The sequence below is a fragment of the Bemisia tabaci genome, chromosome 1 (assembly GCF_918797505.1).
Source record: "Bemisia tabaci chromosome 1, PGI_BMITA_v3".
In the NCBI taxonomy this organism is placed as follows: Eukaryota; Metazoa; Arthropoda; class Insecta; order Hemiptera; family Aleyrodidae; genus Bemisia; species Bemisia tabaci.
Genome location: NC_092793.1, coordinates 28713782 through 28774729, shown reverse-complemented (window position 1 = coordinate 28774729; position 60948 = coordinate 28713782). Strand labels below are relative to the sequence as shown.

The 60948-nt window shown below is 40.7% G+C and overlaps 1 protein-coding gene and 1 long non-coding RNA gene across 2 annotated transcripts; both read left to right on the top strand.

Moving 5' to 3' along the window:
- Window positions 1-1165: 1165 nt before the first annotated feature.
- LOC140224449 (uncharacterized) lies at window positions 1166-51059 on the top strand. Its single transcript, XR_011899727.1, has 3 exons — window positions 1166-1282; window positions 49892-50039; window positions 50863-51059. It is a non-coding gene; the product is annotated as an uncharacterized lncRNA (long non-coding RNA).
- Window positions 30596-37776, top strand: LOC109041139 (uncharacterized). The gene is made up of 3 exons (XM_072299507.1): window positions 30596-30730; window positions 34970-35321; window positions 35665-37776. The coding sequence occupies exons 2-3, from the start codon at window positions 35192-35194 to the stop codon at window positions 35886-35888; spliced, it is 354 nt and encodes a 117-aa protein (XP_072155608.1). The 5' UTR covers window positions 30596-30730; window positions 34970-35191; the 3' UTR covers window positions 35889-37776.
- Window positions 51060-60948: the final 9889 nt, after the last annotated feature.

The window sequence follows — 60948 nt, the reverse complement described above, 5'->3', positions numbered from 1 at the left end:
CAGCCAACCACGGATACACGTAACTCCCTTAATCTGAAAATTGATTCGGTTTTGAAGTCGACTGCAGCCCAAACGACGGCACGGATTTCAACGATCTTGGTATCTACTGACGCACCTAAATTGGGCCCACAAAGTGGGAGAGTTTCAGCAGATCCATTGAGTTTCCAAAAAGTTATAAGCACTTCAAGGCCCAAAACGACGAACATTTTTTGTAACATGGGCCGTTTAGTAGCGGGAAAGTTTGAACTTTCGAAACATACCCGACATGATCACCTTTCAAAACAGATATCTTGCTCACACGGCCGCAGATTCTAATGGAGCCTATAAGAAGAGCTATATGCTTGAAGATATGAGGATTTCATTTTCGATGATAACACGAAGAAGGAGGCAAGCGGAAAAAGGAGAAAATAATGTAGATCCCTACTACGTCACAGCAAAAGATATCGAAAGCTATACGGGAATTGTGTTAAAGTTGGGTCACGTCGGCGTGAAGCAATGGAAGCGCGCTTCTAACTGTAAGCTCACTCTCATTCGTTGATACGTCGATATACACTTCTACGTCACGAAACAAATTTTTTTGGGAATGGCGGCTCCGCCACCACCTGTAGTGCATACATGTCGAAGGGCCGCATTCCAATCATTCCTAATTTTGTCGGCATCGTCGTAAAGAAGACCGCATTGTAAGTAAGTGATTTGGGTGTTTTGAGTTGCACTGAGAAAAAACTATGGTTTATAAACCTATTAGAGGTAAATATGGAACACCTATAATAGTCGTAAATAAACTAATGATTCTCGGTCTGTGAACCATACTAAGGTCTCTGTACCTAATTGAGGTACAGGTACCATAACTAAGGTATATGTGCTATTATTATATGTAGAGGTACTACTATTAGTGGTGTTCCATATTTACCTCTAATAGGTTTATAAGCCATAGTTTTTTCTCAGTGTGTGATAGTGATTTTGAAAAGAATAAATGAAGCCGGAAGAGTTCAAAGCGAAACTTAAAGAATCGGAAAGTTTTCTCTCATCTTCTTTTATTATTACTATCGTTTACAGGTAATGAAAGCGACATGACTAATCAGTGCCATCAGGCCAACACTGAGAAAAAACTATGGTTTATAAACCTATTAGAGGTAAATATGGAAACACCTATAATAGTCGTAAATAAACTAATGATTCTCGGTCTGTGAACCATACTAAGGTCTCTGTACCTAATTGAGGTACAGGTACCATAACTAAGGTATATGTGCTATTATTATATGTAGAGGTACTACTATTAGTGGTGTTCCATATTTACCTCTAATAGGTTTATAAGCCATAGTTTTTTCTCAGTGAAGAGCCAAGTATAATATTCAGCTTCAACACAGCAGAAGAAGCTACACTTTTTGGATGTTTTAGTTAAGGGCATGATTATGGAAAGTTTCCTTTAAAAATGAGACGTACAGGAAGTTTATACAAGAGCTGTCAGTGTAATTCTTGGCAAACTGTTTCATCAATCACTATTAGTTTGCAACGAGTGTTGCTGCGTGTAGGAAAATATTAGGCCCCTGAGTAAAACTTTTGTCTCAGTCATTGACATTCTCAGGATAGCCAGTGAAGGGCCTCTAAAACATGTACTTTTTCTTGGAGACCTTCGGTTCATAAGTAATCATTGGTTATTTTTCTATTTCAGGGAATCTAGTTTTTATGATTTTTTTTGGAACTCTTAGTTGGGCACCGGCACCATTTAGCAGTAGTGATCTCTCTACATTAACTTATTATTTTCAGGACAGCTCTTTTAAAACGAAGTCAATTACTTTGGCGTGTAACAATATTGATTGCTCTGCCACAATAATGCAGGTATGCGGAAGGCAATCAGTGCTAACCTGAAACCCGAATTTGAAACTATTTCCCAATTTTAAAAGCGATGCAGAAGGTGAAAACAAACGGCAAAGACATACGGAAACACTACAAATTTAAAGTAACACTTTCTCCGCAAGCATAAAGCGGTCTATCTCCGACTTTTTGCAGTTGCTCAGCAGGCTGAAAAGCTAATACTCCGGAAACGTAAGTTTGTGTTTGTTTTTTCAGGCGGAAAACCAGCCCTGTCCCTAGGACGGAGGCGTAGTGGGAGAAGTTAAACCTCATAACTCTTACTGACGAAGAAACGGACACAGATTCCACAGTGATTCTACCGGAACCACTACAGCGTAAGGACAAGGATTCAAGAACGGATTGGCGGTCGGCCATCCTTCCGCCGACATTCAGCTCACAAGACGTTGATAGGTTGGACGCCATACATAAGCAACTGTCTGAAGAATCCGGGAAGGTGTCCGGCTTTCTGGGATGTTTTTCTCTGAAGTATGGAATTGAGTACCTGAAGGAATCTTAAATAATCGGTATCAGCAGATCTCTTTCCTATTTCTATCTATGCCTTAAATTCAAATCAAAAATTGACGTTGTGTAACACAAGTACCATGTATCTTAAAAACTTTACTGTATCACATGATATACATCTTCGTGAATAATTTCAACTGTAGGAGTTTTCCTCATTGATAACTGAGTATTACTTGGACGTTGTTGTATGAAAAGGAGCTCTATCGTTCTGGTGTGAGCCCTGAGATCAATAAGTGTACATGCAAGCCAAGGCTCATGTCCTTATCGATATAGTTCTTTTTGATTCAATGAGTCCACCTCTGATGTCACTTCATCTCAGATGTTTGATGCCGTAATGTATTTCTCTGTGGCTGCTTATGATCAATGATAAAAAAAATAGTCCAAAATTCTTAATAATTTAACTTGTTAATAATGTCTTAATAATTTATAAATTGGAGAATTCTTCTGGAATGATTTCTTCCATTAGATTATTCTTATAACATGTCAACTTGGTGGCTAAGGTGTGCGCCATCTTTCTAAGTCATAAGTTTAATTTCTTATTTCACTACTTCCTGCTTCCTCTCTTTATGGTATTTTTTCTGTTGTTCTAGATATCAATGGCTACCCAAATTCGCCATATGGGTGGGAGCGTCAGCCAGATGCTCGAATGTGCGACGCATATTGTAGCGGACATCCCACCCAAATGCACTGCCAAGAAACCAGTCGTAGAAATTGATTTTATCAAAGAATGTTGGGGTAACAGAGCGAGTGTAACATTCAAAGCTGTTGATCTTATGGTAATGATAAAAAAAATAGTCCAAAATTCTTAATAATTTAACTTTACAATCCTGCTCTAAAGTCTTGAGAACAGAAAGCAAATGCTAAGGTCCCGTTTTTTTTTTGTTTGTTTGTTTTTCTTTTAAGAGTAACTTTGAAAAGTACCACCTTACATATGTTTACTGCAATAGATTATTTTTAAATTATAATTTTTCTTTTCAATGGAAGGAAGTCTAGGTTGATAAGGAGTATCGTCTAGTGTAGAACATTTTTCACTATAGTGCATTTTATGGTTTTTTTTACAATTAAACAACCACAATTAAAATTAGAAGAACTACGATCCAGGGAGCCGATATTAACGGCGCGAACCTAGCAGCCATGCATAAGAAGCTGGGGAGTTGTCTTTTGTATTAGAGTTATGCCAAGATTGCCTTGAAAACTTTTTTGCTGTGTTTCGAACATTGTTCGGATTTGCCCTTAACCCAACACCGATCCAGTTTGAGAGAGTCTTTCAAATAATCTTCATCTCAGACTTGTATGTCAAGTCAATTAAGTCTAATTTATTGTGATGACGACTTTGACAAAACACTCGCCATCCTAAACGAATACGAGGTTAGGAAGCTGAAAGCTGCCCAAAAAGACCTCGAGGCTGAATCAACTAATTTCTGAAGAATCTGATGAGGAAGAGGATGCTGATGCTCCAAATGAAGTAACTGCATATGACAACAAAAAGACTCTAAGGAAAAATTGATTTGATGCCTGATAGCACCAGCTTCAGAATGGGTAACAGCGAATACATTAATAGGAAATTACCATTCCAAAATGGTCTATCCTATGTCTCTGGATATCTGCTGCATAAATGCCTTGACAAACATTCTTGCGATGTATGCGTAAGCTATGCAAAGGAATGTGAAACTGTCCGCAATAACAATTACTTTGCCCACTTAAAGGCTTACTGTACTGATCGGAATGCCTTTTGCAATTTGAAAATGCCCGGTGCAGAGTTTTGAGACTTTGTGTGCTTCATGGAGCAAACTGTTTTGGAAAAATTCAGCTTGTACGTATCGCGGAAACCAGCTTTTCAACTTGTTCGTAAAATTCGAAAGTACAACTACACCCATCCATGCAAGAATTTTCCAAACACCTATTTGGTTCATTCGCTTGTTCGCTTCCGAATATTCAGATCACTAGAGACGACAACCGTGAATTCAAAGCAAAAGCAAAAGCAAAAGCAATGGCACTCTGCAGCTTATTCCAAAACGAAAGAAACCCGTACAAAAAAATATTAATGTTAGGCACCTCTAATACTGATTCTACTCAGGTACCTACCCCTTCCATTTCATTTTCATCCTTACAATAACCCTCTTACTTCTGTGTAGAACATGTGATCCCTTTAAGTTTTACGAAGAATATTGAATGAAAAAATGATTTAGAAGAGAATGATGTTTAGATAACTTCGATTACCATGATTCTTTTTTGTATGAATTACAAAAAAAGTTGCTCTCAGATTTCGTCTGAAATGAAAATATGACGCTTTAAAAGCATGATTAGGCGGGAAAACTTCTGTCTTGATTGGAAGCTTAATTATTATTTGTTTTTTCTTTTTTTCTGTTCCTTGCAGCCTCGGTTAAACTTGGTACTAGCTACTGATAATGGACCTCAAAGCACTACCAATACTTTGCTTCACTGAAACATTAAGGATGAAGCTGCACACCTGTGTGTTTCATTCTTCTTTCACCTTGTAGCATTTCTCAGTGTGTAAGTATCAAAATGCTCTTAAGACCTAAGTCAAATAATTCATCCCCAGCTAACCGAACTTGGTCCCCAGTGCAGAAAGGGCTTTGCAGAAGGGCCAAAATGCAGAGGGGCCAAAATGCAAAAGGGCTACGAAGAAAATTCCGTCAACACAAAAAGCGCTGAAAGGTTCCGTAGATATAATACCAAAAGGTGTGCAGACATTTTTTTCCTCTTTTTTTTTTCTCTTTTTTTTTCTTCTTTTTTTTTACAGCAGAAACCTCCGTGAGAGTTGATCAGGAAATTTTGTTGACTAATGACGAGAATAAATGAAAATTAATAATGCTGCTGATTATTGAACTAAGAAAGAGCTCAATTTCTGCTCTGCAACCAGACGCAGACACACTGATCGTTCAAGAGACTATGAAAATAGCCGCAAAATGCAACACGGGGTCTGCCGTGATTGGTGAGGATATTGACTTATTAGTGTTGTTGATTGCTCTTACTCCTGTGGAAGTGAACATGTTTTTCATAAAATCAAGTAAAGGCAAAAAACTAAAAACCATTTACGACATGCATTCAATCTGGCAGTAATGTACAAATATTAAAAGGCAAAACCGATTCGGCTCAAATTAATAATGTTGATCAGAAGGGTCAGTAAAATTGGAAAAAACGGCGGGGAGCGGGGTTTCGAAAACACGAGGTGTGTTTCAGAACACCCTATTATATATGTACTTAGAGAAAAAACCCTGACAGTAACACTCTTGCATAACTTCCGATAGCTTGTTTTTTCTCTAATTTTTTTTAACAATCTGTTTCTTATTTTGTTACCAGACCTAAACATGACGCCCAAGAAGAAGGCGCCACACGTCCTCCTGGACTCTCCTTCGAGGGATCGACGATAAAGGAATGTGATAATTTCTGGAATGTTTAATTTCTGGAATGTTTCTTTTTTCTGGAATGATACGTCGGAAAATCGCGTAAAAATCTTTAACTGTCTGTAATCTTTTAACTGTTTTTGAAACAAATATTTTTCCGTTCCATAATTCTATGGGCATAATAATTACATGCCGAGACACTTTTAGAAACATACATAAAACATGTTCCATTCATTCACGCTGCAAGTGGTTGGAACGTGGAAAATGAGAATATCATCGGTGAAATCATGTAATGATCACAAACTCACCTTTCATTTCCATTCCTCACTGTATGCGTATAATACTTGATAAATATTTGAATTGGATCATGTTTCGTAAGTTCCTTTATGAACGGGGGGGGGGGGGGGGGGGAGGAGGACCAAGACTAAAGGAATTCATTTGTTACATGTGAAAGCGAGCGTGGCTCCACGAACCGAGGCGCGGCGTAAAGATTTTGAACCCCCTCTTCCTCCAACTTAAGTAACTTTAAGTAAAAAAGGTCAAGAGTGAAAATCTTAAGAGTAAAAATGTCTCTTCTTTCATTTTAGTTCTGTGCATTTTTTCTCTAAACTTAGTAATTTTTGAGTTACTGACAGATTACGCTTGGAAAATGATATTTTTAAGAAAACTCCAGATAAATGAGCTTATAGAGCACTGTTAAACTTTATTGAAAAAGACCATTCACGTATTTCGCAGTTAGCTTATCTGATGGCAAATTTTACGTTCTTTCATTTGGCCCACTTTACTTTTTACGTGGGATCAACGGTTTTCGAGATAATTACGCTTTTTTGCAGATCCACTCGTCAGTTCCGAGAAAATTCGTCGCCACCACCGGGATTAGAACCCGGGACCTTTTGGTCTACGCACGGATCTTAATTTGGTCACCCTGCGCCGACTATCATCGGCAAAATTTCTCGAAACGCACGCTATGAAACCAAGTTCATCTCGATCAAAGTGCTTGTCTCCCGATTCACGACACGCGCCTAAAATTTCGCATCATTGCTTTACTCTTAAAACGTAAGTGCGTATCTCGATTTTCACGTGAGCCCTATTCATCGTATGAGTTATGCTTTCCAGGGCTCATGTGGAAATAGAGACGCGACGAATCGTCTGAATGCGAGTCTGTATTCTGATCGAGAGTCGCGTGTTCACGTTTGGACCGCGTCATTTATCACTGTCGCCGGGCGTTGTAGTGTCAGCGGTCTTGTAGCTCGGCTTGTCAAAATCGCACGAGAACTCACGTCAACTTAGCACCGCAATGTGATCCATTCGTTCATTGAGAGCCATGCACAAGATTATGAATGGAACTTCCATGATCCAATACTCAACGAAATTCATAAGAGTTAGAGTCGTAATGTAGGTGGGAGAGCTGCCCCAACTTTTAAGCATTTTCCAGGTCCCGAATTCCAAAACTCCTGTGTGACGCCGGGTCACTTTTTCGATACACGGGTATCCGACCATCCGATGTAAACAAAGAAGGTAGGAATTACCATGTAATCCACATACCGCCATTTTGGATCGAACATGTATAGAAAAAGTGACCGAGGCACGGCGCACAGCGGGCTCGGAACTCGTCGAGCGGAACATGGCGCCAGCTCTCTCGTTTACATTACAACTCTACGTACTCTAGGGCGAAATTATGTGAGGTTCAAGGGCAATGGAGCTCTTACATATGCTGGAGATTGGCGATTTCAGAACATGTTCGAAAGTGAAAAAACGTGAGAAACACGGTGGTGCCACTGGCTTACTCTGAAACGCACCCCAAAGCTCAAGAAAGCTCTTCAAGTCAAGGCCGAAATGGAAGGGATCTCTTAGGCTGCGTTGAGAGTCCGTCTTGGTGACTGGTGGAACATTCCATGCACAGAGAGGGAGCAAATACGTTAGCAAGGTTGCTGTCGTTCCAACAATCCCTCCTATTGCATTTTCTCCCTATTTGAGCATGATAAAGAGATTGACTAGATATAGTGGTGGGCTCTCAGCGTCCAAGGGGGGGGGGGGGGGGGGTTAAATCCCCCTCCGCCATTGAGGCCGCAACTATGACAGCTTTGTTAAACTTTATAGTCGGTTTTAGTGAAAACCAGTGGCACTATCATATTTCTCGCGAAAATTTGCGTAGAAAAGAGTAATCCGGTGTTGAATCCCTTACACATGCAAGAGTTCCATGGAGGACAGATTCTGTGAAGCGTACAGCTTCGTCGTCGCGCCGGAGTCTAGCGGGCGCAGACGAGGCGATGGGTGCGTTCCCACGGGGAGCGCGCGACGCAAAAATGGCAACGCGGGAGTTTTGCGCGACCAAATGAAGTGATATACAAATGAGTGTAAATCAAGTTTCGTTTCTTAAGTCCATAAACCAGGAAGGAATGCTTAAAATCATCGCAGCCGCTTGTGGGAATTTGCAGCGCGACCAACTTCGCATCGCACGCTATCTGTGGAGACGTGGCTGAAAACGGCGACGCGCGGCGCGGCGGTGGTTGATTCTTGGCCCGATCTCAGAATCCGACTATTTTGAGCGGCCTCCGTTGATCGTTTAGAGCCGAGTCTCGGACACAGTGCGCAAAGTAGCCGGATCCCGAGCAAAAAAGCAGGTGATCGAACAGGCTCTGGTGAGAGGATTATAAGCAGTTACGATTACTGACAACAGTGTCTTCTCTGTCTGCAGCTCTCCTCAGGGTGCAATCCAGCGACAATCAAGACAAACAGTAAGGGTGTGGTACGCTGCACTTTCGATGCCGTCATAATTATCATCCTTACAACCTTTGCTAACATCAGGATGGCCCATATGGATACTAAAGTGATTAAGATACAGCATTTCATTGATATGAAGTAAGTCTTCTGACAGAAATATCAGAGATGAAATGAATAATTGCGATTTATAGCATTAAACAATACGTTGCAACGCAATCACCATTCCTCAAGATGCGGTCATAGATTACGTTGACATTGAACCCTTCCCCTTATAAAGCAATTGTAACGTATTAATTACGTGACGTCCCCCTTAGGATCCCAACAATTTTTGGAAACTGTTGGATGTACAGCTGAATAACATTTAAAGCATTTTTGATAATAATGCGAAAAATAACATTGGAGGAATAAGGACGACCCATTTTTTATTTTGTGTGTATTTTACCGGTAGAGAGGGTTACGTAACGCTCGTTACGACCCTCCTTCCCTTTGTAACACAGCGTAACGTAGGCTCATATCCCCTCCCGCCCCCTGAAGCGTTACATAATTTCCGAACGCTCCCTAAATAGCATTACGGCCCGGCATAGACTTAAGAATCCTAGACAACGTCTCGCTACTGTAAACTGGGCATTGGTGTGGATTTTATTGTTAGTCCTCCATCAATTTCTTCACTTGCATCACTATCGGAGAGTCCGGGCGCCTTCGATCCATTTCAGTTGTGGCCTTCCTTTTTTTGCGAGCCACTTTCGATTATTGATGAAGATGAAAAATGTAAGTCAGCGTTTGTTCCAATTATCATCCAAATTTTATAACAACGGAGAAAGAAGTCCATCTAATGGAGCAAATGGGCATAGAACGATCATTTTTCTAGGGGGGACTGCTTGGCCTTTACTAAAAGTATGATTTCCCACCTTCACTCCACACACCGGGGGGCCAGGGGAGTTTGAAATTCCCCACATCGAGGAATGTAGCGGAAATAAGGCCCTAATGAACGCGAAACCGAGACTTCAGCTCATTGCCGGTTCGCCTTCACTTTTTAACGTAGGCAACACGAGCTCCCCCGTGGCCGAATAGTGGTGTCACTCTCAAATGGCACGGATCCTCAATGAAAAACCGGGAAGACTAACCCGAAGAACATAACCTCACCAAACGAGGAACTCTTACTTCAGCTCATTGCCGCCTTGTTTTCGGTTTTGGAAACACAGCTCACATGACCGTATAGTGCTCTCTCGCGCCGGATAAATTGAGGGCTTACACGGTGAACAACAAGTTCATCATAGATGATTCTGCCTATTGCAGGGGGACGTAACAATTTCGTTTGTTAAATGCGACCAGATGTTGGTATTGCCCTCAGAGATCACGATTACTCGTCAAAAATATAATACGGAGCTATCAGCATTTTCCCAAAAATTCGGTGTTGACCGCAAACCAGAATCTAAGTAAGACAAAAACTCTGTCTTGATAGCGAAGAGAGCAGTGAGGGCATGCTGAGATGAGCCTCGAGATACATAAAAGCATGTTCTAATCATGGCTCATACAGAAATCCAATTACTGCTCTCTTCGCTGGATTTTGCAAGTACATGCCATCTGCTTGCTACTCTTGTCATTCACCACCATCTTGCCATGTTCATCACCACATTGGGCTTATGTAGCTGTTTCAGAGGTACCTATACTCCCATGGAAGTTTCGCCAACTCAGTCTAATTTGTGAAAGGTTTGAGACGCACCAGCTATAACGCAAAGGAATGGCAAACGCACGAGAGTCCGTTTCTAAAAGAGCAAGAATGGCTGTATCTTACTGTTAAGAGCAGGAGCAAAAAGGCGTATAGGTACATTTTACCGGGGAAAAGTTACTCGATTTAAGCAGATATTTTTTCAATCTGTCCTACTCATGAATTAAGGATAAAATGGCTTAAGGTAGGATTCTTTTTGATAATAGAAACTCAATTTTGACATAAGCATTTGACTCCTTCATAATCCAAGAGGAAATCTCTTTCTGTAACAAATTCAAGAACATTTCTGCTTAAATTTGGAAACCTTCTAGTGTCATCCTCCTATGGTGTAATGATCGTAGCGCTGCGCTGGTTCTATTATCGGAGTTCGATTCCTCGCCAGGCGACTCGAGTGCGATAGTCTCAAATAATGGTTGCCTGGAGCTGGTCGTTGGGCAGGGTCTAATGGGAGTAGGAGTGATGGATGGGTCAATGAATAAAAGCGCAGAATTACCCCCAAAAAACTCCTCTTGAAATGTTCATTATAGCGCGTGAATAAGAACTACTCAAAAAGCGAGCGACAAACGGTCAAACTAGGTGATCGCGAAAAAGTCGCTTGGAGCCCGGGTCCAGATTATTAATAGCATTGACAAGAAAAAATACTCTAGATTCAATCCGATTTTTGCTTGAATCGAAGAGCCGAGCCTCTTGATTTAGGCGGATTTCTTGTTGATTCCAGTAACAACTCCGATTGAATCAAAAGTATTTTTTCCTGTAGGTGTTTTTATGAGTCTTGACTCTGGATCGAAGCGACTTCATATTCCAGTGTGCCGCTGCTCCAACTACAATGATGTACACATTGGAGGTTAAGAATTGGATAAAATCCACAGAATGTTACCACCCATGAGTGTTCACTGTTCGTGGTTCAGAAATCGAGCGACCTGGTCAGCGAACAGCTTTTACGGTACAATTACCACAGGAAAAAGGAAGAAAGGGGAAAGGAAAAAACAAGAAATGAAAAGAAAAAGATAAAAAGAAAAAAGAAAATAAGGGGGGAAAATGAAGAGAAAAGAAAAAATGGATATGAGCAAGGAGCACTCATACTAATGCTGATTTCCCGCCTAGGACCCAAATGTCTTGATTCGATTCCATTTCGCAACAGCGCGACGTATTCCAACAGCATCGCGTCGTCAACCGGCATGAAGCTTCTGCCGCTGCCCCCCCCCCCCCCCGTTGGGGGTATTAATAGAAAGATGAACATCCCCCACCTCCTTTCGTCTTGTGACCAAGAATCCCGCTTCAATACTTTCGAATTGGCGCCATGCGCACGCATTTGCCTATTTTCATCGGAGAGAGAAAAGGAGCTCCCTAGAATCCAAGGTTGCCACTCGGTGTGGTCATCTGTCGATAGGAGCAGGGAGCCACTAGGAACAATAATCAGCCTCCGCGCAGAGGCGCTAAGAATTTCCTAGAATTCAATATTCGTTCGCTTAAGAATAGCGAGTATTAACTTTGAGCAACACGTACCAAGGGTAGTCAAAACCCACAAAGTTATGCTGAAGAGGTTGTGAATGCGTCATGTGCCAGAGAGGCTTATGAGCGAGGCGCCAAGATCGTGCAAGGTGGGCAAAAGAAATACTCAAATCGAGGCCCAAGATCTAGAAATCCTAGACCCAGAGATCAGCAAAGAGGAGAGAGCCACCGACTTAGTCAGAATAACGTGCTACAAGAATCGTTGAATAAGGAGTTAGCGAACAAAGTCCTGGCTGGTGTGAAAACAGGTGAAGCTGCAGCAATGCTAACTGATGGCTTTAACACAACTTTTAATGAATTCATTTTTGGAATGAGAGAATTTAATAGTCCTTCAACATCTGGAGTGAACGAATAAAAACAGTTATTGTGCCACAAGTACATCCACCGTACTTACAAGTGAGTGTACCGGAGGACGAAACCCAGTTGATATTTTTAAGTAAAAAAGGCACGATCACGTCTCTACAAAGAATGGCCAGTCAAGCGTTCCCGATGTCGTATATGGGAATCATCCAACGACTAATAACACGCTTCACACGGAAAAAAATCCTTCGGGTAGGTGAACTGAAGGGTTTCGTTGCTCAAACTTCAGGCGTGAGAACTGAACGTTTAGTTCACCGGACGAAAGGATCAGACAGACAGACTAACGCCCAAAATGGGACCTCCGTCCGCCAAGGTGAAGGATTCAGTTCCCAGGGCTGAAGTTTCTTCCTCACAGACCTCGGTAACGGAAAATGCTGACTTGCAGATCTTTTCTCTTCCTAATTATAATTCCGTCAAATCTCGTTGAAGTTTCGCAATATAATTAAATTATCGCGGGTTTTCTTTAAAAATGGGGACACAAGTTTCCGGTATTGTGACGTCAGCATTCAAATGCGTGCAAAAATGATGACGCCTCTGCCTAGTGCCAAGTCTCGCGAGTCAACAGGCGCCGCCATTGCGAACTGCGAAAAGTGAAGGAAGCCTATCAGCCGTCAGTTTTCTCCGGCCTAATTCAATCAACAACGTTAATGTGTCAATTGTTCATTTAGGGTTCCCTGTGATTTCGTTTAATAATGAACTTAAGATTTTTATGGAGCTACTGTAGTACTGATGTCATGTCCTTCGCCAGATTCCTACAAGCAGAGTGGGGGTTGACGCTCTCGTCAGGCCAACTCATTGAAGGTATGGTAATCATTTTAAGTAATCCTACTCCTTACGCCCCTTCCATTTGGGCATATTTCTGGTATTACCGCATTTTCTGGTATTCAATAACACTGAAGTACTTAATATAATAAGGTATTAAAATAGTGCTGGGTCCACACCATTTTTGCGGGGAAAGCAAGGTCAGAAAGTTAAAAAGTTGTTCAAAAGTTTCAAAGTTAAAAAGACCTCATTTCCGCACATTTCCACTTTTCGGCCTCTTGAGAGCGTTTGGGCGTATTTTAATATTCGACTTTGTTCAAAGAATATTCTAGGTGGAATCCTTCTTTTGAAACTCTTAGTAATTAAGCTCAGATATTGCTGTCACTGTCTGGCCGAAATCGCCGCACTGTGTGCGGGCAGAGACGAAACAGGCGGTGAGAGTAATTAGGAGAACGGCACAAGACTGAGGGGAGAGAGGGTTCAGCTCAGGCAGATGCAAGGAAATTTTTAGAGTTTCTTTTGTGCTTTCTCCTCGTGTATTTTTTTTCTTGTGCTGATTATATGGTACTGGATTTGTATTAGGCAAATTTTTCGTGATCATGCTCTGCGTCATACATTTTTTTAACATTTCCTCATTTGAAACCAATGTGATCTGGGTCGCAGAAAAATTGCGAATAATAACTGATAAGACGTGCTAGATAATGCTTGTAGCACAGGAAGGCCAAAGGATCCCTTCAGCATCACATTACAGGTAAGAAAAGAAGGAGGGCTAACTGCTGCTCCGACAGTAAATACTCTATGCATGTCATCGCAGATTTTCCAGCCAAAAACCCGACACCCTAAAGCGTATTTTGGTTGATGATCGGTCGAACCAAAATGGGTGGATCATGCTATTTCGCAGTTTGCTTTGAAGCGATCATACTTTTTCGGGGCTCACCAGACAGATGGACGGTGGAATTCTTGCGAACGTTGGAGCCAAAAGTGAACCCTACAAAAAGTAGGATACACAGTAACCCCGATGTGAATGATGGCATCCAACAAGCATCAATGCTGAATGCCTAACCTCTAAATGTAAGAAAGACCGCGAAATATTCCGATTCATTACTAGTGTACCTGTTATTTGATAATTTATTATTAATTGTATTAAAATAAAACTAGTCTGAGTAAATATGATAATGAGCAGCGACCATTTTAAACCGGCCATATGTCCGAACGGGAAGATCGTGGTGAGAGACGGTCTACTACAGTTCATCAATGTAGTTAGTAAGTAGGGTCATGTCATTCATATATAATTACTAGACTTAATATTCTAGCGTAATGGAGAAAGCGTAAACGGATATTTCCACTGCACAATAACAATGAGCTAACCTCTGATCTGCCATCCACGTTTCATATTTCCCGCCTTCCGAAGAGCCGGGATGACTTTTTCGTATTTTCTTATGATCCGGCGAACTCTTCGCAACTCTTCTCTGATTGGTCGGATTCTGACGACAGCTTTCAACAAATACAACGCCCAGTATGCTCGACCGATCATCAACCAAAATACGCTCCCTGTTAGCTCATTTCTAAAATTTGTGCTGGCATAAGCATTCGAATACGCGAACACCATTAGAATGTATACTAAGACAGACTGACCAAAAATTGGCACTGTTACGGTACTTTTTCAGTGCATTCCGATGACTCGACTGGAATGAAGTCTTCGAAGTCACCAAATATTCCATGAATGTCATTGTAGATTTTTCAGCCAAAAAACCGACACCCCAGTTAGCTCAGCTCTAAAATGTGTGCTGGCAGGAGCACTTGAAAATGCGAACACCATCAGAGTGTATACTAGAATAGGCCGGCCAAAAATACGTACTGTTACAGCAGTACATTCCCAAGAAATTAGAAACCTCCTCAACACAAAAATACAGTGTACCTCCTGGGTACCTCTGTTTTAAGAAATTCGAAAAATTTAGAAAATTTGAAATTCTCGCTCGAATTGCGACGGAAATAACTTAGCCAAAAAATTTCACAGGTGGCTGGCAGATTTACTGACTGCATAATAGCGATCTTGCAGGTAAATACTACTCTATAAGGGTCAACGCGTAGAGGATTGCATATTTCTAAGCATCATCAAATCCACGCGTGGAATGAAGGAAAAAATTCTGGACTTTCTGCGGGATTTTCGCACTTTTTCGGTACTTCCGGACCCCCTTAAAAAATCGGTACCATTTCGGGACTTCCGGAGATTTTGGACTGGTAGACACCCTGACCATTCAAAGAAGCTGGGAAGTTGAGAAAAACGGCGTGACGGTACATAGATGAATCGCGAGGCCTTGTCAAAACCTCGCGTGGAATGGAGGAAAAAATTCCGGACCTTCTTGCGGAATTTCCGTACTTTTTCGGCACTTCCAGGCCGCCTTAACAAGTCAGTACCATTTCGGGACTTCCGGAGATTTCGGACTGGTAGACACCCTGACCATTCAAAGAAACTAGGAAGTGGAGAAAAACAGCGTGACGATATATAATTGAATCGCAACTCGTAAGACCTTGCAAAACCGTGCAACGGTTGAGGCATCGAGGATAGGATCTGATCCGCCGGAGTTTACTTTGGACCCGAAATGACGGCTTGATGATGTGAGGCCCGAATCGGTCTATTTACGGTGGCTCGAGAAATGAGCGCCGCACTACGGACCGAGTCAATAGGAGAATTCGGACAAACTCTGGCAACTTTGGAAGCTTGAATTATCGAAAATACGTAGCAAGGAAGTTTAAGCGTGGCTCCACTGGTTTTTTCATGAAAGTTCCTCTCAGAAACACCCCTTGAAATTGAATTTGAAACGAAAAAAACATCAAAATATGTAATTTCAGCCAGAAGTTTCATGTCCGACCTCTTCTATTGGCTCGTTCCACCGTGCGCCGCTCGCGGGCGCAATAACAATAAAACGATCAAAAATAAAAGCATCCGTCACGTCTCGCGAGATCAAATGTGGGATTTGATGGGCGCCAACGGGAGACCAGGTCGTCCGACAGCGGAGAGTTCGGTTGGTAATTACAGTCCGAGAAAATTACAATCGACACCAAGTGGCCAGGCTTCGTCCGATCTAAATATCTACTCCTTCGGCACAACCCGTGCATTCACGTCTTTTTTCGACTTCAGGGAGGAAAGAAAAAAAGAAAATAGATCGGCATCCGCGATAAACGAAAAAAACGAAAAACCGATGTTTCAGACGGAGGAAAATATGAATTGCATGCACACATCGACGGTGAAACTGCAAAAATGCGTATCTCGGTTGTAGTACTTGAAAATCTCCGCCACTTTCGTATTTTTTTCAAATGAGACCAAACCATCATCTTCATAGTTTGAAAGTTTCACTGGATAATCTCTGCATAAAGAAGAAAAATCACTGAAGTTTTCAAAGCGTGACGCTCAGTAATTTGTTTAGTGAAAACTAAAGTACGGCAGGACGTCATCAACATCGCAAAGCAAGATTCATATTTCTGCTGTTTCACCGTCGATATACAGGGTGATCCAAGGTGAAACCGCCGGACTGCAGACGCGTGTCCTATGTGTCCAATGAAATATTTTATTTTGTATTCTGGTAGCGGTTGGTTGCACCAAATCTCATGGAAGTTTATATGCACGTCACTCTTATTTTGGTCTATGTCGTGTTGTTCCCTATAGCGCTCCAACAGCGGACCCACGCCAGAAGTCTATGTCTGCTCCTTTAATGCCTCCCATGCACATAAAGATTCATAGTGCACTCTTTTGACCCAAACAAAAAATACCTAAATCCCAGAAAACAAGGGAAAAAAACATTGGATCTAGGATCCAGGCTCTTGAAAACATTGACAAGAAAAAATACTCTTGATTCAATCGGATTTTGCTTGAATCAAAACGAAATCCGCTTAAATTAGGAGGTTTGGTTCTTGATTTAAGCTAGATTCTGATTGAATCAAGAGTGCTTTTTCTTGTAGTTTTTTTAGAGTCTGGACTCTAGATCCAATGTGTGTTTTTTTTTCCAATGAACTTGCCGAGGGATCCTTCCGAGCGGTTTCGGCGTGTCACACAATCGTTTAAACGGAGAGGATAGTTAGTTTCAGCCTGACGACTCCTGCCTTTTAACTCATGTTCATGAATTTTGCACAGTAAGATCAAGAGCGCTTTTACCTAATACACATTCAATTCTCACGAGAACTTCTTGGCCTAAAGGACTATTCGTACTAAGAGGATGTATATACTTCTTAATGGTATTCTCTATCCATCATCAATCTGGCAACAACGGGTAAATAAAGGTTGGCGGCCGAGAGCGGCTGGCTAAATTGTTTTCTTGAGCAGCGGTGTAAGAAAATTTGTCAAAACACCTGGATGAAGAGTGAAGCACTTACATAAATACCCGGCGACTTAGGCTAATTAGCTGTCTGCTTGGCAAAAAGTCAAGGTGGTTAGAAACCGTAAAATGGAAATAAATAATAATTATTTCACTCAGAAAATCGGCAGGTTGGCTGCATCTCGATAATTATTGGACTTGAAACAATTATGCAGTGCACTTAAAAAATCTCTCTTGTTCCTTTTCCTTTTTCTTTTGATTTGGTGTGCCGCTGACAGTATCGAAATTTTGCGGCTGTATGACATTAAAAGGAAGACGCTAAGTGGAATGGCTAAAATAACATTTTTCTACTGTAGAAAATGTTTCTTCTTTGAAAAAACGAAAAATTTCTCGGTTAAAAATGAATTTTGTTACCTAAAATAAATGTTTTTTTACTTTAAGAAATAATTATTTTGGAGTGAATTTTTAACCCAAGTGAACTTAGTTGGTTAATAATAGTTATTGGTTAATCCAGAAATGCACGTTGGAATACGTATCTTTTCCAGAGAGAAAGTCACCTGATGCTGCCTTTCAAAACTAAGCGCTATGACTAAGAGCTATAAGATGACCTCAGTCTGATTTTAAAGATCAGATCCACTATAGATAAAAGTAACTCACGGGATACCGAAATAGACTGAGTAAATACAATTTTAATTTTAGTGAAGGGTGAAATCCTGTAGCCTACGAGTTCGTGAAGAACATTCTTGTCACCGAAATTTGTTGATGTCACGTTTTCGATGCAATTCAACACATAACCAAAAATTTGTTCATATCACGTTTACCATGCAATTCAATACACAAACAAATAAAATGCTAAACAAGTTATCTTCGAAGTTTCACGATTGTCTTGTCGCAGCATGACGGCTGCTATCATCGTTAAGGTGACTTCACTAATGTGGGTGATCTCTGCGCTGATCGAGTGCAGGATTGTGATTCCAAAAGAATTCAACTATTGTAATTACCGCAGAAAACGTTGAAAACTTTCGAAGAACACGACAGACTTAGGAAGTCGATTCCTTTGCTTATATGCCGGACACGGACTCACCGAAACTTCATTCAACCCGTCGCGCTCTGGCACCACGGCCGCTCAGTGGATCGAGTCAGTCAGGTGGGAGATGAAATTTTTGACTAAAACTGAAAATTTTGGTGTTTATTTCGTCTCATTTTAAATTTCGAGGGGTGTCTAAGGAAGAAATTTTTGTGAGAAAACCAATGGAACCACTTTTAGAACCTCAAAAGTTTGTGTGAACGTAGTTTTAAGCTATTAAAGTTTCCAAATTTTGTCCGACCTCTCCTGTTAACTCGATCCATTGGAGGCTGGTCACGGCGGGGTCCTAGTCACGTGCATTCCCAAAACACCAACCAAAAAATAGACCATTAACTCCTTCAGTCGAACTTCCGGGCCTGCATTTCCCACGCTCATTCATCTTAGACAGTCTTCATTTGGTTTTTCTTGGTTTTTTTTTTTTTTTTTTTTTTTTTTTTTTTATATCAGGGACACTCCCCTTCTATCTTTATTATCGTATTTAAATATTACGTATATTACATAAGATACGTATATAACATAAGATAAGTATTGTTAAAGATATTTAGGCATATAAATAACAACTTAATTAATTGATATACGATAAAAGGACGGCAAATATCAAGGATATATCCATCGCCCAGGTTAGAGATGTATAAAAAAGAGTCTAAGTGTTAATTAAGTTTACATTACAGATATATATATCACACATAAAATAGAGGCGTTTACGGAAGTCCCGAGGAAGAGGCCCCGGGACCGTCGGAAGACACTACATCGGGGAGAGGTTTACATATTTGTACATTGTTAGTCTTATCTTTATAATATTTATTCTTATTATCTAAAATATTTTTTATATAATTATATCCTTTATGCCAAAATTCCTTATTTGCCAACATTACATCTAATAAATTATCTTTTGTGATCTTTTTATTAACTTCGTTTTCTAATTTCTTTAAGTTGTCCTTATTTACAAAACAGTCAAAAAATGCATGTGCAGGGGTGTCAATTTGGCCACAAGAACATAGGGGTGAATCAATGATTTTTCTTTTTTCCAAATAGTAGCCAAAGGAAGGTTTTTCTTGGTGTAACTAAAGCTTTCCTATCAATATTGTTCATCGGTGGTAAGCCTTGGAATCTCTCAGTGGACTTATCGTGATCGAAATTTTTAACCTTTACGTACTTTGAAAGTAAAGTCATAAAAGCATTGGCACTCAAACGGCAATGCGTAACCGCAATGCACAGAAGTGAAACATTGATTCAAAGCATTATTTGTCTCTTTGTCTCTGTTGAGTATTGAACGGAAGATCAACTACCACAACCACAGCATAGAATAAATAAGGATCAATTTCAATACAAAAGAAAGTAAGACGCTTACAAATTTCTAAAGGAATATTGACTGTTGACAAGGTTCCCACTGACTTCAAAAGCGAAAGAGCGAAATTCAACAACCGGGTAGTAAGTTAAGAGCAGGAACATCCGCATTGCTGAAAAAAGGAGCCTTCCGGTTCTTGTAAGTTTATCATCGAGGAACAAAAAAAATCAAACCATGACTGTGCATTGTGCAGGTATTCTGGAATCTGTCAATTATTTAAAGGAAGAAGCAGCAATTTCATCTCTTCGCGTAGTTGGAAGAAATCGAGCAAAACGATTCACAATTAGCGAAGAGGCTCCTTTAAACGTGCTTTTAGATGATATTGAATGAATTTTAGAAGAATTAAGGCTGAGAGCGAAGGGTGACAGAATTGATTATGAATTCACCTCAGACGTTGACATTTTTGAGGAAACGTAGTTACCTACTCACTACTTATTTCTTTCGTGTTAGGTATTGATTTGTTCGTTCATATAATTTCACTTGTTAACTGTGCTAATTCACTTCTGGTTCTATAAATTAAGTTTTGCTTATAGGCAATGACCAACCTCCTGATCTCTTGCATCAAAAATATTCAGACCGCTTTTCGTTGCTGATAATAAAAATTTAACATAGTTAAGTCGATTTCGAAGTCAAAAGCCTCCGGGTTACTTTTGACGTTACCATCAGTTTAATGTCTAACTGTTTCTCTACTTCCTTTGGATTTAAAGTCAAACTACTGATAATTTTTCATTATTTTGACCTAATTTGCCGGTGTATCACCAGTCTGCTTGCAAAGCGCTTCGTTGTCTCTGAGCTGGATACTATTTTTGCTATTGCTTAGTGCTTGAGGACCTCACGAGGAGGTACTTCGTACTTAATTTTTCTTTCTTATAATTTGTCTCTACAGATTTGATGGAAACTTACTGACACACCTTTCATCTTGGAGATTGTACTTGGATTAATTTTTCGGCGAGACTAGTTTGAAAATCCCGAGACAACTCAATTTTCCCACCCCCTCCCCCGGATCACACTAGAAAGTTAGGAAAATGCCCCGAACGCTCTTTCAGAGTTAAAGGAATCCCGCAGATGCAGACAGATCCCCCATGATGTAGTAGCCTGTGGCAATCCCAGACCCCTCTTGATGAGGTGCCCTTTTGCCGCCGCCCCCCTGCCCACCCCCCGAAAAGCTCCTACACGGAGAAAAAAACTTCGTGCGTGGGACTCAGAAGTTTTCGGATCACGCATCCAAAAACTTGAGGTCGAGCTGCCGAAGTTCGGGTCAGACATCGAGGCACTTCGGTATGTATCAGAGCACTTCAGATGTGTGACTCGAAAGACCTCAGATGTCTGACCCGAACTTCGGCAGCTAGACCTCAAGTTTTTAGATACGTGATCCGGAAACTTCAGAGTTCCATATGACCTCAACTTTGGGTCCCGCGCACGAAGTATTTTCTCCGTGTATTTAGTTCTCCCAATGACCAACTCGTCAGAAAGCCAAAGTAAAATCGAAATCGGGGCATGTTAACCATGACCTGATGCAAGTTAGTGAAAATTATGTCACTATTCTGTATCCGAGCGGCGATAACGGACTACGGACTTGCCTACCTGAATATCACGAAGCTCATTCTGAGTCTGCTCGAAGAATGTCTGAAGCACTTCACTGAGTCAACATTGACTTGAACTGCACGAAACCGGACACCGCCTCGACGGACACAACTGGAATCACTTACTCCTCTGTTCCGATCACCTCCGGCAGCGGGACGCAAAACCACGGTTCACTCTGGTACGCAGCACCTGTCCGAATCTCCCAACAGCGGAAAACCTCGTAATCCTCCTGGCGGGAGAGACTGCCTCCGATCACGAGAAAATGGAAACGGGTCTACGGAAAATTCTAAGACCGAGCTGCGCGGTCTCTATGAAAGAATCGCCTCGAAGGGACTGAGCACTGACGCGTTGCGGTGCTGAGCGAGCGAAATCCCGACTCGGCCGCTGCACCGGTCGCCGCGCCGCACAAGGGAACCGCCCTGTGGCCGCACGGGATTTCGTGGAGATGGTCAGGATGTCTACTAGGACAGGCGGGCCAAAAATCAATGCTTCTACAGTACATCCCTAGAAAATTCAGTACCTCTTCAATAGAAAAATTCAGCACTTTTTCAGTACCTCTATTTGACGAAGTTCGAAAAATTTCAGAAATTTGAATTTCTCGTTCAAATTGAGACAAAAATGACCAAAAAAAGAAAAAAATTCCGGATCTTTCGCGGAATATCCGCACTTTTTCAGTACTTCCGGACGCCCCTTGGAAACTCGGTATTGTTACCGGACTTTCTGGAAATTCCGGACTTGTAGACACCCTGATGGTGGTCCTCGGAAAAGTGCGAGTTGAATGCAGTCAGAGGTCCCTCTCCGACAGAGATGTGGAAACGGACGGACAACTTCAATTCTAAAAGGAAGTTTGAACTAGATTTAGACTTAGATCAGCCGGGTGTCTACTAAAGCAGGCTGGCCAAAAATCAGCATTTTACAGTCCTTTTTAGTACATTACGACGAAATTCAGTACCTTGTAGGTACCTCCATTTGACGAAATTCGAAAAATTTCAAAAATTTGATTTTCTCGCTCAAATTGCGACGAAAATGACAAAAACTCCGGACCTTCTAGCGGAATTTCCGCACTTTTTCAGTACTTCCGGACCGCCCTTAAAATATCAATACTATTTCCGGAATTGTGGACACCCTGATCAGCCTTAATAGGTATTTCTAGAACATTATTGCCAGTAAAAAAGTACTAGCGACTGTGGCGCTTCAACTCTAGCTCTGTCAAGGAAATTATATTTTTTTCTGTCCTCGTTTGTCAACGAATTTGAATAAGCATGTGGTCTGAACACGTAAAAAGGAGCGACTATTTAACCTTAAAAATGTCCAAAAAGGCGGAAGGCATGTCAAATTTCAAAAAAGGCGCGCAAGAGGCATTTTATTTAGTTTGCGGTCAGAATAAGTTGAATTTTTTGCCACTGTGCGACGAGCGAACCGGAGCGCAGTTATTTCTAGGTTCTGGCAAGACGACACCCTGCGCGGTTCAGCGTGGCCGCACTCGGCTACGAGACTGGGGACGTTCATTTGAAGACTCGATCGTGCAAGTGAGCAAGTCCCTAAAATGATCGAATCGTCAACGATTTGGACGAATTTCTGTCACACGGATCAATGTGCATCATGACGTGAGCCCTGTTATGCATGTATGCTTATGGGTCTCGGGGCTCATGTCTTGATGCACACACTTCCGTAGGATGAAAATACGTCCATTTGAAGAACCAACTGTCTCAGTTTCCTACGTGGAAGAAATTGCAGGTGCGGCCTTGTCTCCACGGGACGTTTCCGTGAGATTAGTCGCAGGGTCGTATCGCGGTAATAAAACTTCGGGCATCTTTCGCAGTTACCATCGCCACGGAAGGAGACTCCATGCTCATCATCCGCTTCTGGTTCCACAGGAGATCAGCAAAGATTTCGACACGGAATTCTAAAAAGCAAAATCTTCGACACACAAACTCCTTTCATCGACACACAAACTCCTTTCATCGACGCGGTGGGGGTTGTGGAAGCCCTCCTTAATTATTACTCTCCTGCTCATTAGTTTGTTTTTTCCTTCCAATTTCTTATTTTTTTTTTCCACACTTCTCAGCGAAGTCTACAAGGAGTTAAACCAAGTAATGGAAAAAAAAATTGCAGAGTCGAATTCGCCGGGAATTTCAATCGATGGATGGTCCAATGTTCGAAAAGAGTCAATTATGAACGCATTGGTGTTTACACCAGAACCAGTGTTTGAAAAAATATATTGACTGTGGTTTGGAAAAACATACAGGTCAGTATGTAGCTGACGAAGTGGTTACCATTGTGGAGGAAAAAGGTCCACATAAATTTACTCGATGCTGCACTGATAACCCTGAAAAAGAATGATAGGCGGAGCCCAGAGAAAGGTAGGAGATTTTTGCAGAAGAAGCTCGTTTTAAGCAAAGGAACTCAACTTTTGTAGACATCGACCCTGAGGAAATTGTTACCGATAGGAATTATCTGTAAACTAATCTCAGAACAATCTCAGGTGCCAATTGCCTGATGATCTCTGGGACGATAGGGGGCAATGGCGATTGGGCGTCGCAGACCACGAGTTGTCGCTGTTATAGCGGCTTGATGTATGTAAGAATTACCTCTATCGAAATGTTTGGTTTGTAAAAAAAAGATTATTTAGTCAGCTTAGGAAAAGGAACACCAATTCACTGAATCTCACTATCAACCAAATAACTTATAAATTAGACCCTAAGGAATTATGCTCGTTGTGCAATACCCAAAATCTAGAGGACCTACATCACCTATTATTTGTATGCCCAATTTACCAGCATTCAAGAAAAGTTTTCTCAAGTCAATACCACGATGACATGTGCAAAGTTCTAAAAAAAGACGCTAGTGAACAACAACTCGATGATATGTTTAATTTTTTTGCCTCTATCCTTAAAGTAAGGTCCTTTGTTAAAAATGAATAATCTTCATTTCTAGCCTTGTGAAATTATCAAATTATTTATTTAAGAAATGCGCTGTAGAATCTTATTATGTATTTAATCAAATGTAAGTAGCAATCATTATGTAAAAGTATGTAAATATGGTCAAACCCCCCCCCCCCCTCTTTGTTAAGCCTTATCAAGGCAAAAATAAAGTATTTTTCTAATCTATTCTAAGTATTGCTTCCTGAACTTTCACACTGAAGTCTAGATTCTCCATACGTAATACAATGCTTCACTTCTGAGCTTTTTTTATATCAGTGTTTCCATGTAAAATTTCTTGACATGAGCACTCAGTAAGGAATTAAGTTTTTTCAACCGGCTAAGTTTAATTTTATATAATTTCTTACAACCTATTGTTATGTTTTTCTTCAAGAAAACTTCACTTGCTGGACAATTAATAGCTCAATTTGTTAAAATGTACCTGAAAATTTGGTTACCCATAGGTAATGCGACTTCCTATTTTATCCTTTCTAACCCGTGTATGTGGAGTGTGGTTGTGTGAGGTTAGGGAATGCGCCGCCATCTTGGCTTAGAAACTCGTATTTGCGAACGGAATTTTCTGAATTTCAGGATCAAATATATGTGATTTTGCGGATTTCTGGACTTACGGATCTAGATAGTGTGTTTTCAGTGTAGTTTTTTTTTTTTTTTTTTTTTTTTTTTTTTTTTTTTTTTTTTTTTTTTTTTTTTTTTTTTTTTAATAAATTATTTTGTTAACAGTAATTGCTTCAGAGAAGCTGCTAATTGTTGCGAAAAGCTTGTTCTCAAACTGGAAACAGCTATTTTTTATGCGTTTGATACTCCGATGACAAAGCAGGGTCTATTAGTCATAATCAAAGCATTGACAGTGGCTGGCCTGACACTCCTCACAGTGGTCGGAACTGCCTGTGATTGTGGCTCAGAAAACAAAATTCTGCGAGAGAACTGAGTGTTAAACCAGAGACGTCTTTTTTTTATTCTGACCAACAATTCTCGAGCCATAAGGTATAATTATTTTTAGATGTACCTCATCTATCTAAACTAATTCGTAATCACTTAATCGATGAGGGCTTCGCAATTGATGGAAGATCAGTTTCTAAGCGGCCCTTAGTGGAATAATTTTTGGATCACATAACATCTCTCAAAGCGAGTGCTAATCATTAGAAGGGACCAGTTTAAATAAGAGTGTTATAGCGTTTCCATGTAGGGACTGTTTGGAAACTGTTGGCAGAGCAGATATGGAAAGTTAAAAAAGCGCAGGATTAGGTCTTGTGGGCTACTTGAAGTAGAAAAAAAAGGGGGGAAAAATGAGCTGGAGACTCTTCAGAATATCGGAGATTAGCTCGCTGAAGTGACTATAGAAGATAGATTAATATTTGGACTACCACCTAATGAGACAAGAGACCAAGGGAGACCTCCAAACAGCATATAAACTCACTGATGAATTGCCTCCAAATAGCATATAAACTCACTGATAAATTGTTTCATCTATCAAGTATTGAACGTCCAAATGTACGAAAAGCGGCTCACCTTCTATCACATACTGTTGCCATGGCACTAAAATACTACAGCGAACGAGGAATAATAGATGATGCAACTAGCACTGATGCAGTAATTCAGTTTCTTGAAAATGTTAATAATTGGTTCGCCCCACTGAACGCAATTGAAACGATGAAAGCTTATTTGGGCTCTGAAGAGCAAAATGCCTTCTTAAATTCCATTGATGACTCGCTGGAATGCTGGAACGTATGAGCACTATCACTCCAAATGCAGACAAGAAAAAGCTGTATTTTGGCTCGGAAGAGCAAAAAGTCTTCTTGAATTCTATTGATGACCTGGTGGAACGTGTGAGCACTATCACTCCAAATGCAGACAAGAAAATGGTAGCTCTTCTCCCATTTCAGACAGGTATTTTAATTACTAATGATGACTGCAAGGTTTATTAACTTATGCTTGTTCAGAAGCAAAAATTACTTACATTCTCACTAGACGCCTGGATCAGGGTAACGCGAGGAATTTCTTTTCGATCCTAAGAGGGATGTTTGCCCATGTCGACCATCCAGACCTGCTCGACTTAAGGAGCAAATAGGCAGATCTCTGAAATAATAAAAAAAATTATGCCGGATCCAATAATATAGTTAATTTTTAAAGATCGGGATCCCTCATATAATGATTCTCATTTCATTTTCATTTTTGTTTCATTTTTTTTATTTTTTTCTTTTTTTAGCTCATCGACGATTGGATTCTCCTGTTCATGTTTCCCTGCACCACCTATTTAGGCTAATGGAAACTTCCTGAACCTTGTCCTCGTGGTCGTTCAATTCGTTCTGAAGATGTGAAAAGTTTCGTTTCCCTTAATTGATTTAAATACATATAATGTCCTGGGTGTTTAAATTTGTAGTAATGTGAAGTTTTTATTCCAACCTTTTGTTCTCAGCAGCAATTGCTGTTGAGGAATGTAACGAAGGTGTGTTGTGTGCAGCAGGTCTGCACTTTTAGACGAAGGCATTTTTTTGTTCAGCTTTCTACCGAAATCGAGTCAAAGGTAAATTATACCTACCTACATTAATTTTCTATTCAGTTTGTCATAGACGGCAAATCTATCAGGGTTTTGCGACTCAATTTAATGTGTGCAGGATACGCGCATATCGTAATCAATTCCTACTGGAGACCTTTACAGACCGTGAGCAGTACTTGATCTTACCGCATCCTGTGCCGCCACACTGTCACTCTTTTTGACCATTCTACTTAGTGTTTGAAGAAACAGGTGGTATCATTGAGTTTTTACTATAATTCTTCCCATGAAGAAATCCGGATTACCTATATCAGAAATCTCTGATGAATGCATCTCCGCATCTTTAAACATCCATGCGCAATAATACGTAGGTATGAGCATGATCTCGAATGGTGCGATGGAACTGCCTCATGGAAGGACATAGTGTCCCTGTATGAGCAGCAAGAACCCTTAAAATTAAATCTCATTCCTAAAATAACGAGAGGCCATAATTAATTTAGTAGCAGCTTTAAGAAGACGAAAGTAAAGTTAGCGTCCCAAATTTTCTCGCATTCTGTCCACGTTGCCATTCATGTTTTTATAGCCCTGAACAATAGCTACCAGGTACAGCCGTCCACTTGGAAAAATGTGTAAAAGACATGAATGATCTCATTGACTGTTTCAACATTATGCAATACATGAGGATAAATTGCGAGACTGAGGTATGCTATGTCAATGAAATCAGAGCATATTAAATTCTTAGTGAAAATCATTAAATTTCTGCGAGGTGAAACATTGTTGAATGCGAAAAGCCAACCAGATTGTGTAAAAGGCTAGATTTTCACAATTCGCGCAGTCATTCTCTAAATTATAGATTTGACTGTGAATCATGGGGTGAAGGTCATTCTCACGCATTTGCTGAGCAAAGACTTTTTGGAAAACCTTGTGTGAAGAGTCAGTAGCCCTCCCGCCAAAGTTTTGAAACTTGCTGTTTCTAGTTTCCTCCGCCAACAGCGCGTAGGCGCAGGAACCCGAAAACACAAGTCTGCCTCCCGCCATTCTCGTCTTGGAAACCGCGTCTCATGATGTAGGTCGTTTTTGAAGTCAGCCCTTCGGGGCTGATTTTATCGTTTTACCTCTAGTTTCAGTATGTAGTGATAGTGTGTGATCTATCTCGTGTGGAGGTTGGGCGGTTGAGTTGGGTTCCTTCCAACTCCGTGTGTCCTCTTTTCGCTGTTTCACTCTTCACCCTTCCGGTACTCCGGTCCCATGAGGCGGCTTTTCCCCTAGCCGGAAAAGTCGACCTTTACACCTTTTCGCCATTAGTAGGCAGCAGCATGGATGTGCTGATAATCCAACACTAGCTCAAACTGAACATGGGTTACTGAGCTTAACTCCTTCTAGCTTCCCAAAAATCAGCCGCTCCTCTAATTGCGAAAATGAAATCGAAAGAGCGCTTGTGAGTCTCTGCAAATTGCCAGATACGTCAATGTGGATTGAAACGCCTTCAAAAAATTCGGCCACGAACCTCTTAGCTGAGTTTGAAAATTTTGATCGGGCGAAATATTTTGAGATAGTGGAAAAAAACGCTTTGTATTACTGCTTCGGTTTCTTAACTAGAAACTTCATAAGAAAACATCCATGTGAAATGTGCAAGGACAAACTTCTTTCAGAAATAGACGAAGAGAGAATGATGACAGAGAATTATCAACTTTTCATGTATTTCAAGGCTCATAGCGAAGTTTTAGGTACTGACTTAGGTAAACTTGCTGCCCCAACCTATGATACGTTTGTTGTATTGAAAGAAAATGAAGAATGCTTTCAGACACATATTCACTAAATTTCCTCATAAAAGGGGTATTGGTGCTGTTATTACACAGGGCATAGAAGACCTCAGGCTGGACCTGAATTTATGCTCCCCTGCTGCTGGAGATGCCTTTGTATCTTAGTTCGTGACTGCTAGAATTTGTTGGGAAGTAAGACTGATAAATCGACGTTTGATCACCTCCCGTTTAGATCTGAAAGATGCAAAAAAACGCAGAAACGCCTGGATGAGGCCCTCCAACCTATGATACGTTGGTTGTATTGAAAAAAAAACGGAGAATGCTTTCAGACAAATATTCACTAAGTTTCCTCATGCGAGGGAAAATCCTACCTGTAGCGAAATCTATGCCATTGACATGTATAAGGAAAGGGATACTCTGTCACGCGAGAACGAGTGAGACGAAAATTGAGATTGTTGGATGCAATTGGCACGATGGTTCAAAGGCGATTGGGAGCAAAACGTAAAATGTACATTAATGGAGGCCCGAGAGATGTCATGCTGAAAATTTAGAAATAACCCAAGGTTGCAATAACTGCGCTTGCACCAGTTAATGCTACAACAGAAACTTCGAAAGACTTAAATTATAATGGGATCACCCATTCACACTTACGAATGAACTTGCAAATGAATTCAATAATGAGTTTCAATAAAAATTCGCTTCGCCAACATGAATATAAGAAAACTTCTGTTATCCTTTCGAAATATTCTTGTGAACTATTTTTTTTGTAATTTTCTTCGGAATGATCAGAGAGGGTGAATAAATGTGTTAAACATCCACGGATATTGTTATTAAAGGTGTAGAGGAGATTAATTTCTTGATTTCAGATGTGGAGGTTTATTCATTGAAGTAGGTTCTGTGCTTCATCGAGATAACTTTTGTTTCTCCAGGTACCGGAGGATTCTGTCTATAAACCGGACCGAACAACCAACCTTCCATTGAGCGTATCCGGCGTCCCTCATATGCATCCATACATATATGCGTTTTCGTGATCCTTTCGTTTCAAAAAATCGCCGCGTCGTATATTTTCGTGAAAAATTTCGAGGTGGTTCGAGATGAGTTGCCGGGAGCAATAAAGCACTTTGATCCATCGAAAGAGCGTTGAATTGTTTTATTTGTGATCGATGAGGTAGTGCTCAGGAAAAAGTTGTGCAATTCAGTGACGAGTCTTTCTTGAGGTACAGAGAACTTCTGAAAGTTAGACAAAACTTGCACTTTAAGTATTCTGAATTAATTTAGGCCGATAAAGCAAAAAACACGTGTGAATACCACTTAACAAGCTATCGGAAATTCAGTGCTGTGTCGATTAAAAATGAAAAAGAATGTCAAACTTCGGTCGAGAAAGAAAACCATGCGGCTTCGGATGTGCGAAAGCTCCGATCCCGGTCAGTCGCGTCGGTGTACCTTTTTTTTTTTTTTTTAAATTTAATTTTTCTTTTATTTTTACATTTTGTAAATGGAGCCTACAATTTTTGTGGGCTAAAGTACACGTCATTATACAGTTTCTTAGCAGATCTTACTGACTAATTGGTTTACAATTTGCTTTTTCACTGAGTACTTTCAGGGAATAGTACGGGTTCACCTTCAGATATTCTTTTAATTTTTTTTACAAAATGAATAGTAGAGTTATTATTTTTGATCAAATCTCTCAAGCATTCGGGTAATTTATTTTACAGGTTTTTGGCTCTGCAGCTTAGAGAATCCTTACTGGATTCTGCTGGATTCTCTAAGGCTTTCTCTGTGTACGAACTTATGTCTCGTGGTGTAGTTATGAGTAGGATTGGTGTTCACAGTATTTATTAATCCTTGGTTTACTGCTGCTTTTATTGTTTCGTAGATATGTTGCGATAACTTTTTTAAAATGATTCAGATAATGTATCAATTTATTCGCACACATGTCAGTCAAGTCGACCTTTCTGACATTGTTCAAATCCACTACCTTTTGCTTGCAAGTCTCTTTGAAGGATGACAATAGTAGCAATCGAGCAAAAGGGTTACGTTTCATTTAGTATGAGAGGCATCACTCAGCGCATCTCCCTTAACTCTTTTCAGCGTCAACAGTGATACTTTCAATGATGAGATCCTTTGAATATTTCTCTTTTCTACGTGTCATGCTGCAGCAGATTGAAATTCACAGACTAAAACCTACACGATATATATTTATGTTTCAGGATATGGGTGACAGGATCAACACATTATTTAATAGGATCATTGAGAACCCGACACTTGCCGATCTTAGCGGAAAATCAACTAATTTTGGGAGAAAGCTGAAAGAAAAAAAGAATAAATTGACATTTTCCCCTGCTGCCACATCCTCAATGGCTAAAAGGTATAAGCCATCCAATTCAAATTTCACCAAGAAAATCGTACTATTGATACATGAATCTAAATGTCCAACACTTAAAGAGGAATTCGAGGTGCTAGTGCCTGAAAAACGTGTTAAACATTTCGGCCTCTTCTATAAAACTTGGGACTCTGGAGACGTGCGATGGCAGATTGTTGAATGGTTCCAGGACTATCTCGTCAATTTGGAAGACTTCGTTTATTTATATTGCCCAGGTGGCAATTATTTACAAGAACTCCCTTCAGACGTCGAAGTCGATGGAGAGTTCTTGAAAAGAGAATTCCACAAGACTGCGTACATCAGAAAAATTAACTCTTATGCTGTTGACGATCCACTGGTGGATGCAGATGCTCCTACCGAAGAAAAAAATTTTCTCAGTGAAATATCTATTTATTAAGAGCCCAATTTGCATTCAAAGAAAAAAGTGTTCAGGACTTGCGTATATTTATTGTGAAAGTGTATGTCATGGCTTAGTTCACCGCGCAACTGGCTACAAAAGCCCCGTATCATGACCTCCAGTTACTAACAAAGTTTCATGAGTACCGTCATATTCATGTTTCTACATCTGGAGGTAGTACAGCATAATTAAAAAACCACCTATGGTATTTAAGTCCAAATATTTAAATAACAATGTTAATCTTTTTAATTCCAAAGTGCTTTGTGATGCTCAGAAACACCGTGAGATATATGATATCACTATGGAATGCACAGAAAGATGATTATTTCATTGAAGAAATCTCCCGCTTTTGAAGATAATGAGGTAAAACGTATTTTCCATACAAGGAAATCGTAGGCAAAATTGAGCGAACATTCAGAGATAAAGCTGCTGAAATGTACTGTGGCTTTCTTGTGCGTGGCTTAACCTGCTGTACTTTGGAATCACTTTCGAGAAAAGCAAAAGAACTGTCCACGGACCCTAGCTGATGCTGCACTAGCTGCAGCCTTTGCTGTGCTGGAGGTCCAAAAGTACCTTTCTGAGGGGCCTTTGGACCTTCAAGAGAACCCTCTCAAGCGGTGGAAGGCCACGCGAAGAGAAAACTTTTGGGTAAACATGCACCAATGGGTTCAGTAGGGCAGACTTCCGCAAGGTGAACTGAACTTTCGGTAGCGTACACCGACGGGTTCGGTTCAACTAACCGAAGTCCGAAATTGGCCTTGGTCTTTTGATCTGAGTATTTTAAGTTCGATGACCCGCATTTCTTCGATTTGACGACTGAAAGATTCGTATCAGATGCGATCGAAAATGGCACTGAGACAGAGTGGACGACGTTGGCGCTCTCAGAACGCAGGAATGTGACTCAATGAACCACAGGCCTCCTATTTTCCAGATAATTGATTGGCTGGTGCGTATGCGAGTGAATTTTTGAGCTTTTCGAGTTAAAAGATATAGGGATTGGTGGACTTTGCCCAGTGCATAAAGCGTATAAATGCAAGTTATACGGATTAAAGAACGCGACGGCGGCGCGCTGTTTCAGGTACTGTCAAGCAGGGTGTTAAAAGCGTCTTCATAGATTCACGAACAATATGAACATTAAATATTGAAGCATTAGGGATGCTTTAGTTCTTCGGGGTGATTAACAATTAAAATTTTCGATTTGGAAAAGAAATGTGTTGTTGTCAGCATTTCCGATCCCCCCTCAAAGAAACCTGTCATTATAAATTGGCATTTGTGCATTCTTCGTCAAGAGGGGCACACAGATGACGTTCTACTGTGCCCAGCTCAAAAAAAGGGGAGGGTTATACACTACTAGCTATAAACTTGGAACACTATCTTGACGCCGTGCCCCTGATTTTAGCTGAAAACCATCGTCTTCCCACCTTATACCAGGAGCTTCATAATGAAGGTCTCAATCTCATGAATGAGTATAGGAGTATGAGAAGAGCAATGCCGTCTTGGGATTCAGCGAGTGATCGTTATCTTGGACTTTTTCAACACTATCAATCTTGCTTTATGAAGAATTCAGTAATGAAAACGAAAATAATTCAGAAATGTTTAAGAAAGAACTTGATGAATTCGGGAAGAGAGAGATCCAGTTAAATTAAAAGCATCCAGTTTACTTTTGTGAGAGACTGTCAGCGCAAGCGGGGTTTTAAAAAAAATAGATGATTTCTACAGGAAGAAAGAGATCAATGAGCCCACATTTAAATTTGTGTTAACGTATTTAGATATGGTAGAAACAATGTTGACATTCCACAAATCTGTACGATCCAGCGATTGGAAACTTTCTTCAGCTGCTTTAAAGAGATTCGTAAAGTATTTCTTTGCTTTAGATAGGCAAAATTACGCTAGAATTATCTTTGTATTTGTCTGAGATACAGGGGCTGGAGAGCAGCGATCCTCTAATTTGGACTGAATTTTTGAAGGGGAACTGAGTGGTAAGTAAGAATGTTATACCCTTCTCTTCACTTGGGGCAGACGAAGCCCTCCAGCACGAAAACAGGCGACTATAAGTCCAAAAAGGGTTGACTGGTATCACGCAAGATGAAGCAGCCAGGACTCGGTTATTCTTCGGCAGATGTTACGTTAACTCCGATAGTTTCATCGGTCGAGAGAATTGCGAATATCGGCGAGCAAACTATGTCGCAACAACATAGTTTTTCGAAAAGAAGCAGGTTGAGACACGAGCAAAATGTTGCGCAGTTAAAGACTTCATTTGCGGAGTGTACGAATCCTATTCCACCTTGCGTCACATCAAGTTTTTTCCTCCGAAATACAATAATGTGGTGTCAAAATTTCTGAGATTGGACAGGAAAAATACTACAATTTTTTACGTGAGCGAATTGAAACTAGCACGGTACAATTTTGGTCTCCTATGAAAAAAGTAATGCCGAAATTGTGTGAAACAGCCTGGAAGAAAGTCAAAATCGACTATGGAGGTTAACTACCAAAGATTAAGGCCGACAAGTCTTTACTATCACGTTTAGTCATTGCATCACGATCATGATCTGACGTCAACTTAAAAATGTGCCTGACAGAAAACGAGCTATCAGCTTTCCCGAAATCCCTTCTCGCAGCAGATGGCACAATGCACCACTGCTTCTCAAAGTATAAATTGGCCGAAATTCTTGAGTATTTACACTGAAAAAAAACCACATTGGATCTAGAGTCCAGACTCTTGAAAACATTGACAAGAAAAAATACTCTTGATTCTATCGGATTTTTGCTTGAATCGAAACGAAATCCGCTTAAATTAAGAGGCTTGGTTCTTGATTTAAGCTAGATTCTGATTGAATCAAGAGTACTTTTTCTTGTCGATGTTTTTAAGAGTCTGGACTCTAGATCCAATGGGTGGTTTTTTTTTTTTTTCCCCCCAGTGTACTGCCACCGTTCATCAACCCTGATGGCGGAGTGTTAATGCCGCTAAAGAAGAGTGCCGTATAACAAGCACGGTCGTTGAAGCAACGAGTAGACGGAGGGTATTTTTAACAAACTTTAAGAATGTAAACAGCACCTTCATTTTTTCGGTATTCTTGTCGAAACTTAATTTAACCCTTAATTACTCTAACCCTTTTAGGGTGTGATCAGAATAAAGTTTCGGTACTGGTTATCGAACGGTATCATATTATGTTTTTTGAAGTATGAATGAACGGAGGAAAGACGAAGAAACATGGTTGTAATGTAATTTCATTGATCATATTTCAGGAGCCACTCATCTTCGACGAAGAAAATCAGGAAATCCGTCCATTCTGAATCGTCTTTGAGTTTTCTTTGTATTTAGTATGACTACCGCCACCCATGGTTATATGATATGATGATTATTATGATTATGATGGTTACATGATGATTATGTATATGATGATTATTATGATTATGATGGTTACATGATGATTATGTATATCATCAAATACTTAATATTGATTTTTGTGTCTTTCGCTGCTTCTTTATGAGTTTTCTTTGTAGATTTGCACGGTACTTTTGAAACGTGTATGGGGATTCTTTCAAACTTTTATGGGCAACCTAACCTATTAACGTAACTTTTCTGATAATCGGTCAGATGTGAGAGAAGGGAGAAATGAGAAATTGACTTTAAAAAGAGGGTAATACTTGAAACGGTACATGGTAAGATACGCAACTCAGGATGATTAACGCACGGTTCATTAACGAGTGTTGCAACCTCTCTTCGCTTGCTTGCATAAATTCTAATCTGTAGTTTGGTAAGGTTTTCGCTTGCGTAAAAGAGTGATAACCGAAAGGGGCACATAATTTGTCGACGATTCTTCCAGGTGCATTGTGCTTTCCTCCCAGAGCGAGAAGAACAATGAGCTCCTCGAGGTGCTCCTTAGCGACACGAATGGTGCCCCCCCCCCCCCCCGTTGACGTCATCGACGTAAACAGACTCCAGGAGAATTCTGGCTGCGTTGGGATATTCATGTCCGTGATTCCTGGTCGATATCAAAAAAGTAAAAAAATTAAAAACTCGATCATTCCGCCGGAAGTTGCGGAAAATGCAGATAAAGACGAAAATGATCCTGAACCAAAACCTAGAAAAGTCGCCTCCACCCAGCAGATCAGTCAAAAGATGCGCCCAGCGAATCGAATCTTCATCTTCTGCAGGGGAAGATGATAGTCAAAAAGGTAAAAATACCTCTATCTTAATTTACATCTTTGTTAATTCCGTGCAAAATCTTAACCGAATTGGAAACAAAAGACATTGAGTCGAAATAAATGAAGATGAATATTTAATTTAAATTAAATTACATATTTAATTAAATTAATATTAAATCAAACAAACATTCAGTTTCTCTCGATAATTGTAATTCAATATATTCAATATCACTGAATCACTTTTTTTTAAATATATTCAATATCACAAAATCTCTTTTCTTTAATATATTCATTATAATAGGACCAAATACTTATGTGTGATTATTGTGTGTGAGGAGTAAAAAATCAATGGAAACTATTCTTCTCTTCTTAGATACACAGACGGAGAGCCAAATAAACAAGAATGAACGAGCAACATCAACACCACGCTCAAAAAGCAACACAAAAAAACCTACGCGGATCAAATTATCCACCTCCTCTTCGGACGAAAACCATCATGAAAAAGGTAATAATACCTCGAGTGGGAAGAACAAGGGAGAACAATTGAATCCGAAAGTGACGATATTCAAATATTTTAGCCGCTTTAAGCGGTTCTGACGGGTGAGAACGCCATAAAATACATTGCTAAGGGCGATGGGTCTTTGTGACGCTATAATGCGAAAGTACATTTGCTTAATAACACAGGCGGAAACCACAGGGTGGGCACGAAAGTTCAGTAAGACGTCACGGACGTTATTTTGGATGGCTGGGCCGCTCAGCAAAGTGTCATTCAATGAAACGCCGGTGGAACTAGGAGCGCTGCCATCGGCAACGCACCGCAATTTTGTCACTCCATTGGAGGTTTTGGTGACACCGTGATGGGCCAAAAAATACTTCGACGCCTCTTCGGGGGAGGAGTTCGGGGGGACTGGCGACATGAAGCCATCCTTTTCAAAATCGAGCATGTATTTCCGGTATTTTTCCGCCAATTTCGGATTTGGCTCGAAACGCTTTGTTAAGGGAAGCATGCGTTTGCGAGCTAAGTCATGGGTGGGACCAAGGGCAGGGGGCACAGGGCGAAAGGGGAAATTGACTTAAAAGTAAAAGTGTAAAAGTACGCTGTAAAAAGTATGAAGTCTTACTTGAAACGAACGATCGGAAATGAAAAACTGTACGCCGCGGAATTCATAACATTGATGTGTCGCATCGAGGCGATTATGAATTCTCGCCCCCTCACCCCTATGTCATCAGACCCTAATGACTTTCGTCCTCTGACGCCCGGTCATTTTCTCATTGGCCGCCCTTTGTGTTGGCCCCCGGAACCGATTTACTTTGATCAAGACATGTCTAGCCTCCGCCGTTGGGAACTTGTAAATGGAATGTTTCAAGCAATCTGGCGGCGATGGAGCGTCGAAGGGTCGCAAGTCCTAAAGCTCTATCCCTTGCCTCAGCAAGAATGGTCCCTAAAGCGACCCGCATCTTAAGGTTCAGCAGTGTTGCCCCCAGTCCACATTGTTTATCATGGCTAGCATTTTTCTCCCTCAAATCGATGTTGCAGCCCCCACAGGCGAAATTTTTGCGCTTGGACCTGCTCCTGCTGCCTGTTGAAGCCTATATATTCTGTGCCCAGTCATCACGAGCGGCACTCCGTCTCCCTCTGCTTGGGACCGCTTAGAAGAGGAGCTCCTCAGAACTCCATCCCCTCACCCCCTCTTAGAGGTCGCCTCCCGCGACACAAGCCCTCCAACCCCGCCCTTCCCCCATCGCCCCGTCAGCCCTCCCCCAGAATTTCGCGATGCGGCGAATCCGGCACCTGCCCCCCGCCCAGGCCCTTCGCCACCGGCAACCACGTACCGGCACTTTAGGTGTATGGTGTGCAACCACGTAGGGCACATCACGTTCAGGTGCCCCCACTTCACCCCCCTAACCGTCGAGGAACGATGGAACTTGGTGCGCCACGAAAGGCGGTGTGCGAGCTGCCTGAGCGCCTTCCACCGAGATGACGCCTTCGCGAGCAAAAAGCGCTGCGCTCAATGCCGTAAGGCGCATCATACGATGCTCCACAGCAGCCCTCATCCGGATGGGCACTCTGCTCACTCCATGAGCGGCTCCAGCCCCCGCCCGTCTCTCTTGAGAGTGGGCGGATTTCAATAGCAGCAGCTCAGTTAGTACAGGCTTTTGAGGAAGACCTCGAAAGCTCTCTGTTCGAGGAATGCCTTCATTCGATAAGTTACTTAGATAAATTAGCTGCCTCGACTGCTTCAAATTCTAAGGCAGAAGCTCTCAGCCTGACAGACCTTTCTTTGACGAAACTCTATCAATTTCTGCTCGAGAAAAATTTGCAAGATGTGTACCCGAATTTTTCCATTGCAATACATATGTATCTTACCGTTTACCGTTGACCAATTGCTCGGCGGAGCGGTCTGTCTCCGCTATGGGGCGAGTGTACAGTAATTTAAGGGCATCTCAGCGGCAGGGGAGACTTGTGAACTTCGCGGTCATGTCAATCACGGCTCGTCTGAACCAACTTTAAATGAAAAGTCGATGACCATAAAAAGTCTTTCGGGAGCTTGAAGTAGGATATGCAAGCACTGTCATTTAAACCAAAAACGAAAATAATCGGTCGGGCTCTTTTAAAATAAAAGCGATTTTTATGTTGACATGCGTGGTTTCATCAAAACATTAAATTTCCCTAATTTTCGGGGAGTATAATAACGACAAAAAAGTTAAACATACATTATCATATAGTTCTACAAGATTTTAGCTTTCTAGCGAGCTATACATTTTTATTTTTGGACCACTGGTTTGCGAGATTAAAATATATATACCATCCATATACCAAATAAACTAGAAAATATATTTTACCCATCCAGATATCCCGATAAAGCACTTATTAATACGCGTTTTTCACAGTCTATTATAAGTCGAAAACGAAAAGAGACTTAAAATGTGGCTATTTTCATTATGTGAAATTGTTCCGATCGCAAAACGAATTTGCCTTCAGTATGCCAAAAACTGACGTTTGTGATTTTTGTACGGAGTGCCAAATAAAGTTGCGCGCAAATCCTGAGGATGAGTGTAGCCGATAATGAAGTATACAAAGCGAAAGCAAGCGTGTACAAGCGAGTAGATACCCGAAAAACGATGCGGGAAAAAATCATACAGAAACCGAAAACTGATTCGACTTCTGGTGCTTTCAAATTTGACTACGCACAGAACTGTCTATTTAACTATTAACCTACCTAAACTATGTTTGACTATAAGTTTGTTGTACTTAATTCTTAATTCATCATCTACCTTAGATCGATTTGTTCTAAGCAAAAAGGTGACAAATTTTCAACTCATTACGGCAGCATCAACGTCAAGCTAGCCTACGTCAGTGCGCTAAGTTCGCGTCATGTTTCGAACAGTCGTGTGTTAAACACTAAGATTCAACCTTGCTGCATTGTGTCAAACGTAGCTGAAGCGTACGTTTGGAAATCAGCCTTCAGTATCAATCATTGCCGATGTTGATCAACTGCTGTTGATGCAAATGTGTTGTTGCCAGCATTTCCGATCCCCCCTCAAGGAAACCTGCATGCCATTATAAATAGGGATTTGTGCATTCTTCGTCAAGAAGAGCACTCAGATGACGTTCTACTGTGCCCAGCTCACAAAAAAGGGGAGGGTTATACTCTACTAGCTATAAACATGGAACACTATCTTGACGCCGTGCCCCTGATTTTTCGACAGATACTTCGAAACAGTCGCGGAAAAGCAAGTGATCCTTCTGTCGGCGACACTTTCTTCGTTGGAACAGAAATTCATTATGTCCCTCCTAAATGTGTCTATCGACAATACACTGTCGGTCCTCGAAACTCGAAGAAATATTACTTACCGAGAAGTCAATGTTAAGGAATACAACCAATTGTCAATTAGGCAGGTGGAGAAGGACGGGAGGCTACTAGCAACAGTCCTTCTCGATTCATTTCCAGTACTGGAACACCTCCTTGTGTTCAAGGAGAGTTGGAAGCGGTAAGGGAAATGGCAGAATTGCTCGTTGGAGAGGGGATACCTGCAAGTTGGATAGACTCTACGACGTCAGATGGAGAAAAAGAGAGAAGGCTTTTAGAATGGAAAGCGGGCAGTATCAAAGTTCTGACGGGCACTTCTGCCATTTCTCTCGGAATAGACAACCCTGAGTGTGGTGGGATCCTCCATATTGGCTACCCACCCTCCGTCTACAATTTCCTGCAACAATCAGGCAGATGCGGGCGGAAAGGGCAAGAGTCATTGTGTGTGGTTCTGTCAGATAATTTGTATGCATACAATCGAATGTCCTCTCTTATCGAGAGGAGGGAGCGATTCTCAACGTTCTCTGCTGTGGACGTTATAAAAGGGAACAATGCGATCATTGGTTGGTTCTGTGTGACACAACGGAGGAACTGCATCCAAACTCTCATGATCCGATTTGTCGATTACCAAACGGAAGTGGAGGCCTGCTCTAAATGCAGCCCATGCTTAAAGCCTGCGAATTTCACAATGTTGCGGTTACATCCCGTCTTAGCCATCCTCCTTCCGAGGATGCAATTTATGGAGGACCCAGCAAAAGGATGCCTCCTCTGCATTGCAAAACTATTGTGCGGGAGAAAATGCAAACTTCTAGAGGACAACCAATTACATCGTTACAGGGAAGTAGGCATTTTCGCCTATTACTCAATACAAGAGGTCCTCTTCAACCTTTGCATTTTGATCGCGAGTGGCTTACTAGTATAGGTAATCTGTCCTACGATAAAACAAAGGAAGGGGTATCCAACTTCAATTGGATGGTTAAAAACATATAATTCTTTCATGAAAAGAATGTTTTTTCCCTGCTAAAAATGTTTTTCTGTTAGGTTAGGCAATATATATAGGTATACGTATAGGTTAGGTAATATACAGGATCCACTGAGAAAAAGCTATGGTTTATAAACCTATTAGTGGTAAATATGGAACACCACTAATAGTAGTACCTCTACATATAATAATAGCACATATACCTTAGTTATGGTCTCTGTACCTTAATTAGGTACAGAGACCATAGTATGGTTCACAGACCGAGAATTATTAGTTTATTTACGACTATTATAGGTGTTCCATATTTACCTCTAATAGGTTTATAAACCATAGTTTTTTCTCAGTGTCGGCCGAACGGAAAAACGGTAGAAAAAATAAAGAAGTTCGGAATAGGGTGTTGCAACTGTGAAGAGGAGATCCCGGATTCCCATGCTCTGTTTCGGGGCCGAGGTCCTTCAACAACATTTAAACTGATGCACACGCTAGAACTTATACAAATGTTTTTCTGTTACAGACACTGCAGGTACGCTGCACTCGAGTCCGCGTTAACGGCACTGGCGGGGAACCCCCGGTCTTTCGTTGTAGGCGAAGAATTCGACACTTCGCGGCGTAAGTGTTGGAAATTAATGAAAAATCCAGAGTACATGTACAGGCATATTCGTAAAAAGTCAAATAAATTCGTAGAGTACACATGCTACTACGAGGTGATTCCTAATTTCAGAGGAGTCAAACTCTACCTAGATATAGAGTGGCCATAACAGGAGAGATACAGGATGTTATTGTTCCATTCAAAATCCTTTTTGAGGAATATGTGAGAAAAGTGGTAAATCCAGGGGGCATTTGTGAGTTTTACTGGGCTGAGGCGAACAGCGCTACAAAAGCATCCTACCACGTAATAGTGGGAGGCTTCTCTGTCTCCACGAAGGAGAAAGCGAGGCACGTGGCACGCATGTTTTTTGAATCGCTGTCGGCAGCAGACAGGCAAAAGTTCACAATCGGTGGAAAACCAATTTTGACTTTTCGGTTTACTCAGGAGGAACTCAGCAATTCCGTCTCGTGTTAAATACCAAGTTTGAAACCCCAAACCCAATAACCAAAATGAGACCTTGCCGCCCTCTACGGCCGGAGGTTCCCGAGACGGAACGCAATTTTAAAAATTGGTTGGTGCAGGTCCTCCCGGATGAGGCACATGCTCATCCGGAGGTAGGTGGTTCCCCTTCAAAGTATATAAGCCCGAGGAAAGTGAGCAGATATCGCCCCGTAAAAATATGAACATTAAATGTTGAAGCATTAGGGATGCTTTAATTCTTCGGGGTGATTAACAATTAAAATTTTCGATATGGAAAAGAAATGTGTTGTTGTCAGCATTTCCGATCCCCCCTCAAAGAAACCTGCCATTATAAATTGGGATTTGTGCATTCCTCGTCAAGAGGGGCACTCATATAACGTTCTACTGTGCCCAGCTCACAGAAAAGGGGAGGGTTATACTCTACTAGCTATAAACTTGGAACACTATCTTGACGCCGTGCCCCTGATTTTAGCTCAAAACCATCGTCTTACCACCTTATACCAGGAGCTTCATAATGAAGGTCTCAATCTCATGAATGAGTATAGGAGTATGAGAAGAGCAATGCCGTCTTGGGATTCAGCGAGGGATCGTTATCTTGGACTTTTTCAACACTATCAATCTTGCTTTATGCAGAAATTCCGTAATGAAAACAAAAATAATTCAGAAATGTTTAAGAAAGAACTTGATGAATTCGGGAAGAGAGAGAGATCCAGTTAAATCAAAAGCATCCAGTTTACTTTTGTGAGAGACTTTCAGCGCAAGTGGGGTTTTAAAAAAAATAGATGATTTCTGCAGGAAGAAAGAGATCAATGAGCCCACATTTAAATTTGTGTTAACGCATTTAGATATGGTAGAAACAATGTTGACATTCCACAAATCTGTACGATCCAGCGATTAGAAACTTTCTTCAGCTGCTTTAAAGAGATTCGTCAAGTATTTATTTGCTTTAGATAGGCAAAATTACGCTAGAATGATCTCTGTATCTGTCTGAGATACAGGGGCTGGAGAGCAGCGATCCTCTAATTTGGACTAAATTTTTGAAGGGGAACTGAGTGGTAAGTGAAGCGGGTCCCCCTTGGTTGCTATAGTTACAAAAATTTTCAGTCTTAATGTCTGTCTACCCTTTTCCAGTACTAAAAATTATCTCCGTTATAAAAAGCTCAATCTTTAAAAATCTTCCTTTGTCTTTTTACATCTATACTTTTCTACAAAAAATAAAAAGGTAAAAAACTACAAAATCAACTAGCTAAAGTCTTTCAAAATTTCCGTAAGTAAGAATGTTCTACCCTTCTCTTCACTTGGGGCAGACGAAGCCCTCGAGCACGAAAACAGGCGACTTTAAGTCCAAGGAGGGTTGACTGGTATCACGCAAGATGAAGCAGCCACACTGAGAAAAAACTATGGCTTATAAACCTATTAGTGGTAAATATGGAACACCACTAATAGTAGTACCTCTACATATAATAATAGCACATATACCTTAGTTATGGTCTCTGTACCTTAATTAGGTACAGAGACCTTAGTATGGTTCACAGACCGAGAATCATTAGTTTATTTACGACTATTATAGGTGTTCCATATTTACCTCTAATAGGTTTATAAACCATAGTTTTTTCTCAGTGCAGGACTCGGTTTTTTTGGCAGACGTTCCGTTAACTCGGCTAGATCCATCGGTCGAGAGAATTGCGAATATTGGCAAGCAAACTGTGTCGCAACATCTTAGTTTTTCGAAAAGAAGCACGTTGAGACACGAACAAAATGTTGCGCAGTTGAAGTCTTCATTTGAGGATTGTGCGAATCCTGTTTCATGTTAAAGTATTATCGTCAAGGCATTGGGGGACTTTTGCTGGAAAAACGTGAGAGGCTACACCAGGGGTGTACACCCCCCCCCCCTAATTTTGAGTCGTAGAATCCGAATTTGAAGTTTGCTGCCTCGTAGCTATGACGCGCTTTCCGCAAAATTGAAAAAAACGTTGCCAAATCCGTTTTTTCAGTTTTCGGCTTATAACTTTTGAAGTAAATAAAAAATGTTAACATCGTTTGCACGACGTGAAAGAGCATAAAATTACGAAGAAATTGGTACATACATGCATGTTCTATTTTAGCATCAAAATTGACACAACTGCAGCACATGCGCGGATACGTCATATCTGTGGCTCGCGGAGATCACAACGCGCGCACGGAAGGCTATGCAGCGCGGCTACCCAACATGCCGTTTTATTTCAACTCGCACCCGTTTTGTGACCCTCCAGGCCAATCTCCTGGTTATTTTGTCCCTCGTGGCTCTTCGAATTTCGCTAATGCCATCGACACCAGAGCGCAAGTCTTCCCAGCTCTTTACTGATAACAGTGTCTGGAAGACTCTGGATTTAGCGCCTACGTCCAGTACCTATTGGGTTGTTCTATCGGCGCGAGACAACTCACATAGCTCGGATCACCGCTTCAGGAGTGAAAATTATTATTTTGCCACTCTCTGTATCTGCGAAAGAGGTAATTTCAGTGTTTTTACCATGAATGTGAAAACAACGTGTTTCATTTGTGGGAGGCCACTTTAAGATTTTTCAGTTCGGGAAGTGAAACAAAAAGGTGTGGAGGCCACTTTAAGATTTTTCAGTTCGGGAAGTGAAACAAAAAGGTGTCCAGTCTTTGCGCGCCACAAGTCAAAAGCGAAACGATGGTAAAATGTCATTTTTGCAGGGGCTAAAAACTATTGAAGTACACGAGCGATGTCATAAAAACTATGGAACGGACAAATCGATAAAAGCCCATTCACGTGTAACACCACCATCCGTGCATCCTGTGATTTTGCGTCCACCGAATGTGCAGCGTTTCGATTTTATACCTTCTTCTGCGTTTGAATAGTTACTCGCTTGGTTTCCGCTTATGCCAAGTGAGATATTACGCAAGTATCATCTCGCATTATCACGAGAAACACGCGATTTTTCTACCAGATTCCTTAAATGAAAAAAAAATTACGCAAATTTCTTGGTTTCGCAAGAAATGCGCCAATTCTTTCCAGCGATTGGTTTAAAATAGGAGATGCCACAGAGTAATAACCGCAATATCGCAGCAAAACTCAGTTTTCCAAGCGGTTTTTCAAAGTCATTAAAAATGACGCGTTTTTTTTTCTTTTACATCGTCGCATACGCAAATTTTCCAGCGTTTGATTGAAAACAAAACGATCACACAATTTTCGTCGGAATATCGCGGAAAATATGCATTTCTTACAACGATGCAAGCAAAATATTCGCAAACATCAGTATTTTGAGATTGGCGAAAACCTAAGATTTTCCTTCAATTTCGTGTGATACCACATGTCTGACAATTAATAAATAAGTTCGAATAATATGGTTGAATTGAAATGGAACACACGCAATTTCCGAGGAAATTGTGTATTGTGTCGAACGCTTGTTTGGGGTTACGTGGCTTTAGCTTTGGCCTTGGGCAGTTACCGGACGATTCAGCTACCGAACAAAAAGTATCAAGTTCGCCTACCCTTCCGCCCCCAAGCGTCCCACCTTGGTGAATCTCGTTCAATTGCTTTGAAACGGTTTCATCAGTTGGAGGCAAGACTACAAAAGAATCCCAGAATAAAAGAAATATGTCCCACGTCGAACTTCTACACCCCTCTGACGGGGAACGCTAATCTCCTGAGTGTTAACCTGCACCTCGGGGGTGCCGTTAAAGTGTGGTATGCCGTCCACCACGAGGACCTCCAGAAGCTCCTCGATTTGACGGCAAAGAAAAACAAGAAGGAATGGGCGGCTTGCACCACTAGGCTTTGAGTGGAGAGATCTACCAAATAGATAGTGAAGGCTACCGTAGACCTGTAGTTTTTTACAGCCGGATATTGAGCTCCAGTGAGCGAAACTACACTGTTACAGAGCAAGAACTTTTGGCTATTGTGGCTTGTTGCCAGAAATTCCGCCAATTTCTATTAGGCCACCGAGTAATTGTTCGAACTGACTATCACTCATTACAATTTCATGGAAATTGCATCCTCTCCACGGGCCGGTTGACCAGGTGGAACCTTTTCCTACAAGAATATAAACTAGAAATTCAATATATTAAAGGAGCTGACAACGTAGCACCTGATGCACAAGAGGTGCTTTCCTTCCCCCGTCGCCCTCCGGGAGGGCAACATCAGATTCTCAGTGGTGCATCAAGAACCCGGCGACATGGTGATCACGTCGAGGTCACCATTTTGTTGCGTACATTTAGCAACAATCAGAACTATTGAATAACTAGTCAACTTCATAATAATAATAATATTCATAATAATACTGTGGATATGACTTTATTTACACGGATTTATAGCGTTACGATGCGTATGTACATAGAACTCTGTTACCACGGAGACATATCTGGTTGAAGCTTAATTAGCTTTGACAGCGCTTAAGAAGGATACAGCATAGCCCTGAAGGCAGACTTTTCTAAGGTGTTTTTCGGGCGGACATAGGTGATATTGGTGAATTGACATAGTAAGATTGATTGGTTAGCTACGTCTCATTGCTGCTTTTCCGTGTCAAGCACCCTGACACATGTTCCTTGACCAAAATTTTACGTAGAACACGATTTTCAACGATTCGCGCAACGAAAATCACTTTAACCAAAATATTTAATGTTTCTTAATACGTGAATTATTGTTTACTTCTGTACCTTGTGAATTGCTGATATGCCAGATTTTGCGAAAAAATTTGATTTCTTCAAAATAGGTTATGTTAAATTCTTAGAATGTGAGCCGTGGTAGGTTGTCCCCAAAAAGTAAAGGAAGTGCTCGTTTGCCTTGTGAAAACTTTAAATTCCTTGTCGAACGCCTCCATAATTCATAACTTTTAGAATCAAATGTACCCCTTACAGTGTGTAAAAACAAAGATTTAGAATTTACTTTAAATGAAGATAATGAGCAATGCCTTGCGAGTTTTTCCAATGAGAAAAAATACTCAAAGAGAGAGAGCAATCAGAGGAAAAACGAAGGAATTCCAAAAAAAATGCAACAAAATAAAAAAACTTGTTGTCTAAAAGAACTTTTGGGTGATTTTTTCCAACAAAAAATGTGTATGTTAAGCAAACGGATATTGTTTTTCATCAGCTGAGTTAACATAAGAAAAGAGAAAGTTGAGTAGTAGATGAACTAAATATACAAGTTGACTTCGCTAAAAATTAAGAGTCAAAATATACAGCCGAGGTCCGGACCATGCACTTCCAAAAGCAGTAATTTTAACGTAAATTAAAAAAAAATATTAAGAACTATCATAAAATGATTCAGTAATAATTTACACACAATAATACAAGCAAACAAATTTGGAATGTAATTGACGATTAAGGTATTGGATTTAGTTTCGCCACTAAGAACATTGCTGCCAAGAATTAGGCATCTTGAGACTCCTTCGAAGGGGTGCACGTTGTGCATTAGTAAATTCCTCACGGGGAACAAGAGTGAGTTAGGTCGGATAATTGGGTTAAGTAAGAACCTTGAGTACGGTTTATTCCGTGGCGAATCAATTCAACTTCTCCTCTACAATCTCCACCTCCACATCGCGGGCGGTATACATATAACGCAAATCCACAAGAATACTCTAGTTGCCCCAGTACCTCATGGATTCCACCACATTCTGTTCTACAATTCGTATTTCTCCCGAGAAATATTTGTTTTACTCACCGAGAACAAAACAATTTCTATACATTATTGTTTTCTTTCTTCACCGAGAACAAATACCTTTTTGACGAGTAATGTTGTCCGTCCTCATGGGAAACAGATTGAATCCTCTGTAATAATAATGTATTAAACGGTATAGGAAGGGTTTTTGTTGGCTGACGAAAGTATTACTTTTTATCGTGGGAATCGTTTTACACGTAGGAAAATACTGAAAAATACCGTTCCTACAAATGCTAGTCCCATTCCAGCAGAGTCTCTGGATGCCATAAGTGGCGCTTCTTTAAAAAGAATCGACGTGCTGGTGTACCAGTCCAGGCAGTTGACTTCTTTAATGGCCTCTAAGAAAGACGACAGTTTCGCTTTTGGAAACCTGGCACGGCGTGTGATTTCATTGACTAACGAGGTAGTTGCGTTAATTCGTCTGTCGTTCATACCTATGAATCAAAATGCGCCTCCCCTTCTTGCAAATAATAATGAATCGCATTCATCTTTAGCCATCATCTCGAACAACACTGACCATAAAGCTTACGCTATCCGGGCCCATTCATCGCCAATTCTGTTGTGGCTGGCAGAACGGTATCCAAATGTGAATACTATACATTTTTTTTCCGATGGACCAACATCGCAGTACAGGAACCGCTATAATATTTTCCTTGGTTACAATGTAGTTGAACAAATTTTTAGGAATTTGAAATTAGCTGGAATCAGTCTGCAAGTGGGCTTGAAGGGGCCCCAAGATGGAGTGGGGGCTGTCATCAAAAGAAATGCATAGACTCTGCTGTGTGCGAAGGATTAGATATCGTTTCTGGAGAAACGTTGGTCAAAGCTAACAGCAGCAGTTCCTTAAAAGTCCATCTTGGAGACCTTAAAAAAATGGATTACATGCAAACCAAAGTATTAGGAAAATTTTCTGCAATTCCCCGCATCACGACGGGCTATCAAATTACCCGGGCAGTTGGTGAAGATAAATTATATGTTATAACTTTTTTTCTTAAAGAATAGCTTTGGTATCTCACTAGTCGGAGAAAACTCTCGACTCAGCCCTCGTCGCGCCCTAGTCAGAGTTCTCCATCCCGTGCACGCACGATTACTGCTGCACTTTCCTATGCTCGCACGATTACTGGAGCATCCCTCTCCCGTGCACGCACGATTACTGCTGCTCTTTCCTCCCGTGCACGCACGATTAATGCTGCACTTTCCTCTCGTGCACGCACGATTAATGCTGCACTCTCACCTGTCCCTCTGCGTCTTTTTCCCTGACATGAGGATTAAAGTTTAGTGTCAGCTTTGTGTATTTTTCGTGTATTTTGTTGAGAAATAAAGATAATAGAACTTTAAGATTAAGATCTCCTGATGATGATCCATGTCGTGGGCACGTAGCGGCAAATCGACGTTCTGAAGGAATCTTACAACTAGTGGTTCTGGTCATGGATCTTATTTCTCAGCTGGTCCCTCGCTCCCGCCCATTTTGGTCCCTCGGGCCGGATACTTTATTAAAATAATAGAGACGCCAGTCCTTAGGTTTTACTAGTCTCATTTTTTAAATTAATGTCCTTAGATTTGTTGATGGAAATAACAGCTATCGAATTTTGAAAGTTGCTTTAAACATTTTTCGAGTTCAAGAATTTATAGTTTAATCATTTTGTGTCCATCAATTTCTCTAAAACCAAAATACCTAAATTATCAAAAAAGAGGCCTGCGCGCATAGTATACAGAAGACTGTCAAACGCCAATCCAGGTGAGAAACTATACTTTGTTTTTATGTGTGTCCAATCAAATTGTTTTATAAGACCTGCAGCACGGTAGTGTAAATAAATGGGTCCCTTGGGACAGGAAAAGGTGAAAATGTCCGTGAATTTCTTCAAACCTGGAAAACTGCTGAAGTGTACACGGAAATCATATTTTGGGAAAAAATTAAACAACTTACAGTGCCCCCTCTAGTTCCTCATCTAACAGAGGAAGAAATCAAAGCATTCATCGACGGGAAACTAGAGGATCACATTTTTAATTTCCCTTGCCATTCACAAGCAGTTGAACGGTGTGTTCAAACTGTGACAGAGGCTGCCCGTCATGTTTGTGGGCAGTCTGCAAGGGATGGTTACATCCGAAGCACACTGCTCGCTCGCAAAATATTGCCTATTTTCGAAACAAAACGCCAGTTTAAGGATAGGGTATAAGTATAGGGACTATTTTTTTCCAAATTCAAAATTTATAAGTTTGGTTGTTTGTACATTGCATAAAGGGTTTTTAATGAAACGTTCATAACACTAAATACTGATAAATTCAAAATTTTTTGAGGGTTTTCGACCGTAATTGAAGATATGCAAAGGGCCACAGAAGAATTTATTAGTTTTTAACTATAAAAGTCAGAGAAAAACATTTAGGAAACTTTTAATTAACTTTGTTTAATATCATTGAAGAAAAGGGGGGAGGATGGAACTCGATACAGGCACCTCCTCGCGGTGGATTCTGGGTAGAATATTTTAATTCTAGCGAAGATCTGTAAATATCATAGTTTATTTTAGCATTATTTGGATTTACGTTAGGATTAAGTTTTAGTCTAATACTTCAATATGCTGCCGAGATTTTGAAATAAGAAAAAACAGTTGAGATGCATAAAATGTAAAATACGCGTAAAACTGGTTCACAAGTGGCCGCTGAAGATACCCACGGCGCGGCGGCTTTCAGCGACACCACGCCGTTCCGTAACGTGGCGTAGCGCAACAGCGCGCACCACGCACCTCATTCAGTTCTCGCGCGCCACAAATATGCTGTTACTGCCTCTAAAGTTGAAGATACGACAAAACGGACGAAATTTTTGCCCAGAAAGCTACAACTCGTCAATTCCAAGCAGGAATGCTTTTTTAAATCTTTCAAAAATCACATTTTTAACTTATGTCCTTTAGGTCCAATTTACTTGCAGAAGATTGAATTTTTCGGCAAAATTCAACATAACCATTTCGATTCGTATTCAGAGGGAGCATCGATTGTCATATGCCCGAATTCGATCGGACAACATTTCCCCAAAACGCTCCACCCTACACTGAGAAAAAACTATGGTTTATAAACCTATTAGAGGTAAATATGGAACACCTATAATAGTCGTAAATAAACTAATGATTCTCGGTCTGTGAACCATACTAAGGTCTCTGTACCTAATTAAGGTACAGAGACCATAACTAAGGTATATGTGCTATTATTATATGTAGAGGTACTACTATTAGTGGTGTTCCATATTTACCACTAATAGGTTTATAAGCCACAGTTTTTTCTCAGTGTACCGCACAGGCACTAACATGAATGCAACTAAAGGCTCGTTTGGTTGAAAGAGTGCCGGAGTCGAGACGGATATATCCGGACACCATCTTACTTTCTCACCAAAGAGCGTTTGGATGGAGGCTCAATACACACATTTGGACTCGTTTTTGGTTGGTTTTCATTGTTCGCACTGAAAAAAAACACATTGGATCCAGAGTCCAGACTCTTGAAAACATTGACGAGACAAAGGACTCTTGAAAACATTGACGAGAAAAAGGACTCTTGAAAACATTGACGAGAAAAAGGACTCTTGATTCAATCAGATTTAAGCTTAAATCAAAAGGATATCCGCTCAAATTAAGAGGCTTGGTTCTTGATTTAAGCTTAAATCTGATTGAATCAAGAGTATTTTTTCTTGTCGATGTTTTTAAGAGTCTGGATTCTAGATACAATGTGCTTTTTTTTCCAGTGCGACATGTATCCGGAAAAATTCATGTAATACCAGTGCATTAAATTTGCAGTTTACACACTTTTCCGAATTATGCACAAATTCTTTTCAACCAAGGTTTTTTACGCTTCTAATGAGTTAAGAAGAAGGATTCCGCTTGCGGAAAACCAGAATGATTGGTTCATTATAGCGAAAAAAACGAAATAAAAATTGATTCTTCTGAAGGCACAAAGACTTAGAAAAACACATACTAACCACCGCAGCAAGCGGCAACTGTTCATCTTTCGTCTGTCGCGCAGTGTTTTGCTTTGAGAAAAAACTATGGTTTATAAACCTATTAGAGGTAAATATGGAACACCTATAATAGTCGTAAATAAACTAATGATTCTCGGTCTGTGAACCATACTAAGGTCTCTGTACCTAATTGAGGTACAGGTACCATAACTAAGGTATATGTGCTATTATTATATGTAGAGGTACTACTATTAGTGGTGTTCCATATTTACCTCTAATAGGTTTATAAGCCATAGTTTTTTCTCAGTGTGGTGGGTGCGCAGCGCTTTGGGTGGTCAACTACGGAACTAATGTTTTGATAGGTGTCAATTTCTGCGGGCGATTTGAATTTTGTGTGTTTGCGTGTTACTGTTGGTAGTGTTGGTGTGAATTTTTTCGGGCAAGTTTCGGGTAAGAATGGAATCGTGTGGAAGTTGTACGTTAAGAGTGGTGGACGTTACTATTTTAACTTTAAGTAACGATGAAGTTAAAGAATTTTTACTAAGACATGGGATGATATCTAACTCTGTTACGTGTCCAACTTGCGGCTCCGATGTTCGGTTAAATTGGACCACTAAGTCTTATCGGTGTCAAAAGTCTTACACAGACAGAAGTAAGCACAAAAGAAAGTGTAACTTTCAACGTTCAGTTTTTTGTAATAACTTTTTTAGCAGGTCTCATTTAAGTGTGGAAACAATTTTAAGATTTCTTGCATATGCAGTTCATTTACTACCTCCACGCGTCCGCTTTTTAATGAGTGAATTAAATATGTCTAATCACACCATCACCGACTGGTTCTCCTTTTATCGCGAAGTATGTGTTTTTTATCGAGACAGTGTGAAAGAATCAATTGGCGGCCTGGGCAAAATTTTTGAAGTGGACGAATGTAAAATTGGAAAACGCAAATATAATCGTGGCAGAAGAGTTGAGGGCCAATGGGTTTTTTGCGGCGTGCTACGTTCAGATCCATCGAAAGCGTTTGTTGTGCCCGTGGATTTTCGCTCGAGAGAGGTGTTGTGATACTATTCAAAAATCTAACGATTCAAAATTACTGAGCCACCCCATTTGAGCGGTAAAAATGGCATGAAAAGTTCCGCTTTGTCAAATTTATTTGCCTTGCCATTGGACAAATTGCGCGAATTTGCTATTGCAATCATTGGGAGGATATTAAATCCTAAAATGCTTTTTCTAGTTAACCATCGTAACAACGCAAAGTATAGGAGTGATAGAAAAAAAAAAAAAAGTCCGGCGACTGTCAGCTGCGGACGGACGATACATTAAATCGAAAGAAAATAATTCATAACTAATAGATACGTACCAGATGAGGTTTATAAAATTGCCCGACGCCAAGCTGAAAGCACTCACAACGTTATCACAAAAACCGAACTTTGCACTGAAAAATTAGCCGCAAAAAGGATGCTTTGATGGATAACAATTATTTTAAAAAAATTACAGATTCACCAGGATATGAATCATAACCAGCGTACGTGGTTAACTAATTTAAATTCTGCCCAAATAAGGTGTTAACATGTTATGTAGTGAAAGAAGACAGGAGAGGAACAAACATGAAAATAAAATAATAATCAATGATGATGGAGATGTTGCATGAGTGAGGAATTTGCGATTTGGCTGATGATTCTTATGTAAAAGTTCGCGAGAAACACGATGGTGCCACTGGTTTTCTTTGAAATCAACTCCCAAGCTCAAAAAAAGCTCTGAAGTTGAGGCCAAAATGGAGGGGATATCCCACCCTACCCTTAGAGTCCACGTCTACATCAAGACAAACTCTCCATGCAAAAGAATAGGGAGCAAATACATTAGCAGGGTTACCGTTTTTTCAGTTTTGGAGTCCCCAAATAAAGTGGCAGCCCTGTCAATGTATTTGCTCCCTATCTTTGCATGGAGAGTTTTTCTTGATGTAGACGTGGACTCTCAGGGTAAGGTGGGATATCCCCTCCATTTTGGCCTCAACTTGCGAGCTTTTTTTGAGCTTGGGAAACAATTTCAGAGAAAACCAATGGCACCATCGTGTTTCTCGCGAACTTTTACATGAGATTCAACAGTCAAATCGCAAATTCCTCACACATGCAACATCCTAATTAAAGGTATATCTAGAAACCAGACATACGATTGTGAACAAACTTTCCTCCCGATCAAGACCAATCCACCTGTGTCAGTCATTGCGCATCTTTTTGAAAGCCACTTCCCCGCCCGGCCCTAACCTGGCGCCACTCAATGCTACGTCACAATGGGTGCTCCCATAAGAAATACATTGCAGGCACTCAATACTACGTCACTGCGCGAGTACCAAAACTCGTCCTCGGGAAAGACTGACCTGTGTAGATTGGTCTTGCTCCCGATGATCACATTACGAAACCAGGAAGAATGAAAATATCATTATGCATGTTTCAAGAGCATGTCATGCCATACATCATTCCAGTATGATGTCAAGTTGTTTGGCAGGTGCAATATTCTTCCATGATTGTTTTTTCTTCTCAAGTTAATTTGGTTAATTGGAATCCACTCAAAAGTAATGCTGGCAGGGTTTTTGCAGACATGATAAAACATAACTTCATTGACCAACTTTGAACCACTGTGAGTTATGGATTGCATCTGTGCTGTCGTTTGGCTGAAGAGCACTAGAATGAGCCGTTTTACTTCAATGACAAGCTCTTATGGGACTACGAAACGAAAATCTCTAATAACACGACCGGCAACCTGTAATTTGGAAGTTCTTGGTTTGAGTTTCATTCTTTTCCAAGTCATGGATGGCTTTGATTCTGCCAGATATTTCGGGGAGTATTACAGAGTGTACGATACAATTTGCTGAAAAAAGGCTGGGTTCATCAGCGAACACGCGGGTTTAAGTGCCGTTAGGCATATTTTCTTAAAACTCCACTTTTCTACGACATAAAAATCATAAAAAATACACATCATGCACATCATCATGTGGGATGCACTATGATGTACTGGACTAATAGTCCAGTGCATCAAGACTAGTAGACGCGAGATAGTCAACGAGACAAGGCTCAAATGAAAACTTGTGGTAAGGGAAACTTTCAGTGTTGAATTTTTGCAACTACAGGTGAAGACAAGAGTTGAAATCAGGGCTGCCGATAAAACTACTCACGTATTGCAAACCTCTCACCCGCAACTACATGTTCCAAATTTTTCTCACTTGCTGTTCATCGTCCTCGATTGTACTCATTTCCACTCACCGTCCTCAGTTTTACTCACTCTCTGTTCACTCTTTTCCAGCTTCACATACATTTAAATCATCGTTCTCGATTTTACTCACTCTTCGCTCACTATTCTTAATTTTACTCACTGTTTACTAGTACAAATTGCAAAAAAAAAAAAAAAAAAAAAAAAAAAAAAAAAAAAACGAATTCTCAGGATAATGCATCAATTCATCGATCGCTTCACCTCACTCTGAGACACTGCTAGAGGGTTACTCAAGTTTCACTCGCCGATGATCCAATTACTCACGAATCGGCAGTTCTGGGTGAAATATACTTATCAGCACTAATTATTAGCCCTCTCTCATTAAAAACATCGCATTTCAACTTAAAAACAATGGTGGAAAAAGGTTTTTGTTTTGCAGCTGCATCTAAAATTTAAAATGCAAGTAATGTTATGCAAATAACATTAACTTGTCAACTTAAATTGGAATTTATAAATTTCATTTTTAAGATACGTAACTAAATTACGATACATCAACTACACTAACAGAGTGACTCTGAAGGAATATGTAGCTTAGACAACTGAAGATTGGAAGCTCAAATTATGAAGTAAATAAAATAAAAGATTGGAAGCTGAAATTATGAAGTAAATAAAATAAAATAAAGATATAAGACGTTGTTCTTGCTGCTGCTTCTTTCGATCCTGTTTCTGAAGCTTTTTTTGCTACTGCTGCTTTCCTTCTTCCTCCTCCTCTGCTTTTCTCCTCTACTTTTTTAAACATATTTTGTTCTTTGTCTGCTATTTCTTTTGCTGATGTTTCTTCTCGTGCAGCTCCTGATGTTTTTATTCTTCTGTGTCTTCATTTGCGGGTTTCTTCTACCTACTCCTATTACCAGAAGAGACTTTTGGAGATCATGAAGATTTTTCTGTTCTAGTGCCAAAGAGGGACCTGTGAGCCCCGCACACTCTTCACCTTATCTATGAATCTCTGAGAAATGATAGCGATGGTTGACCTTGGGGATTGGAGATTCTTGCAAGTATTTACATCTTTGTTGATGAGAGATATCGTAAAAAAAAGCGATTTTGACGAGTAGAATGAATTGTGATGATGTGAACGCTGATGCATCAATCCAGCGAAGCTTACAATCAGGCAAGTAGTCATTCGCAGAATGAAGCAAGTTGCGCGGCTGATTTAGTACCAAGGCTATGGCTTAAATTCGATGACTATCACACATAGATTACATAGTTCTATATTAATTAATTGAAGAGAAGCGTCAGACCCTCCGTATGAGTGGGAAGAAAGAAGATAGAAGAAAGTTAGAAACTGAAGACACGGCTTTTTAGTATGTCAGTGACAATACAGTGCTGTTGTTAAAATGAGGGGAAAGAAAGGAAGAACAGACAAAACAGCAAAAAGCAGAAAAACAGTGGAGAAGGAAATAACACAGACTGAGAAATGAGGAAAAGTAGCTTTTCTAAAATCAAGAGTGAGTGAATGCCTCCCCTCCACCGGTCAGTCAGTCCATTAGTCGGTCAGTCAGTCTGTCAGTCCGTTGGTCGGTCAGTCAGTTAGTCAGCCGGTAAGTCATTCATTCATTCAGTCAGTCAGTCCGGTCGGTCAGTCAGTTAGTCAGCCGGTGATTGAGTGAGTGATTGAGTGAGTGAGTGAGTGAGTGAGTGAGTGAGTGAGTGAGTGAGTGAGTGAGTGAGTGAGTGAGTGAGTGAGTGAGTGAGTGAGTGAGTGAGTGAGTGAGTCAGTCAGTGAGTCAGTCAGTCAGTCAGTCGGCTGCGGTAAAAAACGAGTTTGCCCCTGAAACCCCAGAGGGCGGTTGAAAGGCATCACTTAACTCTTTCCATGTCTCATCACTGCCAAAACGGCGGTAACAAGACACGAAAAAGGCTAGACGGCACCTCTTTCCCGCCGACTCGTGCTACAGGGGTAGATTTGTTTTTACCGCGGCAGGTAACCATGCCCGAATAAGAGCTGCGATAATGATTGTTCCCGAATGCGTGCGGTCAGGGTAATCGCGTCGTCATCGAACATGGGCACGCGCGCACGTTCGATGACAACACGACCATCCTGAATGTGCACACATACTCAAGGCACTCACCATCACTCCTTTTACAAAGGCAAACGCGAGGTAATTCAAGGTCATTAGCCACAGATCTTACGGTCACCAATCACCATCCACGGACGTGGCCTCTGCCCGGGGCGGAGTCTGCAGATCTCTCCTACTAGTGCTCCCCACACGGATCCGAAGTCCGACGTTCAGGCGACGACCGAACGCCGAACGGTAAACCGTTCGGCGGGTCGTCCACCCGATCGTCGGACGGACCGTCGTGACGAACACTTTTACCTGAACTGACGGCGGTTCTGCCGTCGCCGAGCGCCACGGCTGTGAATGCAAGTCGTGGCCGAAACGGAGCTTCCGGGACCTCCTGAAGCCCGTGTCAAGCTCGCGGTGTGAGCGTCAATGCCTCCATCCAACAGGGTCCACGTCCCATGAGGAACGTACCCTATCTATCATACGGATGGAGGCATCGAAGCCCACACTGTGAGGGTGACACGAGCTCTTGAGCCGATTCCGCACGTCGCAAATGGGAGCCGAGACGATGAGCATTAACCTCATACTGATGAGGTCCGATCTCATCGAGTCAGCTCTCATTTGCGACGTGTAAAATCGGCTCGTACCTCTTGCCCCCTTTAATGGGCACATCCCTTCGGGGATCTTTCTCTTCGGCAGAGCTGCAAAATGTTCTCGATCGCGTGACCGATTACGTGAGAATTGAGAGGGAGCGTAAAAATTGGGGAGGTTTTTTCTTTCTTTTTTTATGTTTTTACACATGTTGCTCAAGTTGGGGAAGAAAACTACGAAGCGCATGATTTTCCGTGTTGGATGTCTTTCAAGCGCGCTGTTTCATGTGCTGGAAGGTTGTCTATCAAGGCGCTGTTCCATATGCTGGAAGAAGTCTTTCAAGCGCGCTACTTTTGGGAAAGAAAACTGTTAAGCATTATGTTCAGAGTACAGGCGCATAATTACAGTAAACCATCCAATTTTTGGGAAGACAAATTATAAATTGAGGAAGGCCGAGAACTTTTTGCACCCATGCGGCCTTTAAGCTCTGCTCAATACCAAAGTAGGTACATGCTTTCTAAGTTACTTGCTTGCTTACTTACTTTCTTACTAGTTACATACTTATTTACTTTCTAATTCTCGTTTAGTTCATAGTACTTATGCAAGGGAAGAAAGAAGAGGAGTCAGTCAAAAACATGCGTTTTGAGTACAGGCGCAATTATGGCGAATCATCGAACTTTTGGGAAGACAAATTATAAATTGAGGAAAGCCGAGAACTTTTTGCACCCCTCCAGTCTTTAAGATTTGCTCATGTACCCAAGTACATTTTGATATTTACTGGTTTCTAAGTAAGTTACATACTTACTTTCTTACTAGTTACTTACTTATTTACTTGATAATTATCATTTGATTCATAGTACTTATGCAAGGGGAGAAAGAAGAGGAGTCAGTCAAAAATATGCTTTTGATTCAGTTCGGACTCTTTTTTTTTCTTTTCTTGAGAGAGGGTCCATAGTAAGTGGGCGTGAGCAACATTCTTTCAGTTGCGTTAGAAAATGCATATTTAATTGCATGTTGCATTTGCAATTGCATTTTAAATGCATCAATTCAATTTATACATCATATATTCTCATACATATAAAGAAAAAAAAGACGAGAAAAAACCAACACTTTCAAAACACAATGACTGTTCGCAAAAACTAAATTAGAACTTAGGGGGAAAAAATTAAAGAAAAAAAGAAAAAAAAAAACCAGCATCGACATTAAATGATTAATATATCTAGTTCACGAATCGGTAGTCCCATTTTTGAGGAAGTTTAATTCTATGGGGCTAATATGGGAATAATATGGGGGAGGATGTATGTATATGGTCTGTCAAAAGGACTAATAAAAATAAAGGGAACCGAAAAATTTAGTGAGAGATAAGCTACTTAAACTTTCAACCCGACATTTATACCATGAACAGTGGCATAGCCAGGGGGAGAGGTGAACAGAAGTTTTGAACCCTCCTCCACTACCCTCCAATGAGTAGTTAGCAATTGTATAATGCCCCTTCCCATGAAAAACTTTTGGCTAGCCCACTTGATGTAAAATAAAAAATACAACGAGAACTTGACATTTAAACAACTCGTCTACAAAGCTGCAGGAAAACTGATTTTCCTAGGACTTTGGTAACTAGTCAATTGCTCCAGTGAAATAAGAAATAGGGTTTGGAACCACCAAAAAGAAAAAAAAAATAGAGAGAGAGAAATGAGTGTGAGAAAGTTGAGCATTGAGTGAAAAATTCCCAATTAGACATCACGCACAGCCAGATGAGATACCAACAAAAACGAATTGAAGGAGCGACACCTTCCAATGGCATGGCGTGCTGTGCGATCTATCGATTGATATGCCATTTAAACCTATGGAAAAGGATCGATGACAGGGTATTCGCAACGAACACCTTCATGATCGATTCTTTACGATGGCTTCAAATGGAAAATATCTATAATCGACCAATCATGCCTCGCCACTGACACCTTCTTATGATCAGAACGCAAAGTCACACGCGCAAAAATGGAAGAAATGTCTAAAAATACTGTTGCAGTTGCGAACTTGCATGAAAACTCAATGGTGAAGATCATTTCACAATGAGGTCATTCTTGCTTTCGACGAAAAATTTGCTTGATTCAAAAGTCGAGAAACAGCTACCCAGATGAGGCTGTTTAGAGACGGGACTACTCGACCAATAAGTTTTTCGAAGAAAAGTTCCAAGTTACAAAGGATTAGATCCGGAAAAAATTTCACTGAGCGAGAAATTTAAGTTCGTGCATTTCACACAAAGCTCAAGGCGACACTAGACTACCTAATGAGTGCACTATCTACGCTTCAGAAATCCAGAATCAACGTGTCTCACCTATTTTGGCAATGAGAAAAGTAAGTATCTTCCATGTATATTCTGCTCTCGGAATCTATGTTGATCTTGATACACTGGGAAAAAAATGCATTGGATCTAGGAGTCCAGACTCTCGAAAACATTGACAAGAAAAAGGAATCTTGATTCAAGCAGATTTAAGCTTAAATCTGATTGAATCAAGAGTATTTTTTCTTGTCGATTTTTTTAAGAATCTGAACTCTAGATCCAATGTGTTTTTTTCCGGTGTAGGATACACAGAGAAGGGTGTTACACATGACTACAGAACTCCAACATCTCTCAGGATCCAAACGCAACACTAGAAGTTAACGCATATCGAGGAGCCATGATAAATTCGTGAGCAGTGAAAAACATACAGTTTTTGATCGTAGTGGATGAAAATGGGAAAAAATGTTCATGGATGACCTAATATTATTCGTAGATGCAGCGAATAATTCTAAGATGCCCGATTGAACAGTTGTAAATCCAATCGGCAATTGAGAACAATGCTAATGTCCATTTTTTCAGATCTTTTAAGCTTTTGAATATCTAAAACTAGGTACTTGAGGTATGGAGGTTAGCCTTTGGACATTACTTAATCCAGATGTTATGAGCCTTGTGCAGTTTTGTTACAGCTTTTTCAAGGGTGGATAAAATGGACAAAAGTTATTTTTGCACTTGCCGATTCAATTATTGCGCATTATGTAATGAACACTCAGGCTTCATTTCATTTTGTTCGTATTCTCATTCTTTACTTGGCGTGGATATTGACAGTTTCAAAGGTCTGCAATCCTCAGGGAAGGTGCGAGCAAATTTAAGAGAAAAACTCTTAATTCTAATCTAATTTATTTTCATGGTTTGTGTCCTAATGACATTTGCTTACCTAATTACTCTCACTGCCCGTTTCGTCTCTGCCCGCATACAGTGCGGCGATTTCGGCCAGACAGTGACAGCAATATCTGAGCTTAAATACCAAGGTGTTTCAAAAGAAAGATTACACCTAGAATATCCTTTGAACAAAGTCGAATATTAAAAAACGCCCTAACGCCCTCAAGGGGCCGAAAAGTGGAAATTTGCGGAAGTGAGGTCTCCCTCAAAAATTTTGAAAAAATGCTTCAGCGTTTTCCGATAATCGAATTCGTTTAAAAGATGTTCAAGGTGGATTTTTTTTTTTTAAACACTCTGTATTACATACTTTAGGACACGAAAAGCATACCTGTTTACTCTCACTGTCTGTTTCGTCTCTGCCCGCACACAGTGCGGCGATTTCGGCCAGACAGTGACAGCAATATCTGAGCTTAAATACTAAGGGGTTTCAAAAGAAGGATTCCACCTAGAATATTCTTTGAACAAAGTCGAATATTAAAAAACGCCCTAACTCTCTCAAGAGGCCGAAAAGTGCAAATGAGGTCTCCCTCAAAAATTTTGAAAAAGTGCTTCAGCGTTTTCCGATATTCGAATTCGTTTAAAAGATGTTCAAGGTGGATACTTTTTTTTTTTTTTTTTTGAAACACTCTGTATTACATACTTTAAGACGCGAAAAGCATACCTGTTTACTCTCACTGTCTGTTTCGTCTCTGCCCGCACACAGTGCGGCGATTTCGGCCAGACAGTGAGAGCAATGCCAGAGCATAAATACAGGGTGTTTCAAAAGAGAGTATCCACCTAGAGTATCCTGAGAAAAAATTCACAAATTGGATCGCCAGAACGCCCTCGAAGGGTCTAAAAGTGGAAATTAACGGAAAAGAGGTCGATCTCAAAACGATTAGATAAGTATTTGGATATTCGAATTCGTTGAAACGATATTCAAGGTAGATACTTAATTTTGAAACACCCTGTATTACATGTTTAAAACACGGCAATTCGCATAGTTTTGAACATTTATTACTCAATTAAAAAGCACACAAAGGAGCATGCATCACTGACACATAATCTAAGGATCCCACTGAAGGATAAATTAGTTGAAGAGGCTGGAATTAACCTCGTGGTAAAAAAAAACCTTATC

Excerpts from the sequence above, each read along its gene's own strand:
- LOC109041139 (XM_072299507.1), top strand. The coding sequence starts at position 35,192 with ATGCAGATAAAGACGAAAATGATCCTGAACCAAAACCTAGAAAAGTCG. Across the intron at positions 35,322-35,664 it reads GGAAGATGATAGTCAAAAAG|ATACACAGACGGAGAGCCAA; the intron begins GTAAAAATACCT and ends TTCTCTTCTTAG.